General features: G+C 39.8%; 1 protein-coding gene across 2 annotated transcripts; it reads right to left on the reverse strand.

Moving 5' to 3' along the window:
* Positions 1 to 1553: 1553 nt before the first annotated feature.
* SCAF11 (SR-related CTD associated factor 11) lies at positions 1554 to 47946 on the reverse strand. 2 transcript variants are annotated; one of them, XM_069852091.1, is made up of 15 exons: positions 47870 to 47946; positions 31433 to 31511; positions 30442 to 30596; positions 21845 to 21922; positions 20411 to 20508; positions 19313 to 19380; positions 18632 to 18681; positions 16161 to 16267; positions 15198 to 15287; positions 13788 to 13894; positions 8402 to 10903; positions 6025 to 6257; positions 3217 to 3435; positions 2662 to 2781; positions 1554 to 2303 (listed from the first exon to the last, which is right to left on the reverse strand). In XM_069852091.1, exons 2-15 carry the CDS (start codon positions 31491 to 31493, stop codon positions 2175 to 2177), a joined length of 4017 nt encoding a protein of 1338 aa, XP_069708192.1. In that variant the 5' UTR covers positions 31494 to 31511; positions 47870 to 47946; the 3' UTR covers positions 1554 to 2174. The 2 variants fall into 2 exon arrangements, with proteins under 2 accessions (XP_069708192.1, XP_069708183.1); XM_069852082.1 differs by having other exon boundaries at positions 5914 to 6257; positions 47870 to 47944.
* Positions 47947 to 72089: the final 24143 nt, after the last annotated feature.

Raw genomic sequence — 72089 nt, forward strand, 5'->3', positions numbered from 1 at the left:
ACAACATAGAAATTGTAACGAACTGCATATTTTCTGATAACTTCTGAAGTATTTAATTGTAAAAAATATAGTTACTGATCACATGCTACTCTGATATTCTTCATTATGTTTTGAAATGCAGTGGAGCATCACTAACTTATCTTCCAACCAGGAGCTGCACAACAGACATCAATGACTCCCAGTTCAAGTCCTCCATCACTCCTTCTCACTGCATTTCTACCTCTCCTCTAAAAGAGAAAAAAAACCCACAAAATATTTATCTGGCTCCTGAAAGGAGCTTTATAGCAAGGCTCAACTATATAGAGTAAAAAGATACAAAAGGTCATTAAAATCCAAAAATTCAGAGAAGAAAAATATAATAAAAATAAGTACGCACGGCCTGATGAACCAGGAGAGACATAGCAATTTGCTACAACACTTCTCAAAAAGTGCTAACCAATTTTAGCTTAAAATAGTTCAAGAGATCACACAAATTGCTACCACACTGTAAAACTGAGTATTTTGGAAATTCTAAAAACTGGCTTGACTGTAGTAGAAGAAGTATTATCGCTAATTTACACAGTGTTTTTCTTTAGGCACACGAGAATAAATACAGACAGTCAAATGCTTTATTAAGTCTGTAGAAGGCTAGAATTAAAACCAAGCGAGCAACTGTTGTGACAAACCTCACGGTTTTTACACGTGTCTCTTGATATAACCATGTGTGTACAGGGCTGCGTATCCCTAATTGCATCCTCAGGCTACTGCAAAAGTTACTTTAAAGGTAAGACTGTTTTCTGCCAAGAACAGTCACTTTGGGAACTACTGGCTACTATGGGACAATTTCTCAGAAAATCTGACTGATACTTTCAGTCAAAATGGTTTATTTGTACTTTCGGGGCAGGGACCTCAGGCTGGAGCAGAGGCCAGGCTGAGCTGACACCAAAGGTTGGGCAGGACTGGAGGGGGGAAAAGCTGAAATTTTAATAGCACTGATGAGAAAAAATATTTCTATCTCAAAGTAAGGCTCCTTCTCCACTCAAATCCAAAGGGATCACAAGCTGTTTTCCCTAAGGAGCATGCAGCAGCAACCTCAGTGATTCACCAGCCCTTCCTGCTGCTACCTTAGTAACCTCCAGTTTTACCTCTGGAGTGTTTTACTCTTCCCTAGCACATTCAACGACCCCACATCTCACTACATAACCACAGAGAAGTGCTTGGGGAAGCAGAAAAGCTGTTGCATGTGACTTTAGGTCAATGATACCTGTCTGGTGATCCACCCTGCAGTCCCTAGTCAACAAAGAGAAGTATTACAGCTAGATTGGCACAACTGGTGGTCTCTGATCAGGTGGGAGCCTAATAATAAATTCCAGCATTCCTGATTTTATTTGAAGAAGAAACCAGCTCGTGGTTCTGGACATCCAGCTCTGGCACACTAACTCCCTACTAGCTCACAGCAGGGTTAGACAGGAACTGAGGTTTTCAGTTTGTGGTGACTGAGGCTTTCAGCACATAAAAGCTATTCAAGTTCATCCCACTACCTCGAAACAAATTGAAAAACGTCACAAACAAAACCAAGCAGCATAATTTTTATTTGGTGTTACAACAGATATGCAGCACCCGTGCTTTTGGGCGCTGCATTTTACTGTTCAAGATTTTTCTTTTTAAAATCTAAACAGTTGCCCTGTTCAGACAACACCATGTGCTTTTTTTATATACACATCGTGACCCCTGCATTCAGCCTGTCCAGTTAACACTAGAAATATTTGTCAAGACAATACATTATTTTATCTTTGCTATAATTAGGGAGAAATCAAAAGAAAAACTTTTATCTGACCGATTACATGTACTGTACATACCTGTTCCAAAACCAAAGTACTCAGATAGGAGCTTCTAATTTAATGCACTGTTATTCAAGTCAAAATGCTGTACACCTAAATATCCACACAATCGTACATTCCTAATGATTCTTCTTTACACCCTTATTTTTTTCTTTAGACATCTGTTTTAAAAAAGGGATAAAGAAGTTGCCCTGTAGATCTATATTTCTTTAGAACAAAACATTATATACTACATTGAAAAATAATTTTATCAAAACCAGATTCAAATCCCTGTTCATGTACAATTTTCAGTTAACGGTTCGTGTTGAAATTGCACTTTGCGGAAGGAAAAAAATTAAAAACTGAAAATATGTTCTATTTCCTTTCACAGGAGACTGCCTCTTCAGGATTTTTCTTCCGCGTATGTTTGTATTTGTCTACATACGCTTTCACGAGATTTGCCACCTTTGCAGAATTAACTTCTCCACTTTTGCTATGACAAACCTGCAACAGTTTTAAAGAAAAACCAATGTTTAAATTATTTGTTGATCTGCCACTGGTCCACATTATATATCTTCCAAGCACCCCAGGTTTCTCCATCTCAAGCAGAACAACTTCAGAAACTCTTAATACTTCCCAATTGCCTCTCATATACCTCTGAATTCCCATTCAAGTCTCTCATAGAATGAAAGAGTTGTGTTCTGAGGAGCTAAGAAAGCTCCCACAGATGAAGACAAAGATATTTTTGCTTTTCCTGTTCCCCTTCCCAGCAACTACCAGTTGTTCCCACAAGATTAAGAAATCCACCCCAAACACTACTTCAATGGAAACACATGCATTCCAGATTACGAGATCAACTTACTTTATCTACAGCTTTCCGCACAATTTCTTTATATTCTTCCTTAGTGATGTCTTTATTTTGGTAGAAAGGTTTAATAGCTAGTTTCACCTCTTGTGCTGCTTTTTCTTGAATTAACAATTTCTGATGAAAAAAACAAGTGTTATTTTTTCACTGCCTGCACATTATCCGTATCAATCACAAATTAAAACTTTTCCTGTAAAGTTTTACAAAAGACTACAAAACCATGCTGTCCTTGCTCACACATCAGCTTTCAGGAGAGCTGTGTTTAGTAAGAACAGAATGTTGTCCCACAGCAATTAAAGTAATATTCATAATGATGCTGCTTTCACGAAGGCTACATTAAAGCATCAGCTTGCTAGTTTATGTCCTACAGTTGCCACAAAAGTCATCACATGCATGAAGGTACCAAGCACATTACACAGAAGAGGTATTGTCATAGCTTGCTGGTTTTTAGTGTTTCACAATTTATATATATAATAAATAAAAACGTTCATAAGTATTTAATATATAAATATATAAGATGGTACACAAATATACTCTGAATTTTGAACTTGCCTGGTCTTTCTTCGAGCTATCTGCACTGGCTTCCACTGTTACACTTGCTTTGTTTTCTCCCAATTTTACAGCAGCGTTAGAGCTCTTGATGTGACTTGATGACGTTGCATTACCCGAACTTGGTCCCTGAACTGTCCCCGCATTTCCCAGGACTGCTGTTGGAGCAGGCAAGGCTGGAGCACTCATGTTATTACTTACATGAGCAGCATTTGGAATACTCTGTTTCAAAAAGTTATCAGCAGTTAATACATTATCCTTCAGCATGAAAACACGCCTTTCTAAACTCTCAGAAGCTATACAAAACGCATCAACACTACGTGCTTTGGTTCATTAGCTGATTTCCACACTGTCTGTTACTGTGGAAGGTACACACATCATTTCAGATCTATTCAAAGAGAAAAAAGATAAAGCTTGAAAAGTAAGGCATCCTCCGGTGTGGTTGCTAGAATCTTGGTCTGGTCCCAGTGGCAAAGCAAGCCATGTATCCTGCAAACAGGCGCAGAGTGTGTTAGCACAAGAGAAGCAAGTTCAGGGCTGCAGAACCTCTCTACTTGTCACAGGAGTGCGCAGAAAGCCCTGGTTTGTACATTGGAGTAACTTTTTTTTTTTTTAAATCATCACTTAAACACACATACAAAAAATTACCTTAAACCACACTGTCATTCCTGCATCACAATGATGCTGCTTTGCAAACATTTACTTTCATGTTTGTTATCACCTTGAACTTGCAAATGAATTTCAAATGTAAACACACCTATAAGTCTACCTGGGGCTAGAGATGAAATGCAGGCTGAAGCACCAGGGGCAGTTCTTCAGGTAAAGCTGGTTTTTGTGCATCTCCACACACCACCAACAGACCACAGGCTCTGTTGATACTTTGGAACTGGGAAATTAAGTGGGTCTCCGACCTCAGACAAAGGTAATTTCTAGCAAAAGCCAAGAATGCTTCCTCCCAGCATGTTTCTAGCAGGCTACCCTGAATGCTACATTTTTGCAGGTAGTCACCGTTACTTTTTCCACACCTGCATTTATCCAGATGGGAAATAATGAAAGAGGAATTTGAGCTCCTTGGAGTGAACACAAATACTGAGCTGTTATTAACCAGTACGCTGATGCTCATCAGTGCACTCTCACTGTCTTCCTTTTAACAGGAAGAACAGGTGGAGCCCTGCAGCATCCAGTAATTTCTATTATGCTACCAAGGACTTTCCCAGTGAAAGCTCAAAGAAAAAGCAGCAGCACCCAAGAGCATTCAGGTTCACATATTCCATTCCACAAAAGCAGGTAAGAACAACAGATTTAACACAGGCTTTATAAACAAATAACTGCGTTTTGGAGCGATACTCAGTCTTCATTGGAACATATTTATTGCTGCACTAGATACTATACTTCAGAGGTTTGTATTAGAGGTTAAACCTACTGAATTTCCAATTGTTAAAATACTTTAGAGAGAGCAGGCATTAATCAAATCAGCAGGCAACCTACTGGCGTTTTAGTTCCAATACCACCTTACTGTTTTACCCTGCAGAGTATTACAGTATTTCATATGGCCTGTAATCCTACTCAGTATTTCCCTTAGCACTTAACTCCTTTTGTTCTAAATTAATGAATGTGAATGGTTAACAGCAGCTAAAAGTGAAAAGAATGTAAGCCCTTTATTAGTTCACTTCAAATCTTTAGAGAAGATGCATGAACACAAAGGATTAAAAACCATTACTCTGGGACACTTTTGCAACCTGGAATGAAGGGGAAAGTATTTTAGGTTAGAGTAAGAAGCCTGCAAGAAAAGAAAAGCACAAACCTCAGTCAAACCCTCAAGAGTCCTTTATACATCACAGATGCAGCATTATATCTCCTTGCAGAGCCATGCGTTCTCCTGGAAGTTGTTCCTATTCCTTTCCTTCACATAAAAGCTCTTAATATAAACAGCTGGCTACAGGAGGAGCTCACATACACAAAGGCTGCTTTAAGATAACTTGAAGGGACAAAAAGGTTATTTGACCTGCCCCAAGCATAGCAGAGTCTTTTTGAAACTGGAGAAATGAAGGAGGAGTTAGGTCTGAAACAAGGCATGCAAAACCAGCAGAATTAGGCATGAACGGGAAAGTAAAACATACCAAAGAAAGCTTGGAAATTATTAACAAAAAGGCTTAAAAGTTTAAGCAGAATAAAAAATGTGTGTGTAGGGAAGCCACTGAGAATGACAGGTGGGAGATGGAAGTGTGGAACAAGTGGGTGCCATGCGGTACTTGATAACTCTCCTCTGCTGATGCACCCCAGGGGGATGAGAATCACAACAGAGGTTGGGGTCACTTCCTACAGGCTGCTGAAAGGGGATGCAGGCATTTCCTAAAGCTTTAAGATTAGGTTTTGGAGGGGAAAACTTAGTTTTGGAAACAGGGCACTTACAAGAAAAAGGTAGTGGATTGATGAAATTTTTCAGTGTTCCATGACCAGCTGGAACACTGTTTCCACAAAATCCAAGTTATGGTGTTGTGTCTTATTATTTAAAAGCTCTAAGCCCCCCAAACAGCCCATATCCTCATGGATACTTCCACTTAAAATTTGATGTGGGGTGGAAGAAGACAGGCAAGAGAAAGAAACTGCAAATACAGATTTATCCAAACTATGGTTCAAGAATAGAAACCCTGATATGACTTCAATAGTGCTCTTGCCATGGCTTCTGATAAAGCATACCTGCAACTGTTTTGGATCTTGCTGTGTAGCAATGTAGTTGACTTGTTGAGATGGTGGGGGTGGAGGTGGAGGCGGAGGTAATCCCTGAGACAAGTTTGTGGGAGCAGCTACCTGTATAAGAGGCACTCCGGTAGGGAGATGCATGGGCATTGGCGGGTGGATGTTGAAAGGATTTTGTTGCATATTCATCATGGGAGGATGGACGCCCACCGGATATGGAAACATATTCATTGGTTGGTGCTGTGCATTCACTTGTGGCATTACATTCATTTGTTGCTGCATCATATTTATTGGTAACTGAGAACCATCACTTTGCTGGTTGCCTTGGTCTTTGAGGTTTGGATCTATCAAAAGGAAAAACAGACAGTATGTGAAGTAGAAAATCCCTACTTTGTAGAGGAGAAGCCAGGTATCGAAACTCTTAATGAAGTATGGAGTATCAAAAGCTTTCCATAATCCGAATATTTTAAAGATATTGCATGACATTATTAGACAGCTCTCCTCACCAGCCATGTCATGGGGCCAAATGCTAGTTTGAGTTTAAAAAGTTCAGGTTACTATGGAAGCCTGCGTTTTGAATTTCCATTTTCCTCTACTTGTTCCTAGAGGACAAGTAATAAATTGTTTCATCATAATGGAACAGTAACTCTTCACAAAAGAGCAGGAAGACACTGTAACCTATCCAGCTTCTGCAATTGCAGAAGGTTAGTTGTACCATATCACAAATGCAATTCTTTGCATCCCTTTGCCTGATTCACACATGCTCACTGTACATTTCTGGGACCTACAGAAATACTCTGCCTTCCCCCCCCCCCCCCCCCCCCCGGAACAATAAATTACCCTCAACCAATTTCAAAGATGTTAACATTTGGAAAGTGTTGCTCAAAACCCCTATAATGTACAACAGGTATAGGCTACAAGTAAAAATAACCTCTTCGGATGGCATTTATTTAAAAAAAATTACTTTAGTATCTCATTCCATCTTCAACAGAAGCCAAAAAGTTAAAAGATATAAGCAGCAAACCTTCCGAAAGTCAGGAGACTGGTTCCAAGAAACAGCTGAGTAGTTATAATTCAGATGTCCTTCCTTCAGAATCCCTTCCTTGAGGAATGTTGTTGGCTAATTCACGGGACTGGGATTTAATCCCTTACATTTCACCCCAAATCACCTTTTTTAAATATCCCAGGATAACAGAATCACTGAGGTCAGAAGGAACGTATTTGAGATTCCTTAGTCCAACTTCCCTGCTCAAGCAGGGGCAGCAAAAACAGGTCGTCCAGGACTGTGTCACCCAGGAACATGTCATGATGCCAAACTTAGCTAATCTTTTTTGAGAGACCGTTGTGCTACTCTCAGCTGAATACAGGTTCCAAAAGTGAATGCAACAGTGTGATTGTTCCTGAACTATGCACAACAAAATCTGCAAATCACACCACATTTTCAATTAAAGGTCTGACAAATTTTGCCAGCCGCACATTGAAGGCTGACAAAGTTGTCTCAAAACTAAGAAGCCACTGATGCAGTTGTTTCTGAAAAGAAGGAGAAAACTACTGGTGTAAAGGATGAAAATAGTAAGAAACAAAACAAGGAGAAAGTGGGAAAGTTCAAGCATGGTTACTTTCAGAACTGGATTTCATAATTTTAAAACACAATTTACATCTGCCTCAAAAGATTAATGCCTCAGAGCATTAATCTGATTCTGAACTTCCAAGAAGTCATCTACAATCTTGCCCACAGTTAACTCACTTTCTACCAAAGTTTATTTTCATCAGGGCAGTTACCTCTTAAATATAAACCAGTAAAAAATACCAGACTTCTACTGAGGCTTTGGGGGAGTTTTAATGCTGAAGTACAGTAAAAGTACCAGTTTGGCATTTATGTATCTCCCTAGATCTTTTTAAGCATTTGAAGAGTGATTTGTCATGTCTAGAATCTACTGTGTGGGTCTGCAAAGGAAAACACAAGTCTCCTTGAAGAAAATTAGCCTTTTAAAAGATGTGCAGGTAGTATGTGTAACCATGAAGAGGAATGACTTTCTCTACAGTGAACTTGAGTAGAATTCTTCAGATGCATAGATTCATAGATTCAATTGCAGAATCATTTGGAATAGTTTGGGTTGGAAGGGAGCTTAAAGATCATCTCATTTCAATGCCTCTGCCATGGGCAGGGACACCTCCCACTAGACCAGGCTGCTCAAAGCCCCACCCAATCTGGCCTCAAATACCTCCAGGGATGGGGCATTTACAACTTGCATGGGCACCCTGGTGCCTCACCACCCTCATCGTGAAGAGTTTCTTCCTAATGTCTAATTTAAATCTTCCCCCTTCCAATTTAAAGCCATTACCCCTTGGTCCTATCACTACATGCCCTTGTAAAAAGTCCCCCTCCAGCCTTTTCATAGTCCCCCTTTAAATACTGGAGGGCTGCTATAAGGTGTCCCTGGAGCCTTCTCTTCTCCAGAAGAGAAAACTAAAAACCTAGGAATACCTTGTTCAGCTGTTTCCTCTTGTCTCATTCCCCATCCAGTCTGCGGGCTTGATGAATTGCGTCCCCTTCTTGAATAATAATTCTGCACATCAGCAGGTAAAGTCTTTCTTACAGCCCAGCTGGATGCAGATGTCCACCCAGACCTGTCAGCAGGCGTATCAAAAGAATAATCTTGTTCATTCTTACGCTTGTATGGCTGATGTTCTGGGAACCTTGAAGTTTCGTTCCCAGAACCATTTGAGTTCCCTGAGAGAGGTTTTCTACTTTGCCAGTGATTTTCACTCTGGTCTCCATACATGAAACCACCTCTTCCACGGCCACCTCGACCACGATGACCTCTCCCTCGATTTGGAATCCAACCTGAACCAAAGTTTTTATTCCAAGAATGTCCTGAATTATCATGCCTGCTGTCTTCCCAATGTGGTTTCTCTCTCTCTCTGTTCCTGACTTCAGGAACAGAGTTTATCCTTTCCATCACCCAGTCTGGACAATCATTCCTCCACTTGTCTGAAGAATACTGCTCATCATTGTTCTTCTCTGTATTGTCCTCTTTTTTAAGACTTTCATTCTGTTTGTCTTCATCACTTCTTCTGTATCGATCATTTCCCCTGGGACTCCCCCAGCTGTCATTTGCCCATCTCTCTTTCCATCGAGGTGAATGACTGTCCCTCTCATTTCTAGAGAATGAAGAACCTTTACTTCTTGTCCTAGATCGTGATCTTGACCTGGATCGTGACCGTGATCTAGACCACCTCCTGTTTCTTCTCCCTCTGTCACGGTCTCTTCTTTGACTATCTCTGTCACCGCTTTGAGATCTAGATTTTTGCCTTGGAGATGAACCCCTAGTTCTTGACCGAGAAGATCTCCTGCTTTCCCTGGCAGTTTCCCTTTTGGGAGATCGAGATGGTGTTTTTTTCTCATCTTTGAATACCTCTCTCTTTGGAGAACGAGATAAGGATCTCCTCCTCTCCCTCACAGTTTCTTTTTTGGGTGATCGTGACGTCCTGTCTCTGGTTATCTCCCTCTTAGGAGACGGTGACTGAGATTTCCTGCCCTCTCTCCTAGAAGGAGACCAAGTTGTTGATGGAGAGTGAAATCTAGATCTTCTAGTTCGAGTCTTTTTATCTCTTCTGAGTTCTGACTGGCACTCTCTTTCTTGAGGAACAGTTTCCTCTTTTTCATCAGGAAGTCCTGAAACTGATGTACAGTTTCCCATGTCACACTGTAAGGAGTTCACTCCTCCTTGCTCTATACTTTCAACTGGTGGTAACGGCTCAATCTGAGGTTCATTCTGGTCACTGCAAAATGAGTCACAATCCATTGGTATCATTTCATTGTTATCTTCACCAAAATGTTTATGTTCAGCATCTGCCTGCGGTGACTCTGAAGTTCCACTTTCTGGTATGGCGTTCTCTTTTAAGGACTGTTCTGATGTACTGACCATAGAAACACTGTGTATTATCGTATCTGGTTCTTCATCTTGAAAAGTTTTAAAATTTTGACTGTTTGTACTTTCACAGTCTACTACTGTTTTTTCTTCAGCTTCAGAATTGTCTATTTCTATGGTTTCTGGAATCTCTGGCAATTTGCTCCCGGTGCTCTCTAATGGCTCATGTTTTCCCAAAGGCTCTGTATATTCCAATAATTCATTTTCTGGACTAGCTACAGGTTCATCTATTTTTGTCGAAGTTTCTTCTTTCTCCATGAATTCATTTTGAAGACTACACAATGTCAGATCTAATTTTTCAGAAGCTGCATGGTCGCACACATCACCTCTGGGACTAGCAACTGTTTCCATTTGTTCCAGAGTGTTTTCACAGACATCATAATCCTTACGATCTACATCTTTTTCAGTAACACCTTTTGCTTCAAGTTCCTGACTTTCGGTCCCTGAAGATAGTACTGGAAGCTCCTGCTCAGAAAAACATGCATCTGTGTTGCCTGAAGTATCTTCATCCTTGTCACATTCTCCTGTAGTTTCCTCAATTTCTGCATGTTCACTACAGCTTTCCAATCCATTAGCAGATTCTACTTCTGCATTATTTTTCTGGGGAAGGTTTGTGTTATTGCTTTCACTATCTGACTGCTGCTCTTTATCTAACATTAGAACTGCTTCAGACTCAGCAACGTCATCATCTTCCACTGAATCACTGGATGCTTTTGTAGAACGTGCAGAACTTCTCAGATTCTTTTTAACTACAGGTGTCTGTTGTTTAACAATCTTTTTTGACTTTCTTTTTGGAGGAGCCTTCTCTGATTCTGAAGGAGATTTATTCAGAGATGAGTTACTGCCATCAGATGCACCGCATGCAGAACTGCTTGAACAAGGCAAGGTCCGAGATTGACCCAGTGTCTCATTTTTGCTGTTTCGTGCAGATCTTCTTCTAGGAGTAGTGTTAGCCAATTTCCTTTTACTTCCTCTAGTGCCAGAGGAGCCAGAAGCTTGCTTTTTTTCTTCACCTTCTTGGGTACAGGCAACAGCACATCCTTTGCTTAAAGATTCTAATAAGAGCAGATTACATTAAAGTTTGTTAATAACCATTTATCCAAGCACAGTTAAGAGCACAAAATGACCCACTTAACAGATAACCTAAAATAATACAATTTAAGATCTAGTACGAAATGCTGCCACAGCATTTATTTTCACTGCAGACATTTTCCTTTAAAGAACAGACTCAAGTTAACAAACTGACATGTCAGACATCTAAACACACGTTATAAAAGCAGTATCAGCACAGCTACATGGTCAGTAATGGCATTTACAATGAAACATTGCCTGGCCTATTGGAAGTAAAGTCTCAGTACTACAGAAAGTGAAATTTTAAGTGGCCATCAGTGGATGATCACATAGGAAGCAGTTAATTAGAGGTGATTACAGCACACCTTTCTCCAACCTAATTTCAGACAGTGCAAACCTATTCACCAGTTTTAAGACAGATAGGCAAGTTACTTTGTGGCACCAAGTCTACTTATGAAACACAAGCCTCTTTTTAGCATTCCTTACTACTTCTAAAATTGTAACAGAAAAGCTACACCACCTTTGGACTTGGATCAAATATGAGGCATTTCAGTTCACTGAATCATTATTTAAAAACATTTTTATCACAAAAGAACTGTGTAACACCAACTTAAACCATAACGATATTTGTAGATCCACAACACATTTTCAGGTCAAATTAGTAAAAAGACTATTTAACCTAACAGAATCTAAAAACCTGCAGCATCTACAGGGAAGATTCAGACAGTACAGTTACATTACAATCACTGATATTTGTATGTCTCCTTGCACAATCCTGGAAGCAACTGTCAACTGCTATTTTGAAGAAAAACTGCATGCTTTAAGTGTGACAAAGAGATGTAGGGGTTTGTGTAAAAATAAAATAGATTTAAAAAGTTTGTGACCATCTTTCAGGCAAAATTTAATAAGGATCACAAGAACCAGTTTGCTTTACTTTTATGTGTGCATTTTCAGTATTTTCTTCATTTTTCTCCTATCCTCTACCTGTGTAGAAAGTCCCAGCATCCCCTGTTTTGTCCCTCTTCCTGTAAGAGAAGGCCTTGCTCCTTTCTCCTTTATGTGTATCTGCCATGCATCTCTAACGGTGTTCAGGTTAGGTTTCCTCCTTGTTTTTGTTCTTACCTTTTTTTCTGCATGTCTTGTCTTTTCCTCAGTCACTATACAAACACTGAATGGGGAAGGAACACCCACTTAACAGAATGTGACCAAAATCCTCAAGGTACATCTCCACATCCATCATTTCCTATTTTCACTACGAAACTCAAAGACTATGTCTTACTTCCTGCATGGTTCTTACCAGTGAAATAAGAAGTCATCAAGTCAAACTTGAAGAGGACTTAAAACTTCTGTGTCAACATACTACAATATTTTAAGACTCAATCTTGATGACTGCCTTCCACTTTGTCCACAGTATAAATAATACATTACAGTAAACATCTGAACTTTAAGTGTGGTGAGAACATATGGAAATATACAAAAATAACTTAAGAATTTAATGATGTGTCCTGTTAGCTGACTAATTTTACATTTCAAAATCACACCTTTAAGAGAAGTAGAATGCTTACATAATCAAGATAGCAAATGAGAAAAATTTGTTCTAAATATAAATTTGAGAACAAACATATTTGAAAAAAACCCCTTCCTTTTTTTTTGCTGTCAAGACTCAGTTTCCTGCCTCTCCCAAAAGACAGTGTAAGGGATTTTGTTCCATGTTCTGCCTTAGGAGTTGGTGATGTTACCGATATTTGTGGATCAGCTGCTGATATCATCAATAGCAATTACTCAATGCGTATGTTGAAAAATAAATTTGGAGCTTATTTTAATATTCTTTGCCTTTCTGATGAGAGGAAAAAAACCACACTTGGTTCGATTTTGGTTTTTCTAATGCTTCTAGCATATATTAACACAAAAGCCTGACTCACTAAGTAGAAAGGTGAAGGGAAGTCAAGAAAGATGAGCTAACATATAAACTTATTACTACTAGAAGTAATGGTTAAGCATCAGTTAAATTGCACCTCAAAACAGAGGCCAGAGGAAGTTACCTAATAATTTTTCCCTGGGGAATGCATCAGTGAAATAAGTATCTTCAACAAGAATGCAGAAAAGAAATGAAACATCTTTCTCATGATCTTCTACTGCTTGCTTCTTTCTAGCGGTTTACATACTTCCTTACAGTTTTAGCAAGCCAAGAAACCCAAATCTCTTATCTCTTTGCCTAACAGTCAAATTGAAGTGGTACAATTCCCAGTTCAAAGAAGGTATTCTCTCTTGCTTTATAGAACAGCACTCCTTTGTTTTCACTTCTTTGAACTTGTGCGGCCTGTTGGAAAAGAAACTACATTCTTGCTGCATATGGAGAGGCTGTTAAAGCAACTGGAAGAAGGCAATTCCTTCCAAGTCTTTGTTTTCTGCTAGATTCTTGACAGACCCTGAGCTTGAGCACCTTTGCAAGCTTTAGCCCCACAGGGTTTGTAGGCATACTGGAAGATATCCATACACTGCACTGTTTCCTGACCACGTGTCTCTGTCAGGAAATAGTTTGTCTCTCGCTGCAGAATATACCATTGAAATGTGTCAAGCAATTAATAACGTCACAAAATAAGATTTATCATTGAACAACAGGAAACGATTTTGTAACATGAAAGAAAATGTTCAACTTGGAAACAAAATTACACTTCATCTGGAGTGCTGGTTTATCTTCTACATCCAGATTTCAGAAATAAGTTTTGAAGTAGTACTGAACTGCACAGAAAGGTGTGGGGTTTTTTTCCTGTTAACTATAACTATATACTGTACTTGGATTTCTGAGACTCATTTTAACAATACTCCACATAAGCTATAAAAAAAACTTACAAAAAAAAAGTTTACCAAAGTTTTCCAACGGCCTGATATTTGTTGGAAGAACTGTCCCTGGCACTGTAGCAGAAGTGAGAAGAAAGGTCTCAGCTTCAGCTCCATAAGATGTTAAAGGAATTCTGGAAAAATAAAAGGATTAAGGATTAACATTGGCTGTTTTAGCTGCACGTAGCAAATTTTGGAAACAACACAGAAAACCAGAACATCAGGCAACCATGACAGTTCCAACCTCACCACAGCTGGAGAGCAAGGCAAAGCTGACACAGAAAACAAAACCTTCCTTCTCTTCTATAATTTCAGGCTTATTTTAATGCTTAATCTAGTAAAACAGTTTGAACAAGGCATGCTCTGTTAAAGTAATATATGTTTGGCTTTCATCAAAGCTAAATACAGAACTGTAACAGTCTACTCCAAATTAGTAGGCTATACTACTGGAAACAAAATTCGAAATGCTGATTTAGTCCTCCAGCAGTAGAATAGACTTTTCCAGGGGGGATGGAAAGTGGGGAAGTCTACACAATTTAGTAAAGGATTTTTTTTTTTTAACGTACGTAATAAGTATATACTTATTCAACAAATCTTGGTCAAAACCAGAATTCAGTTAGAGATCTTCTATTTTTAACTTATTACTGAGCTGGAATGAAACCTTCCACATGGAAAAGTACATGTAAAACACTTAAATTCTAGGTGCAACTTCTAATTATAACTAAAAATCTCTTTTACTTGCTCTATTGTCTTTAGCCTTTGTTTTACACCAAAGAGTAACAAGATATGTAGCAAAATTAAGATCATAGATAGAATCAATTTCTTACTGTCATATTTTAAAATCAGTTATTCTTACACTTCTGCTTTATATAAATGAAAATACCCTTAGGGTATATTTTAAAATACATCTGCCCACCGATCAAAAAAAAAATTTATATTCTCCATTTCCTTTGTTAGAACCCCCTCTTCACTCTTTCTAGATGCATTTGTTTATAAACGATTACAGAAAGAAGTGTTAGAACCAACCCAAGAAAGGGAGAGGAAGGGGAGGAAGGAAGGGAAACAAACACACTGATATTAAAAATAATTTTACATTTGCGTTATCATTAAGAAATCGGACAAGAAGCACACCGAACACTAACTTCCAAACAGAAAATATATTTAAACTTGCATTTCTGTGAAAAGTGACACGAAGATACACAAGTCAGTAGAGTTATGGTTGTCATGAGCATCAAAAAAGCATTGAGATATACAGAAAAAACTATTGACATAAAAATGTCATGCAGCAAATACACGAAGAATTAGCAAGTTACATGCAAACATGATTTAGTTTTATGATCAAACAATATTCCATCTAAACTGCAATTTGAATTAATTAAATTCCAAACATGAAGTACCATATTAAAATAGTTTGCACTATGAATACAAAATGCATACCTTTCAACTCTAGCAAGCACAGATGAGCAGGACAATTCCAGTTCTTGTCTCTTCTGTCTGACAGCTGCATTGAATTCTGTAAATTCTGTACTGAAGTACAAATTTCATACAAAAGGTTAACTTTATAGTACGACAATTTTGTATTTCAATAACTGCTTTGTTAATGACTTAACTATATTAGAACTTTCATCAACAGTCATGATGAAACTATGTATGGTTATTGTTTAGAGGGAAAAAGCAGTCCTAGTAAACGTAACAGAAGTCCTAAATAAATGAGGCGGGCAGAATGGAAAACAGAAGATGAGATGTGTCTTCTGGAGAGTTGAAAGACAAGAAACTGTATCCTTGACAAATGAATACTGTTGGCAAAAAGTTTATTAATCTATGGACTGCTGAAAACATATAGACAATATTTTTTGATTAGGCCATATTATCAAAATAATGTTCTTTTAGACTGTTTTTTTTTCCTCTATCTTCTCCATCAAGATTTTTTTTTTTACACTTCTTAAGTATTAGGCTCATCAAGTAAAATTGCTTCATGTATGTTTAAGATGTTCCTGTTGGAGTGGAGAACAACAGAAAAGATTGTTTCTGATACAAAACAGAATATTGACTGTTAACTGTTTTGCTAACTGCTGCTGTAGTAGCAGAACTAACCCTTTCCTATTCAAGTCTTCAATTCCGCAAGGAGTTTAAATGTGTGAAAAATAAAACTTATTAACACTGATCAATGAGATTAAAAGCATACTTAAGTATTTTAATGCTGGACTCATGGCAAAATTTGGAGGGTGCACTTAACAATATTAATTTTAAAATATTTGCGTTTATCCTTTAACTGCTCTTCATGAATGAATATAAACGAAGCCAGTGTTCAAAACATTTCATGGCAGCATCTACAGACAGAAGCAGAGAATCTACAATAGTGTAACCATCAGTTTAAATTAAGCACTAGTATATACTAACCAGTCATTTCTACAGCTAAAAAACGATTCTTCATTGCTACCACTGGCCACAAGTGTGCTGAACAAATTAGTTCTGAAGCACTCATTCCAGCAGGTCTGTCTTCTGGGCTACAAAAAATTATATGAATTAAAGACAAAAGAATAAGATATTTAATACACGAGGATGCACTGAAATAAGGTCATATCATATCAGCAAGACTTTAGACCACAAATAGCAGGCACAATAGTAGATCCATAGTTATATGCCAAGATTTGCAGTTACAGTAAATTTTTTTCTATTTAGCCTCTAAACTTGCAACATTTGCTCTTTGCAGATAAACTTTACATTTTACATAGGCTTTCCACAGCATAATCTCCAATGCTCCATACATAAATTAGGAATAAATGAACCTGATCTTTACTATTTCTTAAGTCCCATTTCTGCTACCTAACGAACCACAGCAAGCACACCTTCAGACAGACACCTTCACAGCAGTTCACTGAAAGCTTGGTTTCAAAGTAACACGAAAGCTTAAAGTAGCTGGGACTCTTCTTTGCCTTGGGGTAGGATACAAAACTGAAGACTGACTAGTGCGTCTGTTTACTGAGCCCTCACAGAATGGCACAATACTCAAAATCCACTTCATATTTCATCAAATACAATTTATCTCAGCTGTTACAATGCCTAGCCAGCCACTGTATGCTAGCAAATTGCCTTTTGCCTTGTGTCCAGTAAACTCTGCTGCTTTCTATCAGGCTGGCTGCAGGGGAAAAGGAGCTGAACAATAAACCTCCAGACACTTTTCTCAGACTGCCAGACTGACACTTACCTACACTGACCCATTTTTGCTATTTATACCCATTCACCTAAAAGGCTAATACCACCTCAAATCTGACTAGAACATACAAGTCATGGAATGGGAATTTAGTCTTCCCATAATTTTCTTTCAGAATATATTTACTGTGATTAAAAATAAACCTTATAATGGAATGTATATATAAACGATCAAGTATGCAGTCATTACCCATATGCTCCATCAAACTTTGGCACAGAAAGTTGATTTTAATGGGAACATGCCCTAATTCATCAGTGTGCAAATTGTTTCTCCTAAAAAGCTGGTGAGTTTAAGTTTTATTTTAAAAACACTGCAATTTTGAACATTAACATTGCTCCCTTCGTCTAAGAAAACCTATCCAGATGTTCTACAAATACCCTCATGAAGTGGCTGTCAGTAAATAAGTGCTTTATTTTAAATTCTCCCTTATTTTGAATGCTTACTGGATAATTGAGCCCTGTATCTCCTCCTGAAAGCTTAAAATAACTCTGCTATTTCAAGCTCCTTTTCTGCAACAAGTACCATTTAGGAAATTAACACTATTAAATAGTGCACGGTAAATCTGTAAAACTACATATGAGAGCATTCACCAACCTTGAAGTCAAATTAGATGTTGATCTATCATTAAGCCCTATCCTTCCAGTTCAAGCACTCTTCAACTCAGTGAAAGGTACCTTTAACATTACATAATAACAGAATCAATATTTCTAAGCATGTCACTTAGAAGGGGAAGGCCGGAGCCAAAGATATGCCTGAGCACTGTGGTGTATAAGCACCAAATAAAAGTGACAACTTAGGCCATCAGCTACTGAAAAGACATGATGTAGTGTGTGCTCATATAGTGCATGAAATAAGGCAGCAGGCAGACAAGGAACTCAAAGACCATTTTTCCTCCAGGTTTTTAAACTTCAGGTAAGACAGAATGAAGAAGAATGCTTAAATTTACATTTTAGAATGAAATTTATGGCCTAAAACTATTTCATGTAAATCCATTTACAGGAATAACTGTGAATAAGAAAGCACTGATCACAAACTTGTGCCCGAGACACAATATTTTTGAAAGGAGGGTAAGCAGAAATCAAACAGCCTGTATAGCTCCTTATGAATTCTGCATATTATAAGCCAGTGTTATAGGCTAAAATTAGCAAACAATTAGTGAACCAACCCTGTTTATTTTCTTACTTGGGACAAACCTCCCATTAAAAAAAACCAGCTTGATGCAAACTATAATGTCCACATCTTACTCATATAACAAATTACTTTCAAATTATTTTCATGAAAATACATAGTTATAATCAACAAACATCATATCTTTCTTATAATGGTACAACACAAACAGTTTGTACCTGGTATCACCTTCTCCTGGTGAAGAAAAATGAAAACAGAGTAGCTACAATACCTTATAATGTAACATCCTAATCTAAATAAAAATATTTACTTCCACAAAACCAAGTTTAATCTGAGAGAAGCTCTCAGAACCTAGCACTGTATTCTAGCTACACCCTCCAAGATAAAAAAAAAAAAAAAAAAGATAAGATAAAGTTTGGATCATACCAGTAAAGCTAATAGGAAAAGTTAACCTTAAAAATCAGCAGAAAGGTATTTTTAAAAATGCTTTAATGAAAAAGTTTACAAATGTTTCATTATCAGAACCAACCTTGTTTATTTTCAAAGCTTTCTTGTTCCGTTTCTCATACAAAATATTATCTGTGTGGAATTAGAAACAAAATTTTAAACATAACTTTAGCACATTAGGTTTTGATTGTTAGTGTCAAAATTAATTATTCCAATGAGATATTAACGAAAATGTTTCTCCAGTATACTTATAGTTTACATACAAACTCAGTAAAATTAAAACGCATGCACCTTCACAGTAGCTTTTTAAACATCAAGCAGTCTTCACCTCTTCAAATATTTGCTTAGGAAACTAAGTCATGAACACACTTATCAAAGAATACCCATTTAATAAGCCTCTTACAATGGCAGCCCCAAAATACATTTAAGTGCTTCTGATGGCTGAACTCCCACCAAAAAACATCCTACGTATAACAGCTACTCATTTGCTGTGCATCAGCTGTCTGATGCAGAAAACGACTTCAGGCTGAAACAGAATCCTTTTAACTTGTGACCAAAATGAAGAGGCAGTCTTTACAGTAAAATAAGAACAGTAGTTCCACATACTGCAATTCTGTTTTCTGAAGTTGCAGATTTCTTTTACTCATTATTTGGTTTTCATACACAAATGAAAATAATAAAAAAAAAATTGACTCAAAAAAAAAATAGGGTTCCTTAATGAAAACCAAGCAATTTAGCAAATAGAGTACAAATACCAACTTACTATATTTTTTCTTCACGATTTTGCTTAATTTTGTTGTTAATGGCCCTCTGTCTGGACATACAGCTCTTCTGCAAGATTAACAAAAGATGTTACAGATGTATTTTTCTTGCATATTTAAGCTGTGTATACACACCCAAAAAACCCTAGCTCCTATTTTACAGACTTATTATTTTGTGCACGTAAATCAAGTTCTGACTCCTATGAAAACCTTAACTTGCATTGTGTATATGATCTTCCACACATTCAAAACCATGGATGGAAAAAAGAAAAGCCATTTACACACCAAAAGTTAACAGACTGTATTAAATCTGAATGGTTAATTTTGCTTGATTTCATGGCAGCATGTGAAAGATATTATAACCTGCTTGCATAAACACATTGAAGAATATCAAAGTCAATGGTGATTCAGAACAGGGAGCTGTAAAGATCAATCTTATTTATTTTCTATTAAGAGTCAAAAACGTAATTTACTTTATTATCTTTCCTGTAAAAAAGACTGCTTCAAATTCAATCCCAAGAACTCTGTATACATCATATATTCCATTAAACACTGACTTTAGATTGTCATTATTTAGTAAAATTTGTCCATGCAATTCTTAGCTTTGCCTTATAAAAGGCAGCAAATGTGACAAGATAAAGCTTCTCAAAGCAGGAATGATATGCCCACCGTTTCCTCTGAAACTTACTAGAATAACATCAATTCTCCACAACAATGTTTTGTAGTAAAAGACGAACATCAACAATGTTTATGGTAACATGCAAGAAAGAGGATGTCTGTTCAGACAACGAAAGATATTTATATTGTTAAGATATGATTTACCCATACAATCTTAATTCACATCAATAAGAAATTTGCCAGAACTGCTTGAAAAATGCAACTTTCACAGAGCTTGATGCAAGAAATACATTGCTCCTTATTTCTTGCTTGCTGTTTCAAGTATTCAAGTAGGAATCATAATGCATCAGTGATAAAAGTGAAGCTAAACTATTTTCCATCAGTGGTTTAAAAAAATTTCCAGGGTGTACATTTTAAACCAGTTGATTTTATATATTATGAATATTCCAATTGGAGTGCTAGAAATCATGTAGATGACCAACCTCACATAACTTCGCATTTGTGCATCGCTGTATTTTCCCTTATTGCAGGCACAGTTTTCCTCTTCCTCCTTCCTCCTTAGTTGTTTTTTAACCTGAATCTGTATTGAAAAATAAAGTAAATCCAATCTAGAATCTCAATACACGTCGGCCTTAAATATATTCAAAGACTCTTGAGGTCTACACGCAAGTAAGATGAAACAGAAGCACTTGAAACCATTTAAAATCTTTACTTTAACCTCAATTTGGAGATCCATTTGTTTTTGTTTTTTAAATTTTGTTTTTCATTAAATTGAAGCCTCCTCACCTAAGCATGTACAGTGGCTACACTAATTCCACAGGACCAAAACACCATTGAACACTCAGACTGCCATGGCAAGTATCTCAAAGCTATGCACTATCTTCCACTGGCAATTTGCAAGCTAAATTTTTTAAACTAAGCTGGGATTTGAATACATAAAGTCCAGCTTGGAAAAATGCTGAACTACCACTCTATCTCAAATGCTTCCTCATAATTAAAAACATCTGACTTTCCTCTAGACTCAAATAACTTATGGATTTTATATAACATTATGTTTTTTCCACATTTTCAAAATTCTAAGCAAACAATACAATTTTTATTACATACTATAAATTTACTTCAATAGCAACGCTGCAACATTAGATATTTCATATTTCTTCATTCTAGTATCTCGGCTTTATATGCAACTCCTTAAGCTATTAGCAATCTAGTTAGGAAAATCAAAAAGGGAAACCTGCCAATGTCCTGATAGCACCCTGCTAATATTGACTACCATGTCCACACTTCATGGCACATATTCTATCTATCCCTACTGCTCAGCACTGTACTCAATACCGCACATTGAATTATAAGCATCTTCCTACATATATTTTCAATATCACCTATCAGAATCAAGTTTTATTTTCCTGCTTGGTAAACTACAACACAGCCATATTAGTCTGAGTTGGAAGCTGAAAAAAAATCAGAAAAATACAGGTTGAACAAGGCTTAGTATTAATTGATTCCTCTTGCCTTCATATGGTTTTGCCTGCAAATTAGAGGCTGCTAATGTACAAGATTTACCTCAGCTAAAGAAAAGGCAAGATTGCATGCAAACCGATGCAGCACTTGTTTACAAAACCTAGTTAAAAAAAACACTTTAAGACCAATGACTATACTTCTTTTCTTGGATATATCAGAAACACTCAAAGATACTATAAAGTAGCAATAGCAGCTTTACGATTATTAACGTAAACACTTGCTTTGAAAAAATAATTAAGAATAATTCCTAGCTTCAAATATGTAATAGAAACCTTAAAGCAACAATTATTTTATTAGGAAAGCTTATTTAACACAGCTGTATGAATAAAAGTCTGCAGCATAACTTGTGTGTTCCTACAACTGAAGTTATTTAAGAAAACGTGTCTGGAACTTACCTTCACCTGCCTTTCCAACACATCAAGCCCGCATACTGCTTGAAATGGTCTGCGATCAATGGGACATGAAGCCTGCGTCTGAAAAATTATTTTACTTATTACAAAATATGTCATAAGTTAGGAGACTTTTCTACATTCTTTGCTATTATAATAGCTTACAGAAATACACAAATTGCAACTTATTCATGTTAAGAATGTATTTGCACACATTATCCATACACTCAGTATTTTGTTTCACATAAGAAGGGGAAAAGATAAAGGAAGCAAGAATATAGCTCAGAAGTTGTGTTCAAAAAAACAAGTGTTTTGCATCAATTGGCCACATTTTAAAATTCCTGTTAGAAAACACTGATTTTATACATATACAAATGCTTTTTATTTCTTATTGTTCTTATGTTCTATTTCTTAACTTTTTTTTTTCCAACAGAAAGTTTGTTGGGCAATGACCACCCAAAACCATAAAACTGAGAAGACAAGACAGCAGAAAGGGTAACATCTTCCCTCATCTTGCATTTATATTTGACCATACTACAGCTTTTTTTTTTTTTTTTTTTAAGTCAGGAGACAGACCATATTCCCACATTTAAGAAAACTGAAGTTTTACAAATCACTTTGTGAGAGAATGGCACTGAAGAGGGTTATTTTATCCTACAGCAGGATGGAAATATAGATTTATTTGTTTTTCCCCAATCACCGAAATGTCCTCTTAATGAGGCTGCACTACATCAGATAACATGTACACACAGAACAATAAAATACTGTTAATCATGGAACAGAAGTTTCAACCAAAGTTCCACCCAACTGGATGATGTAGTGGATCAGCTTTCAGATAAATTCATATGTTAGTTTTTGCTGCTAGAGAACTGTTTATTTTAATTCCATATGTATGTTTGTGAGAGTTTGTTGGGTTTTCTTTATTTTTTTGTTTGTTTTGGGTTTTCTTTTCTCCCACCCCCCCATCCATTTGGCTCAGTTCATAACCTTTCTAAAACAGAGATAGCAAAAAAAACCATCCCACAACAACCCCACCCAGCCTCCAGCCCCAATTCATCCACTGAACAAGAACCAGTACACAAATTGTATGACTCTAAGAACTACCAAAGCATTACACTTTTTATTTATGCAAGCAAGCTGCAGTATTGGAATTGCATAAGCAGCTATGAGAAACCTGCATATGAACTCTGCCCTGAAATTCAGCGGTGAACTTCATCCTTTTCATTGGGGGTTTTCATTTTTCCAGTTGATCCTGTTCTTTTCTCAAAGACAAACATCTCACTTTTTCACCTACACAGCCCCCAGGCAGCTTCGGATTTCAATTGAAGTAGACAGAACAAACTTAGAGTGGGTAAGTTAAACACCAAACAAGAATAAACAAGGGGTAGTTTCATGAACAAGTTGTTGAACAAGAAGGTAAGCTAAAGCCACTACCTCCTCTTTGGACGCCCTGCTATTTTATTCTAACTGAAAACATCCCTGGTAGGAGATACCATTGTTCTCTGCAGTGTCATGGCCTTGGTTAAGTATTTTGGGTAATTAAGTCAGTCCCCTAAGGACTAGGATGAAGACAGTTTTTGTCCTGCAGTCAATGTAAAGCTAACCCACAGTAACAATTACAGTTATACATAGTAGCAGAAAAGGAAGAAACCATTTGGAAGAATGAAAAGCTACGGCTAGGTTCACATATGTTCAGAAATAGAGGATGCTCTTTCAACTTCTATTCAGTTGCTTTTTATAGCCCTACGATTATCAGATGGTTCACAACAAATCAAGAGAAATTCTAGTAAAGATGGGACAGTCCCACGTGCGTTCCCACACCCCTCAGCACCATACAGCTGTTGGGCAGCCCTGAGGTAAGTCAGAGGTTACTTTATCTACCCAACACATATCTAAACCATCCATCAGCTCTCATCTGTCTGCCAACATAAGAACAAGCCTTTTAAGTGGGTACTGAAAAAAAAATTTTCCCTGTGAATTTGTGCTGCTATAGAAAAATGTGAGGGTAAAAACGTAGTCAGCTTTTTTACAAGAAGCAATCATGAGGCATGGTGGTTTCTACTATTCTCTTAGGCCTTTTCTGAGAATGTTTCAGAAACCAAAGGTGTTGAAACTTCTTTTGTTCAAGGCAAGTTAGCAACTGCCCTCTTCAAGGCTTCTGTTCAGGTAGTGTCATAGGTATAATGAACACAGACTGTCCTTTTGGGGGAGACACATTTAAAACAAGAAAAAAAGCCATTGAGATGGAATGAGTCCAAGCAAGTGCTATCACTTTTATTGTGCACAAGGGAGGAGGGGGGCAGGATGAGTCACAACCTTGTAAGAATCGCAGCTTCGTACAATATCTTCCTTTTAACATAGCTGTTTGAAAATCTGAATGTGTATTATTTAACAATCACCAAAATCATTAAAACCTCATAGCTGGTATTTGTAAACTCCTTTGCTTTTCTACTCAACAGTGCTTTCCTTAGAAAAACAGAATAGTAGCTCAGCACACCTCAGAATGTCTTCAATTATTTTACTCTCCATACAGAACTACTCAGTTCTCATGTTAAAACTGGTAACTCTGAAGTGATTCATTCTTTCATGCATCCTGTGATATTCTGAGAATTCTCTTCATTAAATATGCAAGCATTCATGAAGGCTGCAACCTCTGGAAAGCTATCCATGAACACGTGCACATATATATTTTGGAAAACTGAAGAATAATTTCACAGCATTTTCTTTGGTTTTGATGACCCTCTAGAAAAACCTTGCTTTAGCTCCACAAGTAACTTCACATACCATACTCACGTAACTGCTACAGCACCACCGAACTGTGATCTCTGAACACAAGGAGTAAGTGTTCCTTATTCTAACTGCATCACGTGAAATAGCATTTTAATAAATGAAGGAGACAAAAGACTGAAGCTGTTACTATATTCCAGCAGGGAATTTTCAGGAAGCTACAGAAATACGTGCAAGCTAGCCCCAAAACGTATTTGGCTGACAAAATAACTTTGGCAGATATCCCCATCTCATCAAATTTCATGTTATGATGTTTCATAACAAGTAGTAACAAGATGCAAGTACGGGAAAAAAGTTGCTGAAGTATCTTGCCTTATAAGATTTCCTTATTCTCTTCCAGTGGCCTACAATAAAGCCTGTTCTTCAATTACTGTATTGAAACGCTGATCCAAAGAGAAACTTGGTCTTGCATTGTTTACTGCTCCCTTATTAGCAAACCTGTTAAGCAACACAAATTATACTACATTCTTACAAGATACTTCAGACTTAAAGGCAAAGTTTATATAGTAACGCCTGTCGAATTCACTCCATCTAGTAATAACGCTACACTAAAAAGCCCACAATTCCACCTCTAACTTCAGTGAAAAGGAGAGATTGTAACAACACAACGATAAACCTCTCAACATCTTGATGAAAGAAAAATATGAAAATATCAGGAAGTGCACTATTTTCTAGAAGCGTGTAAAACCTCAGGATGACTCTTTTTCAGTCTACTTAAAGCAAGAACATTTAAACCTTTTGTAGCTATGCTTTAGGAAAGCAATATTACTGACAGGAGATGTTAGGGGTTTTTTGTTTGGTTTGGGTTTATTTTTTTTGTTTGTTTGTTTTTCATCAATAGTAAAGACAGAGCATGCATAACAGCAGATTCTAGTCTCAACAGCTAATCAGACTACGTAGTTACAATTCTAGACAGCTGTCTTCCCTCTGCCTACACAGTTGGCTAGTCCTTAAATTCCAATCCAAAACTGTCTTAAAGTCTTGACAAGTTCTCTTGGAATGGCGGCTGTCTATCTCTAGGAAAGGATAAAATAATTTGTTCTTTGTAAGGATCTGTGAATTCTATACTAGTATATGTCATTGTACTTCCTTCCGGTGACACTATTATTGGAAGAACTGAAGTCAAACATGAAGACACTCACACAGACTTTTGCACTGTACTTTTAACAACGTTAAGTGAAATAAGTTGCATGAACGTACTCGATAAATCACAGAAACAAAACGGTTAAGGGTGGAAGGAACCTCAGGAGGTCATCTTGCCCAACCGCCCTGCTTAAGTGGGGAAATACACCAAGAACAACTACATACCACAGACAAACCTGATTTGAAAAGAAAGTATCTGAAGTTTATATTTTCTGAGAGAATTTAACACACTTCCTGTGCAACAGTTCTCAGATGCGTTGTCTACATATACATTATTTCAGACACACCTGAACATGAAGGGTTTTTTATTGCTGTTTTGGCTTTTAGGTTTAGTGTTTCATTGAACACACTGCATATTTGGTTTGTGAATGGAATACTAAACCTGCCTACAGTGCTCTGTACAGCAGAGCATTGTGGAGTGTGTTGCCACACAATCTGATTCCTTCCTATATCCTTTACGAAAAAGGAAATCCAGATCAGAAAGAATACACATTAAGAATTTCAGTTACCATACAGATAGCTTTCTTTACCCTCAGGAGAATACTTGTGTGGTATACTCTACATCATCAACGATGCAAACCAGCACAAAGGAAGCAACTATTCTAACAGAACTGAATATCTGCTAGACAGCTCTTTGTACCAACTGCTTAGTTTTAAGTCAGCCACTGATACTGATTAGGGTCTAACTGAATACACATGCCCAGGTGTTCTAGAAAAATTACAGCTGAATGTACTCCTCCATTTTTCCTCATCTGGAGGATATGAATGAGGGAAACTAGATATTAAGATTGAGAGGCAGAGGGTCACTGAAATAAATGTGTCTTACACAATCACCGTGATAATGCAGAAACCACACTGAATCTTTTCTTTAGCATTCTTCTAATGATAGTAAGAGGAAAAGAACAAGGATAGACATCTCCACTGTACTTATTAGCATGCTGAAGAACAGAAGGTAAGTTAAAAAGCCTACAGTAAAGCAGAGCAAATATTTATCTCCTCTAATTTAAGACTGTTTTATTTGAATAGAACACAAAAAAAGTAGACAGTATTCACCTAATGTATGCAGGCAAGATACTACTGCTACTAAAGCAGTTGTCTTAGCTGCAGTGCTTCTGGCAGATACCTTGCTAACCTCCCTTCACAACAGCTTTTCTTAAGTGCTTTCAGAATAGATTATTATAAACTAGAACACATGCTTACCAACTGAAATACAAAATACAAGCATACCAGAAAAACAATGTTTTAAAATGTATAGTTTTAACCCAACTAGTTTTAATCTACTAGCTGTGTTATAGAAAAAAGAAACCCAAAGTAATTATTCCCTTTGGTATTGGGCTACAGTACCAATGGTATCTGAAGACTCTAGATCGGGGGTTTCTGTAGTTCTTGTTGTTGATGTTCCCCCCACCCCCTTTTTCTGTAGACAGAGCAGTAGGCAAAGCTCTTTATTATGTGGGCAGAATAACATGACCATGTACATGTTCTTTATACTGAACGCAACCCTTCACTTACATTATCCTTCAGCATTCCCACTGAAGAATGTCAAATAACCTCAGCTCCAGATTTAGCACCTTTTACTTTCCGTGGTCTTTCAGCTCTGCCTCACTGAAATACAAAGTCTCAAGCTTGAAAGTCTCCATTAGTAAATTATACAATGCCAGCTTACAGAAGTGGTTGACAGCTAACACTGAACGCATGGCATTTATGTTAATCTTTGCACAGTTACTGAAAAGCATCCACAACAGTTTGCCTGTCCAGTGCAATTGCTGCTGAGCAATTCTTGAGGGAGCATGACACACGCGATGATAGAATTTAACAGTGTAACTGAATTCAGTGCACAGTAATGCTCTCAGATGCTACAATCAACTACAGTAAATACAGTCAAAGAGTGTAGAACAATTTAAGGGACACTTAAACAAGTTAATCTGAAGACTAGCTTCTTATAGGGGATTCTGGTCTCTCACTGATCTTTCTTTTAGGAGTTGGACAACTTTTCTCAAAGGGAAAGAAAATACAGCACTGATTCAACTGCAATGCTACTTAATTCTGAACCTAAATGCTCAGATTGAGCAATCAAGATCCAATACATTAGCTGTTTCATGGCAAATCTCCTAACCCTTTCCACCCTTCACAGAATGAACCTTAAGGTATGGTCTTAAAAGATATTTATATAATTAACTTGCAAAATGTACACATCTATATTCTCTCCCCCTCCTTAAAAACCCAACATCTTCAAAGCATTAGTGCAGCTGCTTGCAGACAAAGCCTGCTGGTACAGGACAACTCCAGTCACAATGTTGACGATCTCCCATAGATAGAAGAAGGAGCAGAAAAGTAAACAAATACTTGCTACCCCCCTACACTACCTTGTTTTTAATTAGAACCTGCACAGGAGCCATAAGCTCTCAGAAGAATAGTTATATACAATTCAAACAACATTTTAAAGAAGTAGTTGCTGCCAATAGATTTTGAGGTCCAGATGCAACAAACAGAGAGAAAGCATCCAACATGAACAAAGGTTGCTGGCAAGCCTTTAAGTGGAGTAAAAGTGTAGATCCACAGAAGACAACTTCAAGTAATATGAACACTAGACTCTGTTTAAAAACTGTTCAGTAACCTTCTTGATTTTGTTACTCTCCAGCACATTAACAGGAAAGCAGTGTTTTAAAATAAATTTCTTTATACCAAATACAAATACATAATCTTCAAACAGAATCTGATAGCATATAAAGAGCAGATAAATTCTATATCTCCATCGTTTGGCAACTTACATTTGAGTACTTGTCAATTATTTAGCTTTCCTTGGTTATGATCAACCAAGAACTAGCAGAGAAAGCTAAACCTTATATAACTTCTCAAAAAAAGAAGAAAAATATTTACTTGCTAAATATTAATCATGGACACATGGCATTAGCCTGCTTCAAATGGCCACATGTTTATAACATGCTACTATCATTTCATGCTATAAAATCTCATCTGCTTCTCACAGTTGAAGCTGCTAAACATCTGCCAGCCAGTTTCCAACACTTTGTTTTCTCTTTACTTTTAATTAACATTACTAGATTAGGCAACGGAATTTCGTGCACTCAACAGGTCCAACTGTCAAGTATCCTCAGGAAGGCTGGCTGGTTTTACTCACTGAATGTCACTAATGGAAGGAAGCAGAAGCCTTACATAGCTTTAAAAACAATCCCCCACCATTTTTGTAGCATCACATCTAGGTCACCGGTAAACTTAAGAGCAGAAGTTGCTTTTATTGTAGCTGGATAGCACTCAGTGTCAAAAAAAAAAAAAAATCATCACCAACATGACAAGAAAAATGTAATATCATTCACCTGCCTCTTTAAAAGAGGAGAGTTTTCCTTCCCTACTGTCTAACAGATGCTTTTAAGACCAACGTGAATAAATTCAAATCAAGCAGCAAGCCCTCCATTTACAGTACTGCTTCCCTGTGTGTGTCACTATTTATTGCCTTTCAGCTGCCATTAGAAGAACCAGCTAAGGAAATCAGGATACAATTGTGGATAAGAATTTCCTGTTCCCTTATAAATAAGAGCAATGCAATTAATCATTTGCAGAACCAAAAATCTGGCAACAGAAAATTTAATCTACTATCTGGTTTGAGAAACTAAAGCAAGCTTCATCTAATAACCTTTTTTTAATACTCTGAAGTTCACACAAAATATTCAGAAAGACGTGATTTATGTTACTGTGCCATCAGTCATAAATAATACAAAAAAGGTTAAAAATATATATTATTTTTTTACTAAGTATATTGTGTGTGTGTGTGTATAGATATATATAGACACTGATACCAACCTTCTAAAGGATACACTCAACCCAAAATCTTCATTTACTTCAAAACAAAGTTATTGCAGACAAAGAAACCAAATAGTGGTCTCTACGACAACATACAACCATTTCAAGTGCACATAAGCAGAAGAAAAAGTAGCATCTCATCTGAGCACACACTCCTCTTGCCCTACATCAACAACAGTATAAAGCAATTCCAATTTGGTGTTTTATATTGACAACTGAAAAAGTTACAGGAAAGGTAAGGATAAAGACTTACACAATGATTACAGGACACATGTGAGGAAAAAAGAGACTAAATAGAGCAAGATCATCAAGAATATGTTCAACAAGTAATTTTTCTTTAGCTATCTACGAAGGCATTGACATAGTTCTAATAACAGCCATAATTAAAATGAAATTTTTAAATTCAGAATAGCATCAAACCTTTTAGAGGAATTCTCTTTAGAGTTAGGAAACTAAGGTTTTATCAGACTCATTTTGTAGGCTGACACAAAAACATATTGCTCCCAGCCCTAAGAGCTGACAGCATGACAAACAGCATAAGGTATAACAAAATAAGATTAAGCTATGACACTGCAATATTACGGCATACATAATAACTGTCTGATCTTCCAAACAGACAACAGCCTTTCTTAATCGATCCCTAATCTGTAGTTACCATTAGTAAATCACGATATGTAGTGAAAGAAAACACAAAGTGCTTTATTGTACTATGAAGTTTTCCTATGATCTATTTAGAAACTAGTCATTGAAACACTTCCATGCATAGTGTATTTTCTTAAAAAAAATATTCGTATGTATTAAATGCAGTCGATTTCATTGAAAAATAAGCATACGCCTTGGTTGTCCAGTCTTACCTCAGCCCATTTAAGAATACAAGTCATGCAGAAGGTATGACTGCAGTTCTCAGGAAAACCAATCTCTTGTTCTAGAAGGCAGTTCAGGCAGATGGGGCATGTGTCACCACCATATAATAAAGCAGAACAGGAACAGCTTTCTTCATTATCTTCACCTGGTATTAACATTGACACTTAGAATTTTTGACAGTTTTTAAAACTAAGTCCTTCTAGATTTGAATAATAAGGCAATAACATACAATTTCCTGTAGATTAAAGCAAATTAATCAAGTTCTCAGGTCTAATGCAGTTGAGACACTGGCCAGAGTTGAAGAATGTAATTCAGGTGAAAAATACTATGCAACTTATTTCATAGACTATTGTACCAATATTGGCCATTAAAACAAAGGAGAGTTACCTCTAGTGCTATTTAAATAAAGCAAGCATCACATAGTGCTACCTGTTGGCCCTACAGTCATTTAGGCAATGTTCTCCTGAGTTCTTTCTCCTTGGATGTTCGCACTCTCTCTCCATGAAATAAATTAGACTGGCATATTCTATATTCATTATCTTACATACACACGGCTTGCCTTTATTTTAGCTTTCCAGTCTATGAACTGTTTTAATCTGAACACCCTCAAATATTTACCTAATCATGCACATTAAACAAAAAATGCTCCCAGTTTTGTTAAAATTAGAAATCGTTTTCAGAACACAAAAACAGAAGAACTTTTCTTCAAGGATATTTACTCTAAATTATTTTTTCTGAGTAACAGTTGCTATCTCCATTTTTGTTCTACTACCGTAAGTCAACAAGTGAAAAACAAAACAGACAGGAAAAGATTTGGGGACCTCACACGCCAAAGGAAAACACTGTGCTGAGACAGTGGTTATGTTTACACATATTTCAAAACAAGCAGCATACTAATTGACAGAGCAAACTTAAAAATCTGATCCTCACAGCTTGAACTGGAATAATCCACCTGAATGTTTTCACACACACAGGCTTTACCTTCCATGCCTTCATGCTTCTGACCCTCAGTATCTTGAATACATTGCTTTCTGTTCTTCATCTTCTTACACAATGTAGTCTGGAAAACACAGAAACAGTTTACACAATTTATTTTAAATGCAACTTGAAAATAAAAGCGACCACTATGGATTTGATGAGTGTTTCTGATTCTCCGTAGAGCAGAGACAGGTGATATTGTGAGTGATCCGTATAACTCTTAGTCTGTTTGCAACATATAAGCATCATTAACGCTCTCTGCCAACCAATACTTCCAACTCGAAAACTGGTTTTGTTCTACAAATGCAAAGTTTTTGCAGCATTTCAAGGCCACCAATGGTGCTTCTACTTTTAAAAATTAAATGCATTGCTAAGCTTCTATGAAAACCACACCACATAACACTGCAGTAACTAAAATTTGAAGATTGCCCTTCATGAAGCAACAGAGTTAAAGGCACAAACATCAGAAAAGCAACGTGCTTTCCACATGTAATATTGCTACAGTAGTGGCAAGTGAGAAAAATCAGAGCAGCTTACTTTCACTTGCTTTTCTCATAAATTAGAAGTAGTGTCACTTAGAAAAAAATGCAGAGGAAGTTATTATCAAACAAGGGACAAGTCACAAGCACAGGTAGAATATGATGAATGGAGCGGATACACCTTTTAACTTTTCTGCAAGGGAGCATTATAAAATAAAGAATAACATGGATAGATAATATCCTTGTGATGCACATCATACAGGCTGAAAAAATGTGATCGCACAAAACCCAGCAAGTGTGCGTTATCTGGAGGTGTACCTGCTCCATGAAGAATGAAACAACAAGAAGAGATCACCTGCATTTCCAACTCCTGTAGTCACAGCAGAGAGAGTATAATCACCTAAAGCTCCAACTCACCAGCCCTAGAGGGACCAGTAGCTTTCTCTGGAACTATATAAACCTTTAAAATTATTATTATTATTATTTAAAAGGACAAATAAACTTCAAGAGATTGAAGAAATTGATAATTACCAAGATCTGCTACTTGATCATTCAAACCTGAAGCAAACCAACTGAGGTTTCAAACCCCTTACTCTATTTTTCTAGAAAGAGCAGTCAGAGAGCGCCCAGGACACCACATTCGCACTCCTCAACTGAACTTCCTCATATTTAACTCACAAACTATACTAGTTTCCCTTTACTACCTGGATAACCAGGAGGAGGAGAGAGAATTTGTCTCCCAAAATTTTTCATCTGATCAAGTCTTTACTGCCTGATCGTGGCAGCATGAAAAGTTTTAAAGAGCATTGTTTTTTACTGAGAAAAATACTCACGTGGATACCTATCACATAGCACACTTCCTGCTTTCTTATGCAATCCAAGAAAGCAGGATTCTGATCTGTGAGTCTCAAACACAGACAGTTCATTAAAGAAACAGTCAAAACTGGGAAACTAATTAGAAACTTGTAATTAGATTCTAAATAGTTTCAGTGTTCCTATTACAAACCATCTTTTAATCCCTCAAAAAGAACATGTGAACCAAGTCAGCTCAGCATGGGGGAAAAAGAAGGAAACAAAACCCCACCTAAAAGGGAACTCTTCTCCTACATTGTGATACTATGTTGATATAAAAAATTGATATTCAAAGACATCATTAGGATAACTGTCATCAACTGTAGAGCAGTTACTAGCACTAATATTTGCTGCAGTGAGTATCTTAAATTATGCAAGTTCTGTTAGCAGAACCACCACTGACCAGACCACCACCCATCCTCCTTTGCAGGCTAGGCAAGATGAAACCCAGCAAAACCCAACTATTACTTTAAAATTTAAAGCCTTAAACAAGCAAAATCTTCAAACTGGGACAGGTAAGACCACTAAAACCACAAATGAAGATTGAGGTCTGCTGTTTTCACTCCTATTTGCAAGAGGACTTAAATGGCTTTGGTCCCAAAAAGCTTAAATCATGCAGTGGTTTATGGTATACATGTATTTATATACAAAACATATTTATATATAAAACATTCCTTCTGGTCTACGTCTTAAGAAAAACCTCAGCAATGCTTTACAGAAGCAGAAAAATCCACAAGCTATGCTCAAACCTCTCTCAACCCTCAGGACATCTCACAGCTGAGATGGTTTGAAGACAAGATCAGGAATTCTGCACTCTGCATCCATCCACAGAGAAGGTTTTAAATAGACAAAATTTAGATACCAAATTGTAACTTAAGCAGTAGCTGTACATTTCATGGTTATTATAACAGAGGTCTTGAGTTCATTAAAGCAGATTGCAGAAACAGAAGCCATAGAAGCTCTTTAAAGTTGTTTTTCACCAGAAAAAGTAACTTTTTCCCCACTGAACAATTTCTAGACAAAAAAAATGCCAGAAATTTTCAGTTACAATAATTAGAAGAACAGATCCTTATATTAACAGAATATTAAATCCAAGATGTGCATCAACTGAATACGTTTATGCGGTGTTACATTGTTCTCCTCACAAACCTATTATTTAAACAGACACCCAAGTGCTGTGAATGCATTTCACAGATCACTTCGCACAGCACAACTTTTTGTCAAATTGACACTGTGCATTTCACAGAAGAATTTAATACTACCAAAATGCTTAATAAAGATACCACCAAAATTTACATACTATTTAACAAATTAACTTTGGAAAGGCTATTTTCTCCATCACTTTAAAAGAGACATTACAGGCACTGGAATAGTGGAAGAGTTAAAGCTAGAAGAAACTGTCATTAAATTTATATAACTACAAGAGGTACAAAAGGAGAACACATTGATTTAGGAGAGGCAAACAACACAGAAAAAAGAACTCTTATTTGTCCCAAAATGTGACATATTCCTTTAGATTTTTTTACACTCAAAGACGATTTGCAAATATTTCTCAGACCAACATTCCAGCTGCATGCCATACAAGAAATCTATAGTCTTGGCTGGGGGAAGAGGAGGAGACAGTGAAAGCAGCAAGATTTATCTGTCATTCTCCCAATTATCAAATTGTATGAGCTCACATGTAGATAATACTACATCCATATCCATGAATAACCATGGCCCATCACGCTAATATGTATCTGAATAACGTTAATACCCAACAATTACATCCACCAGCTACTACCATTCAGTTATTGTGAAATGTAAGAAAATACTGCAGGTCTCATACACACAAGGCACTTGACAAAACAACAACAAGCACTATACTATGTTAGTGCTGACAAAATCAATATCAACCCTGTCCCAAACTCTACAGATACTTTCTAATAATTCCTGAAGACAGAATAGCATTACATCCAAGATGGTACTTTCCTGGTGCCTGTGTGGTTTCAACGGAATTACTTTGTAACATAAATGCCTTAATCTCATATTTGAAATAAAGGCAAGAATACTTTAGTGTATTAAATTTAAAACAGCGAACAAGGACACTGCCGCAAGCATGCACCACCACCCCATTCTCCTGTTATTTTTTAAAAGGAGTTAAATGTTTCTGGGTTATTCTTGAAAGGAAATTCTGGTTCTTGTCTTCACGGAAAGCAGATGCCAAAGTTATCTGCCAACAAAAGCGCTTAAACAGAGTAACAGCAGAACGTGGAATAGAGTCATCACTGTCTGAATAATGTAGCTTCATGATGTACTTGGAACAATTCCATAAAGTTACGTAAGTGCCATTTACACACCAAACAATTCTCTGTATCACAAAAATGTGTTATTCACCTTTTTATATCAGCACAAACTACTTCATACAACTAATCACCTAAAAATACAGATGTATTTCAACACTAAATCACCATGCATGCACAAAGAAAAAAATCTGGTCTATTCAAAGCCATGCAACCGAGTTTCTTGCTGAACTGAAATCTAGTATGTTAAGATCTTAAAATTAACCTGGCATAGAAAAATCAAAGGGAAGTTTGCAGTGGCCTACAAGTGACACATGAAATTAGAATGTGCCTCCGTTTCGACTAACTGCAAGACAGGGTCTTTACAAACATTCTTTATCCCTTCAAAATACAACACCTAAACACACTCTTCCCCTGTTACAGTAACTGTGCTGAGACCTATCTAAACGCATTCAATGGGAAAGTGTAATGTAAATCAAGAACACACAAAGCTATCTCCAGTAAGCAGATGCAAAATGCTGTCCAGGACTGGCTTATTCTTGTTCCCTTAACAGGCCTAACTAAGGAAACACATGTCATTAACCGTCAACTTCTTAGATACGTGTTGTATGAATATTCACAGTGATGTATTTTGACTGTTCTCTTTCCAATAAAAATATTTTCTTTTTAGAAGGATTTCATCTTAGCTGTGTTTTGGTATCTTTACTAACTAAAGAAACAATCAGTTTCAACTAGGAAACAATAGTGAGTCACACATTCACTGTACAACGTTTATTTATTTAATAAAACAATAACATGCTTTACCCCTCTTAAAATTAAAATTTTAGGCAGTGATAAGCAGAACTGTTTTGCCCTCTGCACTTTGATGGCCTTGAAGAAAACTCTGAAGGAGATTTAAGCCTCTCCCTCAGTAAGCATGTTTTTTAGGAAAACAGATCTCAAGTAGTTACATTTACAAAAACAAAGGTGTGGTTTTTTTTTTTTTTTAGTAATTAATGGCAGAACGCAGAGTGTCCTCTGGAGTTCCCCATATTGGATCACAAGAACCTCTGGACCATTACTGGGCAGACAGACCTCCACCTGCTGATGAAACTTTTGAAAGCTTTGATCAAAAGCCCTGTGTCATCTTGGAGATGGGCTGAGGAAGCACTATTTCCAATAGCAGTTGAACCTTGGAAAAGCTTTTGACTGACTTGTATCGCTAAGTCTAATGCAAGACACACTCCAAGAAAAGGAGGGGAAAAAAAGACACTATTAGGTACTTACAAAAGTACAAGTACACCAAGAACCTTCACAGTTCTTTTTATTTGGAAAAACTTCTAATTTGCCTGAAGAGCCTGGAAAGCAGACTTGTTTCAAGTGACAATTCAGTGATGTTGTTTGCATTCCACTAAATGAGGGCTAAATGGAGAATCTGGAAGCACTTATCCTGGATTTGCTCCTTTGTGTAGTAAAATCTCATGCCCCAGAACTTTAGTGAGACTAGAACAAACAGGCACACTCAAAGCAGGTCTTTAAAGAGCATCTTTACTTTATGTATGCTTTACTCGCACCTTTTCTGCATTCCAAAATGGAATGCTCATAAAGCCAACAAAGATGCGAGAGAAAGACCAGTGCTATGCTTTGGGTAACAGAAAGAGAAACCTTTCTCTACAGGTGGTTTAAGCCTATTCATGTATATCCAGTGCCTTGGAAAGAATCAGTGCCATTCAGGCAAGCAGACACTGCTGATTTAAAGGCTCTTTCTAGACCCTCCAAGGATTCAATTACCCAATAGATCTAAACTAATCTAACAGCTTGCTGCCACCAAAATAAGCGGCTCTGTTTCTCACCACTAGCAATGGTGAGCAGTCTCAGCTAAGAGCCACAAGTGTTCCAAAGAAATTGCAAGTGATTGACTGGGGGGGGGGGGGGGGGGGGGAGGAGCGGGGAAGGGAAGACAAAGTGGAATTGCTCCTTCTGGCAGTGGCAAGGTGCTAGCATAGCTAAGACTTTATTGTCAAACCGCACCCTTCAAGTGCACAGCAGTATTGAGATTACCTCCCAAGTCCATGAAAATGCAAGGTGAAGTCTTAGGAGAAAATTGTCAAAACCAAATGGCTAGAGATACAGTATTCTGAACAGTACGCTGCCTTCTGCTGATTTTCCCCTTCCTTACACAGGAGAACAAAAAAACAAAACCACTTCAAAACACAGCTGATATCCTCCTCAGGATTTATTTTTCCACAGTCTTGCAGCAGAACAGTGACAAGCACACTTACACTGCAGATGCTGTGGCTACAGCTACATCTCTACATCATATCTGTGGGCACCCTGACAAAGTGAATACCAGTAGCAGGCATTCAACACTCACATCCAGTCAGCACTCACAGAAATAAAGAGGACATAAATGCCTTTTAAGCAAGGAAGGCACACAAAACTCCATGGAAAAGTACAAATACAGCTTGAGGAACGGCTGCAGTGTTTATAGTCTAGTAACATGTTTGATCACCTGAAGAGCCAAGAGTTTCAAGGAAGATTTAGAACCTTACACTGGACAGACACAAGGTAATCTCCTTCCTCTATAAAGCTTATAATCATAGACTGGCTTAAAACCTGCCAAACAGGCACCTTCACATTAGGTCAAGGGAGTAGGCAGTGCTCCCCACTGAAGTTTAACAAAAAAGCACTTACAAGACTTAGGCTAAATATCAGGGCAGTAAGAAAGATGTCAATTAGAAGACCTCACATATTTGAGAATATTCTAGAAACTGTGGGGGACACATCATGTTGTTCAGAGAATGTTGTGTGTTGAAGGGCTGCTATAAATCTGTAAATATTTCAGTTTACTGGACAATCAAAGAAGGAAGCCAAAGTCAGCAGTCCCATATCAAGTATCCAAGTCGTGATAAGTCATGCTGATCCACAAATTTCCTCAGTCTTCTACAATTACTAAAAGTACCTGAAGAATACTTTATTCATCATATATTACTTGTATGTGTAAAGGTGAATAACTGTGTTCTAGCTCTGCTTAGAAAATTCAGTATCCAAAAAGTTTCAGTACAACAGAGAACCAAGCTAGACAGACTAACATCTTGAAAAAAGGGCAACATGCTTATACCACAAAACTTGTACTTTGCTATTAATACCTGTAACAACAGCATGGCCATTACATTCAATGCTCTTAAGCAAGAGTTATAATCAAAGCCAAAAGAACCCCCAAGCCCAACAGATTTACACATATGTGAGACTGAAGACAGTAACAAAGTCACCATCACCAAGAGGTATCTATTAAGCTATATCTCATCTGTTGATACTGGGAAACTTGTGCACAGGACAAGCATTGCTTCACCTCAGAATCCCAGTCATGCAGCTGGCCCCCTGATTTACCAGCCTTCACATTGCTTTTCTTCCCAAAGTAACCAGTTCTCATTCATTTTTTTACCCTGGTAATAAAGAAAAATAAGGATGTAGGTTATAGAAGAACTACTAACACTGGAAAACAAGCATTAGGAAAATGACAAATACGAAAGCCTTGCGCCAAACTTCAAATGATAATAAAGCTATAAGTCTTCAGCAAAATTCCATCCCAAGAAGCCATCCAAAAGACAGCACTTTTGTCAGCCTTAAGTAGTAGATAAGACAACACAAGGCACCAAAAAGTTGTGAAACGCTTACAGAATCATAGAATGGTTTGAGTTGGAAGGGACTTTAAAGATCAACCAGTTCCAACGCCCCTGCCATGGGCAGCAACACCTCGCACCAAACCAGGCTGCTCAAGGCTTCATCCAGCCTGGCTCTGAACACTTCCCAGGAGGAGGCATCCACAGCTTCCCCAGACAACCTGTTCCAGTGCCTCACCATCCTCACTGTGAAGTTTCTTCCTAACGTCTAATTTAAATCTTCCCCCTTCCAATTTAAAGCCATTGCCCCTCATTCTATCACTACACACCCTTGTAAAAAGTCCCTCCTCAGCTTTCTTACAGCCCCCTTTCAGTACTGGAAGGCTGCTCTAGGTTCTCTCTGGAGCCTTCTCTTCTCCAAGCTGCACAGCCCCACTCTCTCAGCCTGTCCTCATAGCAGAGATGCTCTAGCCCTCTGATCATCTTTGTGGATTCCTCTGGACCCACTGCACTGCTCTCCCCCCAAGACGACACATGCAAGGACCGACTGCTCATCTGAATCACTAGCATCCACATAACTATTGGCACAATCCACAAAGGCCAATACTTCCACAAGCCAGAAAAGGTGTGATGTTTGATCAAACCAGTTAAAGCATCAGAGGGGTATTCTCTTCATCAAAATCACACTGAAGAAGGTTTCCCTGTATACATCAGTTCTCACCATTCTATCACACAAGGCTGGACCCCTCTTCTGAGGAAGCTCATGAAGAGGTGAAGGAAAGCTGATTACAAGCTTGCAGAGCAGTTAGCAGCTTTTAGATGTGACAAATTTGAGTTTTGTACTGAACTACAGTTACCCTACTGGCACTGATGGATAATTATCTACAGAAGGCAAATTTCATTTCTCATCTTTCTGCACTGTCAACCATAAAATGCTTTGTTCCACTAGGATAGGTGACAAAAGTTTAGGATGTCTCCTGAACTCGTGTTAAGGGCTGTAAACAGCAATGAAAAATTGCACCTCAGTAGATTCCCTCCATAAGTCAATCTAAATCAAGCATTTTTGTTACCTGCCAGCAGCTGTAAGGTTAACTCACACCACATGAAATTACAAACCCAAGTATAGCAAAATGACAGCTCTATACTATGAGGTGCATTCAGGCTGACCACTGACAACAAGACGGTCCAGTGCTTTGGCAAATTCAGCCTGCAGACCAAGAACTACATGAGGCAAAACTTGCTAGTTAGCAAGAAAAGAAAAAAGGCACTTTGGGAGTTGGTTGTCCCAGAGCAGTCTCATTTGATTCAAAGTATATATTTCACAGCTGATCAATCTAACCTGTGATTTAAAGCTGTGCTTGTGTCCCTAATGGCTCTTTAGTGACATTTCCAGTTTGTTCCTTTTCCACTCTACCAGAGGTTACTCAAGCCTCTGTCAGCTCTTGACAACGCAAAAGCAGTGAGGACAAAGTTGCATAGTCTCTCTATGCACTGGACCAAGACAATTTTGCAGAGTAGCTCCTCAGCAAGGCTGCCACTCATTACCCTGATTTCCAAAGATGTTCTGAATTGCACAGGACAATCCCGGACTGAATCTTTACCGAAGTCCACAGCTGAGTCCACAACAACCAGATGAAGGAATGCTCACTGGAGCCATAGTTAACCGCCCCTCTCCACCCCCAGGAAAAAAAAAAAACCCAAACAGCTTCATTTATACAGAAGATGGAATGAATGGAACCTTTTAAAATTCAATACAAGACAATGAAATGTATATTCACAGGAATTAAAAGACACTCAATTTTGCCTTCCAAACCAGTATTTTCAATGGAAGGCAATATGCACTGTGCTGCTGTTCCATGTGCGCGTGTGTATGACAAGACTCCAAACAGAAGCACCAAACCACAACCACTCCTGTAAGAAGAACACACATGTATGCCAGGGGCTAAGTTGTGTTGTTCCAGAAACTGCTGATAAAACACTGAAGTACTGTAGTGATTAACATAATATGAAGAAATACTAAAGAGAAAATAGCACATATAACATTCCCTCACAAACTGTACAATTCAGCACTTAAGTGTGTCTCCTAAGTAGTCTCTGACTAAACTGGGTAAAATGGGAATGTACAAATACAGGAACTAATTAGGGATTATGTACTATTGTCCTGGTGCACACAGATGAAGCAACTAAATCAAATCAGTATAAACTCATGACCTTGCCTTCTGCTGCTGAGGGTCCTTAGTCACATGCATACTTTTGCAGCTGGAAGGGATAGCATTACATACCAAAGTCAGCAAAAATGGCTCAGCCATTTCCAAGAACAGTTTAAAAAAAAGTACATGTTTCTAGCCACTTGGAAGCACTAGTATTTTCATGCTTTCCACCAAAGTACAGATACGTGGCAGTGTGTCACTGGGATGAAGACTATGCTTTCAGCACAAGTAACCCTTCCAAATCTAGCCATGTCATGGATCCAGAGGGAAAGTTTGCATTTACTCAAGAAATCTTTGCTAGTCATTGCATTTATTCCCCTCATAAACTGGATCTGTGCTTAGCATACACTAATAATTTGAAGTTCCTATCCCATTGCTACTCTGCACTGCAACATTCCCACAAGATGAATGAGCATACTTCAGCCAGTGCTATGGCAACACAGCAGGATTTGTTGCAATCATTTCTCTGATGCTAAAGAAACTAGGAAGACCATCTTTATTTTTTTTAATACCACCCTAAACTTGCTCCGATAGCTCGACCTAAACACCAGAGATGTACAGGCTACACCAACAGAACCTTGGAAAGACATAAGTGGAAAAGCTAAGACTTTTTAACAGTGCAAATAGAAACAATGGAGCAAGACTGAACTGAAATGAAAAGCTCACAGGCAGTAGCAAGGGCAAGAACCACATTTAAGATGCATAATATTAATGGGCAACAAAACCAGAGTGGGTGTTTAAGAAAGTATATTGAGCCAAAGAATGGGCTGAATCCAGCAAGAGAAGAAATAGCCTGCAATTGTCCAATTACAGACTACCATTACTTTTCCTTTCACCTACATCACAGTAGCCTTATTTCTCAGCTTCTGAATGTTGAACTCCTGCAAACTGATGGGTGTCCCTCTCACAAAATTCATGTAATGTATAGGTTTCCCTATAATTTAATGGATTTACTTAAGTGGAAAAATGCACTACAGAAGATTGCATAGAATCACACACAGACACTTGATAAAAATACACTGAATTTGAGTCCTCTATTAAAAGCATGCTGTTCTTTCGTTTTAAGCATCAAGATTTCAGTGATATGACATGTTCTTTCAGTATTAAAAGATGTGTTTGCCTAAAAGAGCAAAACAAACAAAAAAAAGAACACAGCCATTTAAAAGTACATTTTGCCCCTCTGAGGCATACTTTTTAAAAAAGAAAAAGCACTTGATGAAAGCCATGGTGACAAAAACAGTCCTCAAGATCCTTTTGACTTTGAATAACAGCTTTTTATAAGACCAGGTCAAAGACCTACACTAACCTCGTACAAAAAGAAATGCTACTTTTCCAGAAAATGATGGAAAAAAGAGTTTCGCAAAGGAACTGAAATAAATGTAATTTTAAATGTAATCGCATCTTGCACAAAATCTCCTTCAATATTTGTAGAACAATAACTCATTAGAAATCATTTGAGAAGGAGTAGATAGATGGGGGATAAGCAGTTTCTATTACTTTTGATCTTACTTTCACAGCCCTTACTCAGAGATAACTTTCAAGACACCTAAAATAAAGCCATGAAAACAAAGCCAGGAATGGAAGACAGGTACATGAGAGAACGTTTCCTTAGCACCAACAGGAACAGAAACTATTAACCACAAATAAGGGAAAAGCTAGACGTGATCCTAAAAAACATAAACTGAACTCCATTTTTCCTTTTAATTTGTGAGAACAGTCTACTAATAGAAAGCCATGCTCATGACCATTTTAGGTTACTTTCACCATATAGATGGCATCAATAAACCACCTATAATAAATCAGTGCTTCACTGTGAATTTTTAAGTAACCAATCTAGTTTTTGCTATAATTCATTATTTTGTTCCATTGCAATGATTCAAAAAGAACTTGCATTTCCAATATCAGCAATACCAGAAGCTCCTTAAAATGATGAATCTGATCTGCATTCAAAGTTTCTTGCCACAGTAACAGCCATAAAATAACTCCTGGTACCAAATGACTTACTCGAGAGTTGGGTAAGGTACCTTTCTTGCTCAGCAACGAAACTACATTTAAAAAAAAAATAAATAAAAATCACAACTGCATAGTTTCAGAGAGAAGGTTATACTTCACCTTCACTGCTACAGGTGTTTTATTTTCTTAAGAACTCTAAAAATATACTCCAGTGAGCTCTAAGTAGTTCCAACAGACTGCTTTTCTCCAGCTGTTTCATAAACCTGCAATTATTTCTCCTTACACCCACCTATCCACAGGGGTCATTACCTTTTGCAGCACAAGAAATAAACTATAAATGTTTAAAAAAAAAAAAAAGACAAACCCACATACAAGTGCTTATTCAGTGGCTGTACAGAAAGCCGATAAGTATTTTATTGTCCCTCCCCTGTCTAAGGTTACTGAAGTTACTTGCTCTGGATAGTGAGCAGTCCAACTAACACCACTCACTCACCTTCAGATTCTACCTTCAAATTCAAGTTTTGAGTATCAGTACAGCACAGTTTCACAGCAGGGGTTCCATCCTCCTGTTGCACACCAGGAAAGGTAGACAGCTGCTGCAGTTTTGGCCTGTGTTGCTATCTAAAGGTACAGGCATACACACAGGCTTCTGGCAGACACTGATCCCATGGAATGTCACATTCCTTATTACTGCTGGCAGTCTAACAAAAAGCCAGGTAGTAAGTAGCAAGGCAACAAGTATTAACTCACTTGATGCTTCCAAGCATTTTTATACTACCTTGGAAAAGTTCCAAACTTCATTAAATGGTTTAATCACTCAGGTTTAGTCACAGATCATACCTCTGAAGGCAGTTCACAGTAAAGCAGCACTTATAGACCTAATAACAGAGGAACAAAGATTGCATTTTAACAGGAGTTCACCAAACCTTAACCAAAATCTGTGTTAAGACAGATGTTATTAGCGTCTACTAGAAAGAGTGATCAGATTTTGCAATTCGCCATACTGTTTGGCTACAGAAAACAGCTTCTAGAAGACATTCTTCCCAATTCTCTCTACACATTAATTCATTTTAAAAAAAATTTATTATTTTAGTATTAATGTAGACACACGTGACATATTCTGAAATAACCTCAGAAAGTCCACACCAGCCACAAAGACATCAAATTATAATGTTATTCCACCAGAGCAAACATGAAAAAATTGAATCAAATTTGAATCAAAATTTAAATTTTGTGATCTCATAAAAAAAAAGGAAAAGCAGTACTACTGTTTGATCAAGATAACCTGTGAGACTACATTAGTTGATAACAAAAAAAATGAACAGGTGAAAATATTCATTCTGGCACAACATACAAAATGTAAACCCCAGATGCACACATACCTATGTGCCTGTGTGTATATATATTTGTTACATGAGTAAATGCATTTTATACGAAGTTTATTTTAGTCTTCTCTACTGATACATACTTAGATGCTGTATTTTTATCATCCTTTATCAAGTCAGTTGTTAATATCCGCAGCCTAGAAGTGAGAACTTCCACATCTGGTTAGATTAAATTAGCTTTCCTTAAGACTTTTAGTTGGAGAAACAAATCTGATGTGCCATAAAAATAAGCTGCAGGAAAGCTGAATATTTCCAAAAGCAGGAGGGAACTTCCTCAGCATTTAGGGTTGGTTTTGTTTTAAACTCTGAACAGAAAAACTACTTGTTGAATATGGTGCGAGCCACTGAAGGGCAGAACATGCATGTCCAACCTCTGAGAGCCCTTCCAACACAGCCAACTTGCCTTTGGCATTCCACCAGACCCGGATGTGGAGAGGTGATGCATCAGGAAAGCAGAGCTGCAGCTTTAGAGAACAAAGGTAGATGTGCATTCACCTTCCATCTTCCAGGATTATAGTCCTCCTCCACTTGCTGTTTCATGACTGCAGCTAACTTATCAAACAAGATAATCATCCCGCTCAAGTGGTTTAGGGTACCAAACCCAATCAACTTTCAAATCCAAACAAGCGATATTCACGACTTCCTGCTTGCAAACTCTGCCTCTATCCTCAGTTGCTGGGTAAAGAGATCAAACCAGTACGCAAGAGAAGATAAAATGTCACTGCACTGGTACCCTCTCAGACCAAGGGTCACGTCCTTCAGGACAAGGTAGACTAGTACATAAGACATGACATAAGAAGTGCCTACAATGCTGAAAAGCCACAAAGCAGCCCTTGTTTTGACGCGCTCTATAATGCGTGCGCATTAAAGACCTCTGGTATTTATGACTTCAAAATGCGTGGGGAGGGGGAGTGTATGAATCTGTTTACCACTGTTTATTGCCAACTTGCAAAAAAAGGCAAAAAACCTGAGCAATGTTGAGATTTATTAAATCTACTTCAATCTTAAACAGTTTAGCTGTAACCATTTCAGAATTCTGAGGAATTGATAACAATGGTTGATAGCTAAATTAATTATTCAGTGCTATCAGTAAAAACTAGACCACATGGTTTTGTTACTATTAACTGAAATGACATTTTTTCCCCTCACCTTAGGGTGCTGGAAAAGAAAATCCCAGCACTGAACAGTACACTCACAGAAAGCCAGGCCTCAAGAATTCAAGTGTCAGTATGGCAAGCCCAGCTTTTTCGAGCAGTAGTGATTCTTCCTTCCTTGAATATCACGTATGTTTAGATATAGTACTGACTGAAATAAAATCATCATTAAAATAATTACTAAATAAAGCCACCTTTAAATAACTTAAGGTTTTGCACAGGTTTTAAATACGTGGGACAGTGGAAATCCAAGAAGATTCTTCAAAGAATCCCTGTAACAGGAAATAAACCCCAGATGTTTGCAACCAGCACAGAACCACCAAGTATCATGAGCAGAACCATCTACAAGCTTCATAAAACCAGAGGCTAGAAGTCATGCATCTACTGTATCAGTCAAACACAAGCACAAAGAAGCTCTTTATCCTGTGGTTGTTTCAAAAGCAAGAGCTGAGCAACTGGAGAACAAGATACCCTACACCCATCTCTTTGGCAACCTTCATATACTGTGTTTGAGACTATAAATTCACATTCAAAAACTCAAATTCTTACAGAAGCATTCCCAATCTTAAAAGATAATCTGCATACAACAGAAATCAGTGAATCCAATTTTACTGCTGTTCAAGGTCTGAAAAACACTCTTTTGAGACCATTTGGAAGAGACAGAGTTCTATCACCCCACTCCACCAAAGCCACAAAGCTGTTGTCTGTTCTGGTTATTCACAAGCAAACTTTAATACGAGTACAACACAAAAGAAAATGGACACATTTCTTATTCGAGCCACTTATGACTCTGAAAGTTGACACATCAGCACATGTAAGCTACTGGAAGGAAAGCTGCGGACAACTTAACACTGTGAGTGAAAGTCTAAATAGCTTCCTCCGTCCCCAAACTATTTCTCAACTCATCTGAGGAAAACAGAAAAACAAACATCATATTCCTAGAAATTCTGAAGGAAACATGAAAAAGTACTTGGGATCATTTCCAAGTCTTTTCCATGTCACTAAAGAGGATGCTATTCATTTCTTTACTTAACCTTGTGAATCTCTAAATACAGCTTTCCAGTTAAAAAAAGAAGAGACCTGGATTAGCATGTGTAATCAGTCAAAGCAAATTTCTGTTACCCTGTCATATAAGAAACCTACTATTTATTCTGCTAAGATTGAAAGAAACTATAAGAAAATGAATAGACTTCCCTCCATTCTTCTTCTCCCATGTGTAAGAGTCCGAAGTACCCACACAGTAAAAGTCTGAAGTTAGATCACACTTCAGTTAGAACTAAAAGCCCCCAATACATCAGTGATACACAAACATAACCTCGAAGGGAGATTTAGCTAAGGTAGCGTCTCATGTTATCAGAGCCCTAAAAAGCTAAAAAAACTACAATCTTAAAACAGCTGCTCAATGAACAGGGACATTCCAATCCATTATATAACTGTTACTTAGTCGTGAACAGTCTTAACCACCTCTTGACGTTTTAAGTAAGTGACTCTCTGCCAACAGTCCCTGGTTACTGATACTAAACAAACAGCAACTACCTGCCCTTTCGCTCCATTATCTCATTCTTCCTAAAACTTAAAACTAATTAGCAGCTTACAAGGGGTGGGGGACCTCCTGCGAGAGAAAAGGAACCAATTTTAGTCCTATCAAAACCGTTTTGAAGTTAAAAACGTGAAAGCTGGTTGTCAAACAAATATGAGCTGCGCTTAGAGCTCAAAATAATAACGTTCTTTACTCTCAAAGTGGAAAAACAAACGAGGACACGATGTACCGTGAAGGACAGGAAGCAGGCGAGCCGCTCACTGGCCCGGCGGCTGCACCGCCCCCCGGCTCCGGCGCGGCTCGGCGGGACTTCACCGATGTTGCGATCCCACAGCAGCACAAAAGCAGCGCTGGACGCTCAGCTGAGCCTCCTCGCACAACTTTCTCCACAACCGCAAAGCCTTCCAAGAACTCCTCCTACTCCAAGGCGCTCTTCGAATCATAGAACAGTTTGGGTTGGAAGGAACCTTAAAGATCACCCAATTCCACCCCCCTGCCGCGGGCAGGGACACCCCCCACCAGCCCGGGCTGCCCAAGGCCCCATCCAGCCTGGCCTTAAACGCCTCCAGGAATGGGGCAGCCACAGCTTCCCTGGGCAGCCTGTGCCAGCGCCTCACGGCCCTCATGGTGAGGGGATTCCTCCTCGTGTCTAATCCTCCCCCTTTCCAACCTGAACCCGTTCCCCCCTGCCCCGTCCCTCCATGCCCGTGTATAAATCGCTCTTCCCGGGGTTTACGCCTCCTCCCTCCGCCCCGCCGCCGCTCCCCGTGGGACCTGCCCGGCCCGGGACCTTTGTTCGGGAGCTCGGCCGCCGCGCCTCCACCAACGCGTTGCGGGGCCGCCCCGCTTTGTTCCCCCGGGCGGCGCGGAGCACCCCCGGCCCCGCAGCGACGGCGGGAAGAGCCCAGCCCCGAGGAGTGGGGCGGGGGGAGGCGGAGGGGGAGGCGAAGGCCGCGGCCTCCGGGTCCCGGCCCGGGGCTCACCTGGCGCCGCGGCGGCCGCTGGCGGAGCCTCCGCTTCCCCCGGGGCTTCCGGGAGCGGCGCGCGCCGGGCCGCGAGGGGCGGGGGCCGCGCTCCTCGCCCGGGACACACGTGCGCGCCGCGCCGGCCGCGGGGGGGCGCTGCGGGGCCGCGGCGGCGTGGCGGCGGGCGCCAGCGAGACGCCTCCAAACAGGCCCCCCGGCCGCCGGCGAGAGCATTGTGGGATAGGTCCTCCGGCGCGCTCTTGAAGGGAAGGGTTGGGGGGAGAAGGGGGCGGGGAGGAGGGGGGAGGGCACGTGACCCGGCGCCGAGCGGTGCGGAGCCGATGTCGGGGCGGAGGTGGCGAGGCGGGCGGCGTCGCCCTCTGGTGGCGCGCGGCGGCAGTAGCGGCGCGCGGCGAGGGGGCGCGGGTGGTGACGTCATCCGGCCGCGACGCGCCCCCTTCCCCCCTACGCCCCCTCGAACCTGTGGGTTTATTTCTATCTATTTTTTTTTTTATTCTTATAAAAATAAGGGCTGTATCACAAGAAGCGTGGCCAGCACGACGAGGGAGGGGACTCTGCTCCGCTCTCGTGAGAGCCCACCTGGAGAACCGTGGCCAGGTCTGGAATGCCCAGCATAAGGACGTGGAGCTGGTGGAGCGGGTCCAGAGGAGGCGACGAGGATGATCAGAGGGCTGGAGCACCTCCCGTACAGGCTGAGAGAGTTGAGGTTGTTCAGCCTGGAGAAGTGTCCGAGGAGACCTTATAGCGACATTCCAGTACCTGAAGGGGTTACAAGAAAGCTGGGGAGGGACTGTTTACAAAAGCTCGTAGTGATAGCAGCTATACTATAAATTGGAGAGGGGCAGATTTAGATTAGACATTAGAATCATAGAATTGTAGAATAGTTTGGGTTGGAAGGGCAGGGACATCTGCCACCAGACCAGGCTGCCCAAGGCCCCATCCAACCTGGCCTTGAACACCTCCAGGGATGGGGCAGCCACAGCTTTCCTGGGCAACCTGTGCCAGGGCCTCACCACTATCATGGGAAAGAAATTCCTCATGTCTAGTCTAAAACAGGAGAGGGGAGGAGTGCGGTTGTCAGTGAAGTCTGAGGCAAAAAAATTGTTGAGTACCTACCTCAGCCTTCGCGTCTGTTGATGTGAGGTCACCTTTTTCAGCCGTCAGTGGGGGTATGTTCTCTTTAACCTTCCATTTTTGACTGACATACCTGTAGAAGCCAGGAAGAAATTCATTATGAGAATGGTGAGGCACTGGCACAGGTTGCCCAGGGAAGTTGTGGGTGCCCCATCCCTGAAGATGTTCAAGGACAGGTTGGCCTGAACCTGGTCTGGTGAGAGGTGTCCCTGCCCATGGCAGGGATTTGGAACTAGATGATCTTTAAGGTCCCTTCCAATCTAAACCATTCTGTGATCATAAAATTATACCAAAGGAGCTTTGGACAGAGCCCTGTGACCGGCTTGAGCAGGCAGCCGGGGCTGGTGCGCCAGCTGAGGCCAAACAGGGCTGATGCACGCTGGCTGGGGTGATAGTGGCAGTGGGGCTGTGGGGCTGGAGGCTCAGGGCAGGCTGGGAGACACCGCCTGCAGCCCCCACTGCTTGCTGACAGGCATGAGGCTTCCAGCCGTGTTCCCCCGGGGGGGCCTGGTGCTGTCCCTGCCTGTTCACTGGGAGCCACCTGCATCACTGTAGTGATGTGCAGGGCATGGGGCAGTGTGCGGACCTGGGAAACAGCGAGATTTTCACCATACCAGCTTGTCACATGGCTCACAGTGTTACCTGAAATCAATAAAAAAAGAGACTCCCAAAATAAAGCATTTTATTTGGAGAACAAACATTGCTTTTATTCTGTGCAGGATGCTAGGTGGAAGGTCTTTCACAAAACTAGCACACCCACTAAACTCCCCCAAAGGCCTGTATATACAAACCCAGTGCTCAAAATCCCACCTAGCTAATACAACTGTGACACGTATCTAATAAATATATTCATTAGGTTGCACAATTCTACTTTGACGTAAAATTACTTTTCTTTCCATATCCTTAGTTAGGATAAGGGTGTGCTTTGGTTAATCCTTAAACAGTCACAAATTCTCCCTATCTGATGTCTCTTTCCTTGTTTCATCAAATGTTCTTAACCATGAGGTGATTTACTGCAGAGTTCATAACTTTTTTAACACTAAGTATCTATATCCTTGAGCAGAGGCCAGGATGTTCATAGAATATATTGTGTCTGCATCTCTGGACAGATACTAGCATGTTTGTAGGAGATATCAAGTGTCTGGCTCTCTGGGATCAGGTTGTTTGTAGCAAAAAAATGTGGAAAAAAGGTGCAAAATACAGTCTCCTTATTCCCTTGGGTGATGTGACTCTGAGGGGAAAGACAAATTTTGGAGTAGGGCCTGAAATGACAGGAAAGCACCTGAGGGGTTTTCCAGATGTCAGTGGTGATTGGTGCTGGCTGTGGGTCTCACAGAAGTTGTAAGAATTAAAACTTCTGGTTTTGTATAACCAGTATTTTCAAAGCTGTTTGCCATATTGTTTTATGTCAGGGTTATAGCAAACAGAAAAGTCGTTCAATGCAGCAGCTTCTGTTGGATGCCTGTCCTGTTTATACTTCTCCATCACAGCACTGCCAGTGTGTGTATTTGCTTGGAGCACTTCCACACAGGCTCAGAGGAGCTGGTGGGAGCCGTGGAACACCAAACCCTCAGCTGAATCCCCAAGGTATCACACCTGCCATAGCAACAACCGAGAAGGGAAACCAGCTACCCTAAATACGCAGGTTTGGTTGAGTGTCTCCTCATGTCCAGAATGATGTTGTTACAGCTGGAGCAGAGTAAAGTGTGTGTCAGTGTTGGTCTGTCAAGAATCATGATATGTTATTAGTTGCCACGATGACTGATGGAGTATTAATTCAGGATTAACTCATAAGAACCTGAATTAAGAGCAGCCTGTGGGGCCAGCATATGTGAAGAGTCACAGGAAGAAAGTAAGAGACTGAATTCATTAGGAGGCTGCAGAGAAATGTAATAACAAGCAAGACTGTAACCACAGGTAGGAAAAAGCAGACTTGAGAGTGGAGATGAAATGTTTAAGGTAAGTCTGACTTAAGGGTTATTGAAGTTAATGAACACCTCAAATCTTCAATGGGATCACTGGAAGAAAATAATAAACTGTTTTGAAGGCTGGGATTAGAAAAAAACCTTGTTTTAAAGTAAGAAAAAATACTTCCAGTGCTGTGTTTTGAATAGACTGAAATCTGGAATGGCCCTAAAACAAGACACTGAAACAATTAAGGATGGAGAATGACAGCAGCAAAACAGCTATCTGCTTTACTAGCTGGGCACAGGGGTACGGTTTTGTTGCAAAGAAGGCATATTATAAAGAACTTACGTATGTGTTTATTTGTTACTGTTGAGTTTTTTAGTTAAAATAACTACTAAGCCACTTGGGATTCACAGATGCAGAGAGAGCCTTGGTATTCACTCTTTCTGTCACAAGTCATGAAGACATTTCTGTCACCTACTCATGCTGCACAGATCCTGTTGTGCAGAAGAGCCAGGCAAGCTGAAGAGAAGTGCCTGTGAGAGAGGAATGCAAAGAGAAACATTCATCACTTCTGAGGTGCTGTCTGTACTTTCGTTTGATCATCTGATTGTATATCTTGCATTCATTCCAGCAATGGCCTTTCTACTGACACAACTTCAAGATATGTAGTAACATAAGAATGGCTTTGGGCCTTTCTCGTTCACCTTTTGAGATGGGCACATACTGTATACTCTTTATGATTAAGAGAAAGATCTGGGACTTCACTGCTGTCAGCTCTGGCAAGTTTGTAATGAATTTTCCTGTGTCTACATGAAACTCAGGTCCTCAGAATTTTCCAGTCCAAATGTGGCTGAAGCACAGTGCTATCCAGTTGGATGTCCACTCCAGTTGGATGCTCTGTGTCTGGGGAGGGCAGGAGTGAGAAGTTCAGGTTTTGTATAGCAATATAGAAGTAGCAGGTCACAAACTTTGATTTTTCTACTCACTTCTGCAAATGTTATGCTATGATATAGGCACATTCATGAATTCATTACGCTCTACTCATTCTGGTACCCACTAGTGTTTTTCTCAACAACTGAGAAGGGAGAGTGGTTTGCAGGAATAATTGAAATGTCATTGGGAATTGAGGTGATGATGTCAGGAAGAGAGGTATTAGGCTGGGACAAAGGTGGTGTGAATGGTTACAGAAATAGTTTGTTACAATTTCTGAATTAAGTGGAGGAACTGGAAGCACCAGCCAGTCATTGGAAAAAGAATCTTATTTTCAGAATCTTATGATTTGAGAGCCATGCTTGTGAGTTTTCTTTTTCATGCTTCAGGGTGGTAAACTCATCATTTCTTCCGTCTGTTTTTGTCTGTTCTAAAGTTTTTAGCTTCAAACATTCTTAAAGTGATGGATGGCAGAGGTTGTGCTGAATGAAGGTGGACACCACAAGCACACCACAAGCCATAAGTGAATGAAGATGGGACTAATGAAGACAGTTACTATTGCCTGTTGTCTGTTGTAGCAAGGTGCAAGTAGAACTGTTTCTTCATTGACCAACTAGCTCTACTCAAAGATCACGAGTACACCCCAAGCTGTAGGAGGCACATAATTCTCAGCATTACTTTGTCATCCCTTTGTGCGTGCCTTGTGTTTTCTCTGGGGGATGTACTCTGCCCACTTTTTCAGAGTTTCCCTACAGCCATGAGAGCTGGAAACTTCCCTGAAGCTGAGCCTCTTGCTGACTTGTGTGTCTCTCAGGAGGACAGCGTTGTGTGAAAGCAGAAGCAGAGCCATACTTGTGGTGTAGCTGCGAGGATAGGTAGAAGCCAGGTGTGCCAGAGGAAACTGGAAGACATGCACAGAACACAGTCTGGATGAGGGCATGGTCATTTGGAGAGGGGAGCAACAAGGAGTGTGATACTACAAATAAGAGTGGTGTTAGGGAGAGGGAGGGACAGAAATGTTGGTGGGGCAGACCATGAGATTTTGATCATAATATGGTAGATAGAGCATAGAAGGGGAAGTGGTTGGTGAAGAAAGCAGGGATGAAGCAGGGTGTGGTGAAGAGTGGGACTCCTGGAGGACAAAAGAGGTAGTTATCCGTGAGTGCAGAAATCAGGTTAGGCATAAAGCACAAAAGGGAGATAGAGATACTTACGGTTTTGCGCTGTGAATTTGAATTAACTTTGAGGTATCCTGAACCATTGAAATGTTCCTGCACCATTTACAACATTGCAAAAAGGAACAGGCAAGGAACTTTATTATTTTTACCTTCTAAACATAATAAGCCTAAATGAGCCTGATGTAGTAATTTTGGAGTTTTGAAGCTGCCAGTACTATATTCTGTCTCTGGAAGAGATATGATGAAAAAAATCTAGCATCGTGGCTTGCTCTTCCTATAATGACACTGTTGGGAGTGATCAAAGAAAGCCACCAGAATATCCTATGCCCAGGGAACAAAAGGACCATTGATGATATATTTTTGCTGTCTGGTTTCAGATGCTCATTTGAATGATTCATCCATTTGGCTCCTGGATTCTGAGCTTTTAAAGAATGTAGATACATTTAAATGGCATAAAAATAGTCTGGACACTGAGAGTTTATTCAGAGCTCATTCACCCTCTCTGCCCCATGCAAGGTCAGTCATGCAGATGTTGCTCCTTTCTTCAGTCTGTTCTTCAAGATCTCTGGTGCTGGACTCTCTCTTCCAAAGTCTCCTCAGGCAGGCTATTTCTCTGATTTAATATGTGTACTTTTGGAAAGCTGTTCTGATCTGTAACCAGGATCCTTCCTGCTGCATCAGAAGCCCATATGTTTGGTTCTGTCCACTATAAACACTGGGATCAGATTGTCCTCTTTCTCTTTGCAACATATTTTTATCTGCTTTTAGCTTTTAAAACTAATTCTCAAGCATCTTATTAGGTTACAATATTGAAAGACCTACTAAAATTAAGTATACAATAAGGTTTAGTCTATCCAATCCAAGGGTCCTGTTACTCTGCTATATAAGGAAATTAGATTGGTTTGGCATCATTTTTTCTTGAAAAATTACTGTTGGTCCTTGTCTTCTTCTTCTTTTTGAAGTATTTACAAATTGGTTGATTAATTATTTTTTCGAAACATTTTCTGGGGTTCTCTCTTTTTTTTTTTCTAGCAATGTTGATTATTGTTTTCATTTCAAATTCAACTTTGGCTCATATTTATATATTATGCACGCCCCCCCCCCAAAAAAAAACCAACCCAAAACTCAAGAGACAAACCACAAACTGAAATGAATTAGGTGGCTTAGCTCATTTTTCTAATAGCGTAATATTCCAAAGTCTTTATCTCTAGTACTTGCATTCTCATTGCTTTTTAGAGAATTTTTAGTTTTGAAGCTCTGCCATATGTGTATCTATCCAAGTAAGCAGGTTGTGTGTTTTGTACATCAAGATGTCTCAGCTGCTTGGCTGCACTGAGAACATTATAGCATTATTTTCTTCCCTTGTTTTAAAAATGTCTTTGATTGGGATATTATGTTTTTATTTACATGCAGTATGTCTTTGCTTGCAAGCATAATTGTTTGGAAATATAGCACGATACTCTAAATAAAAGCAGGCGGGATGAGATAACACACACTCATGAGGAATTCAAGACTTATGAGTTTTAGGCCAGGGGAATGCAAAAGGTTGATATAGTACCTAAAATCCAGTAAATTTTTTTGGAAGGTATAGTCAGTCAGAGTATAGACAACATTTGTGGGGTATATTTTTTAAAAATTTTATTTTCCTTAGATTTAGTTTAATAAATGTTAAGGGCCATGTTGGAAACTGTCCTGGTTTTGTCTGGGACAGGGCTAATTTTCTTCAGAGTAGCTACTATGGGGCTACATTTAGGCTGTGTGCTGGAAACAGTGTTGATAACGCAGGGAGGTTTTAGTTGCTGCTGAGCAGCGCTTACACAGGGTCAAGGCCTTTTCTGCTCCTCCTATCACCTCACCAGCGAGTAGGCTGTGGCTGCACAAGAAGCTGGGAGGGGACATAGGTGGGACAGCTGAACCCAGCCAACCAAAGGAATATTTCATACCACGTGATGTCATGCTCAGCATATAAAGCTGGAAGAAGAAGAAGGAAGAGGGGATGTTTGGAGGTGTGGCATTTGTTTCCCAAGTATCCATCCTGCATTGTGGAGGCCTGCTTTCCTGAAGATGGGTGAACACCTGTCTGCCAATGGGAAGCAGTGAGTGAATTCCTTATTTTGCTTTGCTTGCGTGCACGGCTTTTGCTATTAAACTGTCTTTATCTCAACCCATGAGTTTTCTCACTTTTACTTTTCCAGTCCTCTCTCCCACCCCACCAGGGGGAAGTAAACAAGTGGCTGGGAGGGGCTGAGCTGCCATCTGGGGTTAAACCATGGCAGAAACAAACTTCTCAAACCGCTGCTTTGGATTTTTGTTTGTTTGGTTGATTGGGTTTGGGTTTTTTTTGGGGTCTTCCTGTTCTTTAGAAGAGATTAATCAGCAACCATTGCTTCTGCTATTGGTGTTTGAACCAGCTGTGTTTACCATTTAGTAAACTAAACAAAAAGAACCCCATTGGCTTAGTTTTTGACAAAACTCACCTTCAAAAGAATCCAATGGGTGGAATCAGATCAGATCAGATAAAACTTGGCAGCACACGTTTCAGGTTCTCAGTATTCCAATATCCAGGAACCATGTGTCATTTCCTGAGAGTTTCCTGTTCAATTGAAGTACGTTCTGGCTCTGAAGCTGAAGATCTTGAACAAAACCCCTAGGAAATCAGACTTTCTCAGTTCTTCATGGATAGCAGCAACCCTTTTATGTAGGATCAGAGGAAATTTGTAAGGCACTTGGCCAGAATTTTCCTCTCGCTGTGCCAGGTCTTGGTGACACTTAGACTGTGCTCCATGGAGATGGAATGGAATCCTCTGGAATACATCCCACTGTAGATATTAAAGATGTTAATAACAGTAAGATTTAATATCATGAAAAAGAAAAGGCTTCCTGTGTTTGGGGCTATGAGGAAACAGGATGTGAGAGAATTAGCCATAATTTATAATATATAACCATATTGTTTCCTCAGCTAGAAATGGGATGGGTGTTATCCTGTCATGGTGACACCATTCTTTAATTATTCCAAGAGTTCCCATGAACATTTAACAAGTGTTCTAGCAGTAAGCTGTGACCAAGACAGCTGTGTCTCAAGACAAAAAATGCTTGCAGGTTTGAACACCAGCACAAAGTATGTGCATACCTTGCAATTTTTAACAAAACCCCTGAAGCTGCACTCCTTAGCAAAACCAGCCTGCATTCTTTTCTTGTTCCAAATTATGTTTTCTAATTTGTGGGATGGTGACCTGTCTAGCTAATTTAGCTCATTGAACTTAAGCTGAGCCACATTATGCACTGGTCTCTTCACCACCCTGAGCAGGCTCACTGGTTCCGCTCAGCTTCCTGTAACAGGTTGTAATAGGTATTACTGAAAGTACTGGGTGTAACTAGCGTTCTTTGTCTTTGAAGAACTATAGGAGATAGCTAAGTGAAAGCTGAGTTAGGCTCAAATGAGAGGTGCACGTGGGCTTGAGCTCTTTGAGTGGAGACATTTTGCTGTGGGAGCCTGTGTTACAGAACAAGAGGAGGATGAGAGAGAGCAGAGTTAACCAGTAATGCCAAGAAAAAACTGAGAGTTTTGTGGAAATATTTAGTGAAGCCAAGTCTTTTACATTTGTGCAAAAATGCAATGAAAGATTCCTTACTCTTCTATCAGCCTCTTATACTGGGCTGTAGGATCTTGCACTGCGAGCTACTCGCTTCCATCAAGTGGTGGTACACAGTGTGTGGGGGTTAATCGCACACACACTTCATGAAGACGTGGGACAAACCCAGAATGAAATGCACATGCCAACAGTGCATTGTGAAGGTGCAGTGTTTACTAGGAGCTGGTGTGACTGCGAGTTACCGCTGGGGACTGGGTGTTTCAGGCTGCACCTGTGGTTATGATCACTTTGAGATATTGCCCAAGGATGTGCTACATGATTGCAGCTGCATTGGCCATTCCTTCAAAAACCTCACTGTCTCAAAAGACAGAGGAATGACAAGAAATAGTATCCATTTCTGCTTTTTCATACTCTCCTCTCCAAAAGTACTAGTTTATGTTTTATTATTCTTGATTTTTTTCATTATTTTCTGCATATTATTTACTTAAATAGTGGCTATTTAGTCTTTCTAGACAGATCACTGCTCTTAGCTTTGTAGTGGGTTATTATCTAAATACACAGTTCGGCAAGACTCAGCTTCTGATACCTACTTTTCAGCCAACACTGAAAATGTTTCTGGTTCTCAGTCTCAGACTGTGCCTGCTGTAGATTCAGCCATCTACTTGGGAAACTTTACTGTAATCTCATTGATACAGAAATCTATAAATGAAAATAAATTATACATTTCCCATGTAGCAATAGGAAGAGGAATGCTTAAAATTGTATGCTGAGTTTTTAAATGACTGATTTTTTATATATTTCGGGTAAGGTCTTTTCTTTCCTTCTGACACAAGAATATATACCCATTGATGTTCTTGATCAAGAGGGGATGGGTAAACTGCTCCCTTCTAGTTGTTTTACAGTATTTTAGCTAAAGGAATTGTTAGCTGCAAATTCATCAGTTTGACTTCTTTAGCTCATGTCTTTATACAAACGTGCAATAAACTAGGCGTTCCTACCTGTTATTGAGGAACTGAAGGAATTCTATGAAATCAAACTTTTCTGAGCCCTGTCTCATAGGAACATTGCTTGGTATTTTGTTATTTGCATATTTACTTCTAATTTGTACTATTCAGCTGGACTACATAGATGGAGTTACTGCTTCTATGGCATAACTGCACTGTCTTACATCAGTAATTTGTAAAACAGTGCTCCATCCCTGTAATTTTCCTTCTTTTTGTTTACCCTAAGGGATGAAAGCATCTAATCTATGAAGAGCTTATGCAGTTTGAACCATACTGGAGAATAATATAACACTGCAATTTAATAGCTTTGTTTCATGAGAATCGATATTTTTGTACTAATATGAATATCTGAAAGATTTTATTCTATAAACAGATGTAGAAGGTCCATTAGTTTATTTTTTTATATGACAAATAAGGGTGGATTGATTTGTTTGATCTTCCTTATTTAACCTCAAGAGGTTAGGAACACTCTTTGGCCTTGGCTGGTTCTACTATAGAAGAGTCCCATACATTTAATTTAAAATGCTGAAGCTTTAGCACAGACTTCCTTTCTCCAAAGTATTGATTAACTTCTGCAGTTCAAAGGGGCTCAAAAAAAAAAATAAAAAAATAATCTGACTTGGAATCTTTTTCTTCCTCAGTTGCCTGGCATTTTGAGCCTTGCAGTGTCATTTACCCTTCCTTGAGGTTTTGGATACATCAGGCTTCTCAAAGTTTCTGCCAACGCCATTCCTTTTGTTGAGGAATTCTGTATCTGTAACTGAGGAATTCTGTATCTGCAACAGCAGTAACTGGAGGATGAACAGAGTCTCTGAAATCCAACCTACCATGCCATCTAGTTGTGGTCCAAGAGAAGTTTAAGAACGTGATGCAGAACAGTGTCTCCAGAAAACGTCTGTCCATAGCAAGAGACACTACCTTCCCCTCCTGTCTAAGCTGTTCCTCTCCTGTAGGTTTCCATTTGAAGGGAAAAAAAAAACCCCAAAACACCAAGATAAACCCAACAAGCAGATTCCAAACTCATGGTGTTCTACAGTAGGGTGATGAGCTGTGCAGCTTGAAACATTGATTCTGCTGTCTGTTATGGGGTAAAAGGGAAAATCGAGTACTAGAGGTGGTAATATTCTCTTTGATTGCTACACAAGTCAGCCAAGGTTCTCTGGTAATATCCAAAGCGAGCAGAGACAATATACGTTTACTTTTATAGAACAGAGTAGTTCAGTTGGAAGGGGTCTACAAAAATTGCCTAGTCCCTACTTTGAGTCAAACCGATAAGAGTTAATGAGGTGGTGAAAAGAAAAGACAATTCTATTTGATTGCTTCTCTTTTGAGATTATTCATTTAAAAGATTGAATGTAAGTCTTCAGTAAGCCTTAGTCTGCCCAGTTTGTCAGTTCCTTGCGGCTGTAGTACAGAAATATATCTCAGTGTCACACATGTGGAAGGAGTTGTTTTGAGGGGCCAGGCATCTTTGCAGGGGGCTGTCAGACCATTTTTTTTTCTATTAATTTCTGTTAAGTAGTTTTAGAGTTGCATGTGTTTCTTTAAATGCGTTCTTTAAATCCTTCAATCAATGCCATGTCCTAAGCACAACAAGCAATAATCCAAGTGACTAAAATAAGAATAAAACTTTGCCATAACTTAGAAAAAACCAGATTATTTGCTGTATAGCTCACATGAATTACATCAATGCCAACACCACCATCATCAGCTTTTCCAAACAGTCATTTAGCTTTGTATTATTATCAAATGTTTATGCTGATAGCATAATTTAGACATTTGTGATATGCTGCACCAAACTGGACTTTTTTTTAATACAATCCCTAGGCAATAATTCACAACTGGTCTCCCAGAAACAGCAGTAGAGTCACCCATGAGGTTGCTAGCTAAGGGTCCAACACAAACTGAAGTGCTACTAGCTATCTAATAAACACATTTTTCATAGCAGACTTGCTAATAAGGGTGCCACTAAAAAGAACATCCCTTAATCATACATAATACTGTTGGTGTATTTTTAGTGCATAATAAAAGATCTTTACCCAAACCAAAAGTTAAGCATCCACTCTCCTGAAAGCACACCCCACTTAATACATTCTAAGAATAGTAGTATAGTACAGTATGTTCAAAATTCTGTTGAAATAAATAACTTCTGGCACTTCCCCCAAAATAACACTCCAAAAAGCTTCTGCTTGTCTGCAGCTGCTCGGGCTGACATTATGGGAAAAGGCAGCTAGGTGGAGGAGTTGTTAATGTTATGGTCCTCAAGCTAATGCAGGCTGGACTGGAGGAGGGGCTTAGCTTTATGCACTATGGAGAGTTTTGTTAAATTACTGAGATTACTCAAACGATATAATATTAAGCGGCTATGTAATTATTTCTTAAGTCCATCATCACATGCTTAAGGGTTTTCTAGACTCTTTTGTTTTATTTTATTCTCCTATGGTTACACTCAAAAATTATTTTCAGCAGGTAAACTAGGATTTTTTTTTCCAGTAGGACTTTCTCCACATGAAGTTTTTTAGTTCTTTTTATTTAAAATGCTAAAAGAAAATCTAACCAAAGCTGTAAGCACCTTCACACCTGTAAATAATAAATGAAACTAGTGAAATAGCCTTCCCAATAGTAATTTAGTGAGTTGGGCACCTTATGACATACCCTCTGCTGCAGTCTCAGGGCTCTGGAGCTGTGGGGCACATTGTATGCTGTGCGATCTCCATCCCTGCTGCTCACAGCATTGTGTAGGAGAACAGTGAGACTACCATGATATGAACCTTTCACCCAAGCAAGGCTCACAGGACTCAGAGGGGAAATACAAATTTTGGAGTAGCGTCTGAAAGGAGAAAATGTCATCTTTTCAATGCACTCAGGAGGTAAAGAGTGACTGGGTTGCAACTGTCATGTAGCATCAGAAATCAGAAGGGATCTGAGCTATAAAACCCAGGTTTTTCTATCAAAAGAATCAGTGCTGTCTTAGTTATCACCTTCCCCCAACACCTTGCTGTTACCACAGACCTGTTGAGGTGGAGTGCCTGCATGTAACTGCCCTCGTTGCCCACAGAAGTTCCTTAGTGAGCCGTTGCCCTTTGCTGTCTGTGTCTGCTTTTCACACTGGATATATTTTTGTGACCCGTTCAGGATGGTTTTGTATCCAGGATTCACAGAACAACAGAATGGTTGAGGTTGGAAAGGATGAAGTCTGGAGGTCATTTGGTTGCCTAGGACCATGTCTAGATGGATTTTGAATATTTTCGAGTACGGAGACCACAACCTCCTTACGCATACTGTGCCAGTGCTCAATCATCTCTCAGTGGATTAATTTTTCCTGATATGAAACCTCCTATGTTTCATGTTGCGCCCATTGCCTTGGGTCCTATCTCTGGGCTCCTCTGAAAAGGGCCTGGCTTTGTCCTCTTTGCACCCTCCTTTTAAATATTTGTACACATTGATGAGATTCCCCTGAGCCTCCTTTTCTCCATGCTGAACTCTCCCAGCTCTCTCAGCCTATCCTCGTATGTGAGGTTCTCCAGTCCCTTCATCTTCCATGTGGACCTTTGCTGGACTTTCTCCAATAGCTCCACGTCTCTCTTGTATGGAGGAGACCAGAACTGGACCCAGCGCTCCAAGTGTGGCCTCCCCAGTGCTGAGTAGAGGGGAAGGATCACCTCCCTCAGCCTGCAGGCAGAACTTTCCCTGATGCAGCTCAGGATACAATTTGCCTTTTCTGTGGCAAGGGCATTTTGCTGGTTTGTGTTCATCTGTGTCCCCACCAGAACCTCCAGGGCCTTTTCTGCCAAGCTACTTTTGAGCAAGTACAGGGGAAAAAAGAGAAGAAAGCGCTATCTAATTAGATGAGCTGCTTTATACATTTCAGAATTGGTAGGCTGGAGGGCTAAGTAGATCATACAAATGCCATCCTCCCAGGTTAGTGAGAAGGAAATGTTATAAAGTTTTAATAAAACAGAAAGACACATTTCTGCTGAGGGAGCATGTTATGTATTTTGTAGCTATTAATAACACTAAGCTTTAATAAGGATTCAGTAGTGACCTGCTCAGTTTGATGTTAAATGTGTGGCTGAGCCCATACCCGAGGTGTGACAGACCCTGTGTTTCAGGTATTGGGGTACACTCAAAAATAATCTTTTTTAACATGTAGGTAAGAATGTTTATTTTTGCCTACCAACCTCTTCCAACTGTTTTAAAATCTATAATAGGAGTACTATAGAGACTCCAAATGCAATTTCATACCTTTTTAGCAAATATGAGATCCAGCACTGAGACTGCCGGTCTCCAGAAGAGATGTGATGAGTGATCTGTTTTCAGCCAACTCCTCTGGAATAAGATGGGTAGAATGAACATTTTCTAGCCCCGCAAAAGCAGCATTTCCTTGACACCATCTTCCCTATCTATCACAGCATCAACATACCAGCTTACATGGGAGACTGGTGGTGTGGTGGCCTGGAGAGCACTGCTGCCCATGAAAGCAATTATTCTGCTCCCTCGACTTGCTGACCACCTTTTGGAAGGAACTTCAAGGTGGGGAACCATTTTAAGAGTGGGATAAATTTATTAGATGGCAGTTGCTGGCTGCTGCTTTTTTTTTGTGGTGGGAAATGTGGACAGCATACTTGTGCTGCTTCTCAAAGACGTGCATCTTGCTCCCTGGAGAGGCTGTCCTTGACGTGGCTCTGATGTGAGTTAGGCTGAGAGGGGCTGTGTGACAGGCTGCGAGAGTTGAGCTTGTTCAGCCTGGAGAAGAGAAGGCTCCGAGGTGACCTTATACCGACCTTCCAGTACCTGAAAGGAGCCTACAAGAAAGCTGGAGAGGGACTATTCATAAAGGCTTGTGGTGACAGGATGTGGGGAACTGAGTGTAAACTGGAGAGAGGCGGACTTGGATTAGACATTAGGAAGAATTTCTTCACCATTAGAGTGGTGAGACAGTGAAATAGGATACCAAGGGAGGTTGTGGATGCCCCATCCCTGGAGATTTTTTAGGCCAGGTTGGATGGGGCCTTGGATAACCTGATCTAGTGGGATGTCCCTGCCCATGATGGGTGGGGTGTTGGAACTAGATGATCTTTAAGGTCCCTTCCAACCCAAACTATTCTATGATTCTATGATTCTATGATTCTATGATTCTATGAGATGGACACCTGGGCTTGCGTTTGGCAGGGGTACAACTCCTGCCAACCACCTTGTAGACAGCCACCACAGCTCCTGGGAGCACTGCCTGGAACAGTAGTTTGTGGGGATTTCTAGACTAGTTTTAGTAAAGAATATTTCTATATTTTAGAAGGAAAACATGGATTTTCAATCGACTCTGAACTGGCTGATAATTCTTGAAAATTTTAAATAGAAACGAAATACGTGTCTATGGTAGATACCACTGCCCATATATTTTTGAGTTTTAATCAGTTAGAAAAGATGCAAAATCCTCTTTAAACGTGACTTTTTCTGCAAATGAAAGTTAGGATGAGCATCTGGAAGCCCCCTTCAGACCACCTTCCCAGGTCAGCTCCTGCAAGGCGGCCACCAAGCATCTGGTTCTCAGGCTGGGGCTGCAGGAGGTGCGGAGTAACGGAACTGGCCACATGCTGGAGCCAGTTCTGGGGAGAGGAAGGTCAGGGGATCCCGAGAGGTGCTCCTCCTGGCTTTGGGAAAAGCTGCCTCCCGAACTGCTGGCACAGAAGTGATCAGTAGGTCTTCAAATAGAGAGTAAATGAAAAAAAAAAAAAAAAAGGGATTTAGCAAGCTGTTCAGGAAAGATAACTAGTGGGGTTGGACACCACCAGGTGTAGGACCCCAGCTACAGACCCAGCTGCTGCAATGGAAAACTAAGTTTAGGGCCAAAGTTTAGTTTTCTAGATGCTTGAACGTTGTGGCTAATTTCTACCTGAAAGAGTATCAGGTTCTTAAACACAGACTGTGACTCTGACTAAGGCTGTGTTTATTTCTCTAAGCACTGCTAGCTGTGAGGGAGAAGTATAGTTGAGTGGTGGCATCCTGTATTTCGATAAATACAGTAGCTCCTTTCAGACAACTCTTCTGTTCACTGCGATGAAATCGGTTAAATGTTAATTATCAAGCAAGTATTGATTAGCCACGTCATTTGAAAGAGATGCCAGGCTTTGTTTTTCCCAATGGCTCTTTCCACCAGCCAGGCAGGAGAGCCTGCCGAGCCACCCTGGCTCCCTGTTGGACCCCCATGTCACCCTTCAAGAGGGTGGTTTGGTGGCTGGGAACGCCAATTCATAATGGAGATGGTTAGAAGGGAACACAGGCTCTGCAGAGATGCCACTTCTATGTCCAATTGCAATTTCCCTCCCTCCATCAGTCCTTCTGTCCTCTACAGTCTATAAATTACCTTTCCACACCACAGAACCACTGATTCACCCACTTCCTTCCCTCCCCTCATTGTAGAGCAGCAATGCCACTTGTTTTTGCTGGAGTTTCATCGCAGTTATCCTTTTATAGAGCGGGCAAGCTGTGATTGAGCACAATGTCAGCCCCTTAGGGAAAGGGATGGCCGGAGATGTTGTTAGCTCCTATTAAACAGCGATGCCGTAACTTCACAGGCTTTACATGACCGGACATATTTAGCATTTTAGCAGTACTGTAAATGAGGATGTGCATTGTTTCCTGGGATTGTCAAGCCTTTGATGGAACTCCTGGTATGCAATGAATAATATTATTACAATACTGTACTTTTTTAAACATAGCAGGCATAATTAAAGTCCCACCCGCAGAGGTTAGATCCATCTGACTCACTATTGTTAAGAGTTAAGAGACTTCAATTTATTTTAACAATGGCTTGTTTAGAATATGAAGTCAATGAATTTTTTGTCTTTGTGGAAGGTGTCATTTTACTATGCCAGGGACAATGTAGAATTCTGGAGTAAAGCTAAAAATAGAGGACAGATACTACTGGATATGTTTCTTAATTAACAAAGATTAAAGCCACTTTGACAAAACCAGTGAAATTATTATTTGCATCAGAGTACCTTTGTAGGTAGGGTTGCTAAACCAGTAATGTTGTAGATTGTATGAAGAAATAATGCTTTAAATTCAGTATTTGTAGGTATTGTGCATGGTTGCTTTACCACAGTGAACTAGTTTAGAAAAAAATACATATTTTTCATTTTGATGTCAGTTTTACTTTCTGGAGGCTCTTGCAGAAGCACAGCACTGATGCACTGTGTTCGTATTGAGCATTGCATTGGAACATTCAAGTTCTCCCATCAGGAGAAAAGGAGTTTGAACTCTTATCACCTATAGCAGGAAAATCATTATTAATGAAAACAATCAGCAAAAAACGATGTCTATTTTTCACCTGGTTAGTCTATATGTTTGATAGGCCCCTGTGTACAATCAGTTCCATGGTTTTACTGATATGGCCACTGAGACCCAGATCTTCAGAGACATTTCAGTTCTGAAATCTAGAGCAAGCCTGGTGCCTGTGTTTATTATAAGGAGCCTAAATAACTGCATGGAGTCAGACATTCGTCTTGATAACAGAAACACATTAATTTGTACTTAACCCTGTTGCTATGAACAGTCTGGGTGTCAGGCTTGGACAGAAAACAACATAAAACAAAGCTTCTTTCAGAGTCTTTAAATAAGGAAAAAGGCATAAAGCTTCCAGTAGCCAGGAAGATACCAGCTAAGCCCCTGCTTGGTGGCTTTGCCCATGGCAGCTCACACTATCACAGGTGCTTTTGCAGGGCAACCTACCCAGGGCACGGGGAAGGGCGGGATGGCCAGCACCGAGATGCCTGTGTGTGGGGACAGAGGTGGTGGGCAGTCCTCCTCCCCCTCTCAGTGAGAAGATGCTGCTGTAACCACCTCACAAACTCACCACATGGCGGCAATTCCAGGCAGCAATGCCTCTTCTGGCACTTGAGACAAACAACTGGAGCACCCTGGAGGCCTAACATCTCTGAAGGAGATGTCTCTGCCACACTGCAAATCCAGCTTTCTCCACTTCTCACCACGTGCCATCCCCCTGGTCACCCCTGCCTGAGCTTGTCCCCGTGGTCACCACGTGCTGGGCAGGCAAGCCATTGACTTACTCAAATCCAAATTTACTGATCACTGAACCAGGAGCAGACTTAATCGACTGGGGCTGCAAGTGCATTTTATGTTAGTTTTCTTTCATACTTGTGTGAGAGAAACACATCAGCACACATTGCTGCTGGATTAGTGAAGCAAAAGGTGCTGGCAGCATCTGGCAGTGTTGATTGTCCAAGGTGGAAAGGAACAGGAGGGACAGTGCCTGAACGCGACTTCCAAATCATTTCACAGAGCTCTGCAATTTTTCTCTTTGAGCTGAAAGGGAGAGGGCATGGTTCAACACAACACTGGAAAGAGTTTGGATTGCATTCATGATTGATTTTGCTGTCTTGCTTACATAACCCACTTAATCCTGCCTCCCAGCTCAGTAAATCACAGCCCATAGCCCTCTTCTTAGGCATCAACCCAGAGGATCGTGATGAAAAGCAAATCCCGTTATCCATCAGTAAAGCAAGTGATAGAGAAAGGAAAGAGAATTATAATCTTACCACCTAGACTGAACCAGTTTTATCTTTGTTTTTATTCAGCATTAATTCTTGCAGACAAAAAATGGTTGTGCCATTTTTTATGTCCCACGGATCATACAGGAATTGGACTACAAGGTTTTCAGTGACCAGAGAAGCCTGGACCTCATGCTGAATGTGGCAGATTAGGGAGGCAGGGACCATGTTTATTCCAGTGTCTCCAGTTAAGCCCACAAATGAGATTTACAAAGAGATACAGACCTCTCCAGAAGGGCACTCTCACTGACATATCCTGGCCCGTAATAGCACTGTGAGGCACTTCTTAAAAGCCTGCTCTTATTTATTGACCTAAGCAGGACCTGAAGTCTTCTGGCAATTTAGACTGAGTGTCTGAGACACCTAACCTTGCACACCGTTCCTTGGTACTAGGGACGTTCAGTTTTGCCTTTGAATATGTAAAATGAAGGGTAGTGCTGAAAATATTCAGGAAGGGCAGAGGTGGCCCCTAATTCAGTCACTGCCACTTTGAAAAATGTTAGGGCTTTTTATGAGGAATGTTGCTATTGTTTCTTCAGACAGCTTTTTTTTTTTTTATTTCTTCAGGTAAATTTGCTCTTTGCTGAGATGAAAATAAGGTCAAAGGAAGGAGAAGGATCAGCAGGAGGAGGCACTCATGTCGTGGTCACTTGCAGCAGCCTTTATGCCTCAGAATGTTTGTGGTAGTGGTCTAGGTAGATATCTGCTGTCCTCTAACATTCTGCACCTAGAAAACTGCTCTCCTGGTGGAAGGGCTGAGATAGGCATTCAAACCAGCCCCTGTAGACTTCAAGGATGAAGTAAAGGAGCACCTCCTGGTGAGGTAGCGCCATCTTTCCTAGACCATCCTTCATCAAGAGCTTAATCCAGCCCCTGGCAGAGTGGGGATGTGGGATCTTTGCTCCAGTCTGTATTTGGTGGATGGAGGCAATGCTGCCAGAGCGCTGTAAGGGACTCTGGCCCCTGGACAGTCCAGTGTCAGTTGCAGGGAGTGCACAAAGGCCTGTCTCTCTCAAACCAGCTCTGATTAGGAACCTAGTGTTTTGCAGTGCTAGCAGAACAAATGCAATCAGGAAGGCCATGTGAAATCAATGTCTGTTTAATTATTCATTGCATATCTCTATGCTGTAGTGAGGAAGTCATTCCAAACCCTATAGTAGCCAGCTACTTTCAGCAGCCTTCCTGAAGGTGAGCATGTGACTCTGGGTTTGATTGCTACTGTAAATATACAAGTATTTATAAACTACCTCACAGGGACCATATGGTCCCCTTTTGAGTAAAAATGCACAGACGGAGCTGAAAAAAAATCTGTGAAAGAGAGGCATAGTAAATTGATACATAGCATACCATCTGCTTCCATGTACGAGTGATGTTATAACAAACTGCAGGAGGCACAGCTAAGACAACTGTGGAGAGCCAGCTCCCTCATGGTGTCTGCAGATCTTCTGCTTGTCTTCTGCCTAGTATCAATTTTGTTTTGTTATTTGCTGCATCAATATACCAGGAAAGCCATATTAGCCAACTTCTACATTCTTAGGATGAACAACCCTCTGTGGTTTCCCCTGCATATGACTATCCAGTGAGCACTTCTTATTTAGATTTCATTTGCTCTGATTTTCAATTGCGAGGCGTATGAAACACATTGAGTATCACCAATCAACCATGCCAAAGTTAAAATTCTTCTGACAAGAATTATTCTGTAAAACAACAAGGAAACTGATGTAGAACTTCTCATTTATTGAAATATTTTCCATACAGGACCAAGACCTATTATGAATTTGCTTGGATAATGTTAAAATAAATTTTGTGTTAGTTTGCAGTTATTACAAATGAACCATGAAAGCTGCAGAGATCTGTTTTTTATTATTGCTGTTGTCATATCAGGATGCTGTAAATACAGATGCCAAATGGAAGCATCATTGGCACCATTCAGGTTACAGCACAGCAGCGTGAACCCTTCAATGGGTCTCTGCCTCTGCATGACAAGGGTAGCTCAGTACCAGCACAAAGGCAGTATAGGTGGTTATGAGTGTGAGCACATTGTCCCTATCTTTTGATTTGTTCAGCATTGCGGGAGCTAGGCTGCTGGTGGTCCCTCGGAAGTAGAAAGACAATGGCTGAGTAGTTATGGGTTTATTATAGCAAGAAAAGAATGAGGTGGATGACAGTGGGACAGCCAGTCCTAGCGCTGACCCTACGAGTTTGGGAACAGTTCAACAAGCCCATCTGGTACACATGGTATGTTCCCCACATGGTCTGGGAATTCTGCTAGGGACCAAGGAGCTGGATCTTCCCTTCCTGCTGAGCCCCAAAGAGCAGGCAGGCACAGAGTGTGGGTCCCAGAGTCACATCAGTGCGTGGGAGAGGGGAGCCTCAAGTCTGAGCTGCCCTGTGAAAATCCAGCTGCAGCTGCGCCGCCTGGGGAGTGAGGAGAGAAGAGTGAAAATGCTCAGGGTCTTTGTAAAAGCTCAAGAAGAAGATAATGTTCAATAAAAAGGCAGAGAGAATGCATGTGTTAAGAATATAAACAATGGACGTTTTCTGAATTACTGTAATAATGGGACACCATTATGAATAATATTATTACTAATATTATTAAAATGCAAATTGCTCATGTTCTGACACTTAAATTCCAGCCACAGGGCAGAGACTGAGTCAGACAGGTAAAGGACAGGAGTGTTATAAAGTGAGTTATAAATAAACTGAGCTGCCTTATCCTCCTTCCCTGTCCTCCAAGAGGCCTTCAGCTGCAGGATAGCTGCCGAGCAGGTCGTCTGGCCAACATCTCCTTCCTGGCCAGCTCTGAGAAGATGTTGGTGTTTTGTGGGCAGTTTCTTTCTTTACAGCGTATTCTGTGTCCCTGCAGAACACACCGAACAGAGACTTCATCATTTTGACTGGCTGTGCATTGCGGGCAGCCTGACACTCTCTGCTGAGAAACAGTGGTGTAAAATGCTGAAATGAGTTACTGAAAGCTAAAGCATGGCTTGCCAAGGGCCCTAGATGTTCACACATAGCTTTCTGTTGGTCTTTCCATATTTTAGCCAATATTAAGGATCTGTATGTAATGTCCTCTTCTTCTCAGTCCCCTTCTAGGCCTCTCTGGTGCTGTGAAGCTCACTGGAACATCTCTTTACTGGGTTTACCGAACTCCTTTGGCTGTAAGGCAGCTGAGATGGAAGACAGTCCTTCTAAAATCACCATCTGCTGACTTGAAACAGAAAAAGCAGCAAGCACCCAGTGTCTTGCTGATAGGTTAAGGCAACCACAAGGTTCATGAACTGAGCTGCCAAACAACACACAGACATTAGCGTTGTGGTATGAATGGCTTTTATCAGACATCAAAGCAAAAAACAAGGTATCTGTCTTATCCCAGACCTGTCCCTGTGAGAAAGGCTCTGAGTACCAGTGAAGCTTGTGGTTGTCTCCTTTCCTTGCTGAGTGAGGTGGTCATAGGAAGCTTGTGCACTCGAGGAACACCTCAGGTTCTGTGCACTCAGATATAAATCAACAGTGCAAGAGGAAATACTGTTGATGACCCAGTTTCACTGGAGTTGAGGGAAGATGTGTTTTCTATAGCAGTACTGCTGCAAAGGCTGTTGGTTTAAAGCTAAACTGCTGGTGTCTGTGCTGATTTACCTCATGATCTTAGATACGAATGATAAATTTGTGCTGGGGATTGCTGTGCCTGTGTGTCGCACAAAGAGAAAATCATATAGCTAATGATATTTTTGCACAACTGAATGTGGAGATGTCCAAAAAGAGAAGCAATAACTAAAGACACATTTAGAAATATGAGTGTACAGGAAAAATAAAGTTGCCTCAAGAATGGAGAAGACTCAGGTACTTAGTCAGCTGTGGAATTCTCCATAGCCATCACTAGCCATGTTGGCTACCTCATCACAGCTTGGACCTCACACATTAGGTGAGGTTTCACTGAGCTTTACAGCTGCACTTGCCTCTAATTTTTTTTCTTTTTTTTTTTTGCTTAGTTGCGATTCATAGTAATGTTGCCCCAAAAGACCTAGAGCTCCTACAATTCCATTGCGATAGTTTTCATTCCTTAAAATGTTTGTCTCAACAATGCAACGTTGGCATCCTTTGTTATGTATTTTCCTGAGTTTTTTTGTTGATTCTCCATGTCTTATACAGAGCTGGTATATATAATTTTTCATTTCTTACCAAGGATGGAAACAATAAAATTTAAATGCTATATCAGCAATTAAAGATACAAAGGCTTAAATCCTACCTAGCATTTTCCTTGTCCTCTCCATCCCCTAAGGAATTCATGTATAACTTATTATCTTAGTAGAGACCCCTTAAGGCAGGTTTTCAGATTGTAAGTCTAAGACATTTTATCAGATTATGTAAATCTAAGGCTAATTCCACTGACCATGGTGAACCTCAACAATTTTGCAGCAGGTTGTGAACCTTGGAAAGTCTGTAGAAGTAATGCCTGGGAACAGATCTGTGTATCTAACTAGTAAATTAATCTGTCCTTTTTCAGCACTATTCCTGCCACTTAGTGATGGCTGCTAGTGACCTTTGTGAAATAAGCGCTGTACCACCCCAAGACCTTTGTGGCCAAGTTTCTTTGCTCCTAAAACTCAGCACTCTAAATGTCATCCTTGTTAGCACTTAATTAGCTCTTAATTATTTAAAATGTACAGAATTTGTGTATGGGTGCTATTTAGCTAGGCTGGTCTGTTGTGACTAAACTGTGGGGTTTCTGTCTTTAGCTCATCTACATCTTCCTGGAAGGTCCCTTGGACTAAATATTTGCTGAGCAGATCTGTGGCTTGGACACATGAAATCCCTTTTGCAGCTCTGAGCTACAGGACATCCCAAAGTTAGTCCTTCCCCAGCAAGGTAGCAGAGGTGTTACCAGCTGCCTGCTAGTACAGCACTGCCTTTAGCAGAGCACTTAGGAAAGTCCACTGAGAGAGCACCTATAAAGCAGTGGGGTTGGAAACACTGCGTGTTCTTCTTCTGGGTAAATGCTCTCGTCATATCTGTCTCCTCCTGAAGAGTACGCTTCCTGGAGCCAGCTTCGATGAATCCTACTCTTTGTGGGAGTTGTTTTTGTTGCTCAGCTGTGCTAACCAAAGTGTTTTCTCAGATGTAAGTGGGTAGGTAAAGAGCGTGTTGCAAGAGATGTTTTCTAGCAATTATTTTTGACCCTTTTTGTTTGCTGGCATCTGAACTGTTTGCAAATACCAAAATAACAACAACAAAAAATACTTCCAGTTTTAGACAACTGTCCCAAGCCCTCAGAGTGGTATTCAGATGCCCTCAGAGAAAGTATGGGTTATTTCTGTGGTAAACAGGTCTCCTGTTCTTGATAGAGGGTTGTAATGTAAATATAGATGTTCTTACCTGAATTAATTGATTTATAATTGTCCTCTGTTTTTAGGATGATGAGATTGTCCCTGGAGAAATGAAGGTGTTTGTGATGTGTTTGCCTGGTGTGTTGTAGTGCCACCCCGCTTACTCAGTGCCTGAGTTGCCTTCCCGGAGCATGCAAACTGCACAGGGTGCATCTCCTGCTTGGTAAGACTGACACTTTGGTCAGTTGTGAAGCTTCCTCCTTCTGGCTGATCAAAACTCGAGTCCTAGAGAGAGCTGAGTTTGCCCCAGTGTAATCTGGAGCAGGCAGGGACATGCTGGATCACTGAATGAAAGAAGATAATTAAGTGGCACACTTTCCACTCATCAGAGAGTACTCTGCATCTTGGTGCGCACTGGTGGCCCTGTATGGATTTCAGGCCATTCTCTGTTCCTCAGCCCGGAGCAGAGGCAAGGATATGATCCCTTCTCTGGGTTAAATTAATCCTAAATGGTACAGTAATCACATTTACGCTAGGAAATCAGCATTCCATGTAAAGATGGCATGTCTG

Source organism: Phaenicophaeus curvirostris, chromosome 1 (genome assembly GCF_032191515.1).
Source record: "Phaenicophaeus curvirostris isolate KB17595 chromosome 1, BPBGC_Pcur_1.0, whole genome shotgun sequence".
NCBI classification, from domain to species: domain Eukaryota; kingdom Metazoa; phylum Chordata; class Aves; order Cuculiformes; family Cuculidae; genus Phaenicophaeus; species Phaenicophaeus curvirostris.

Coding starts and splice junctions, on each gene's coding strand:
- SCAF11 (XM_069852082.1), bottom strand. CDS start 31,493: ATGAAGAACAGAAAGCAATGTATTCAAGATACTGAGGGTCAGAAGCAT. Junction 20,509..21,844: donor TGTTGGAAAGGCAGGTGAAG/GTAAGTTCCAGA, acceptor TTTTCAATACAG/ATTCAGGTTAAAAAACAACT. Junction 6,258..8,401: donor AGAGGAAACAGCTGAACAAG/GTATTCCTAGGT, acceptor TCCTTTTGATAG/ATCCAAACCTCAAAGACCAA.